The sequence below is a fragment of the Heptranchias perlo genome, chromosome 21 (assembly GCF_035084215.1).
Source record: "Heptranchias perlo isolate sHepPer1 chromosome 21, sHepPer1.hap1, whole genome shotgun sequence".
Classification (NCBI taxonomy): domain Eukaryota; kingdom Metazoa; phylum Chordata; class Chondrichthyes; order Hexanchiformes; family Hexanchidae; genus Heptranchias; species Heptranchias perlo.
The window spans coordinates 38,760,975-38,821,922 of NC_090345.1; the positions used below are offsets into that span (position 1 = coordinate 38,760,975).

At 46.0% G+C, this 60,948-nt stretch overlaps 1 protein-coding gene across 1 annotated transcript; it reads right to left on the reverse strand.

Moving 5' to 3' along the window:
- Window positions 1-25,609: 25,609 nt before the first annotated feature.
- Window positions 25,610-60,183, reverse strand: LOC137340169 (tumor necrosis factor receptor superfamily member 6-like). Its single transcript, XM_068002525.1, has 11 exons — window positions 59,989-60,183; window positions 56,480-56,669; window positions 51,279-51,410; window positions 44,744-44,858; window positions 40,791-40,861; window positions 39,580-39,684; window positions 36,328-36,359; window positions 35,667-35,685; window positions 34,248-34,270; window positions 31,481-31,499; window positions 25,610-28,350 (listed from the first exon to the last, which is right to left on the reverse strand). The coding sequence occupies exons 1-11, from the start codon at window positions 60,055-60,057 to the stop codon at window positions 27,989-27,991; spliced, it is 1,137 nt and encodes a 378-aa protein (XP_067858626.1). The 5' UTR covers window positions 60,058-60,183; the 3' UTR covers window positions 25,610-27,988.
- Between the last annotated feature and the right edge of the window lie 765 nt (window positions 60,184-60,948).

Consider the following 60,948-nt stretch of genomic DNA (forward strand, 5'->3'; position numbering starts at 1 on the left):
GAGAGAGAGCAGAGCGGGGGATCGGTGATAATGGAGGAGAGAGAGAGAGAGAGAGAGCGGGGGATCGGTGATAAAGGAGGAGAGAGAGAGAGAGAGCAGAGCGGGGGATCGGTGATAAAGGAGGAGAGAGAGAGAGAGAGAGCAGAGCGAGGCGTCGGTGATTAAGGAGGAGAGAGAGAGAGAGAGCAGAGCGGGGGATCAGTGATAAAGGAGGAGAGAGAGAGAGAGAGAGCAGAGCGGGGGATCGGTGATAAAGGAGGAGAGAGAGAGAGAGAGAGCAGAGCGCGGGATCGGTGATAAAGGAGGAGAGAGAGAGAGAGAGAAGAGCGGGGGATCGGTGATAAACGAGGAGAGAGAGAGAGAGCAGAGCGCGGGATCGGTGATAAAGGAGGAGAGAGAGAGAGAGCAGAGCGGGAGATCAGTGATAAAGGAGGAGAGAGAGAGAGAGAGAGAGCAGAGCGGGGGATCAGTGATAAAGGAGGAGAGAGAGAGAGAGAGAGAGCAGAGCGGGGGATCGGTGATAAAGGAGGAGAGAGAGAGAGAGAGCAGAGCGGGGGATCAGTGATAAAGGAGGAGAGAGAGAGAGAGAGCAGAGCGGGGGATCAGTGATAAAGGAGGAGAGATAGAGAGAGAGAGAGCAGAGCGGGGGATCGGTGATAAAGGAGGAGAGAGAGAGAGAGCAGAGCGGGGGATCGGTGATAAAGGAGGAGAGAGAGAGAGAGAGCAGAGCGGGGGATCGGTGATAAAGGAGGAGAGAGAGAGAGAGAGAGCAGAGCGGGGGATCAGTGATAAAGGAGGAGAGAGAGAGAGAGAGAGCAGAGCGGGGGATCGGTGATAAAGGAGGAGAGAGAGAGAGAGAGCAGAGCGGGGGATCGGTGATAAAGGAGGAGAGACAGAGAGAGAGAGAGAGCAGAGCGCGCCATCAGTGATAAAGGAGGAGAGAGAGAGAGAGAGAGAGAGAGAGCAGAGCGGGGGATCAGTGATAAAGGAGGAGAGAGAGAGAGAGAGAGAGAGCAGAGCGGGGGATCGGTGATAAAGGAGGAAAGAGAGAGAGAGCAGAGCGGGGGATCAGTGATAAAGGAGGAGAGAGAGAGAGAGAGAGAGGAGAGCGGGAGATCGGTGATAAAGGAGGAGAGAGAGAGAGAGAGAGGAGAGCGGGAGATCGGTGATAAAGGAGGAGAGAGAGAGAGAGAGAGAGCGGGGGATCGGTGATAAAGGAGGAGAGAGAGAGAGAGAGAGAGAGCGGGGGATCAGTGATAAAGGAGGAGAGAGAGAGAGAGAGCAGAGCGCAGGATCGGTGATTAAGGAGGAGAGAGAGAGAGAGAGAGAGCAGAGCGGGGGATCGGTGATAAAGGAGGAGAGAGAGAGAGAGAGCAGAGCGCGGGATCGGTGATAAAGGAGGAGAGAGAGAGAGAGAGCAGAGCGGGGGATCGGTGATAAAGGAGGAGAGAGAGAGAGAGAGAGCAGAGCGGGGGATCAGTGATAAAGGAGGAGAGAGAGAGAGAGAGAGCAGAGCACGGGATCGGTGATAAAGGAGGAGAGAGAGAGAGAGAGAGAACAGAGCAGGGAATCGGTGATAAAGGAGGAGAGACAGAGAGAGAGAGAGAGCAGAGCGCGCCATCAGTGATAAAGGAGGAGAGAGAGAGAGAGAGAGAGAGAGCAGAGCGGGGGATCAGTGATAAAGGAGGAGAGAGAGAGAGAGAGAGAGAGCAGAGCGGGGGATCGGTGATAAAGGAGGAAAGAGAGAGAGAGCAGAGCGGGGGATCAGTGATAAAGGAGGAGAGAGAGAGAGAGAGAGAGGAGAGCGGGAGATCGGTGATAAAGGAGGAGAGAGAGAGAGAGAGAGGAGAGCGGGAGATCGGTGATAAAGGAGGAGAGAGAGAGAGAGAGAGAGCGGGGGATCGGTGATAAAGGAGGAGAGAGAGAGAGAGAGAGAGAGCGGGGGATCAGTGATAAAGGAGGAGAGAGAGAGAGAGAGCAGAGCGCAGGATCGGTGATTAAGGAGGAGAGAGAGAGAGAGAGAGAGCAGAGCGGGGGATCGGTGATAAAGGAGGAGAGAGAGAGAGAGAGCAGAGCGCGGGATCGGTGATAAAGGAGGAGAGAGAGAGAGAGAGCAGAGCGGGGGATCGGTGATAAAGGAGGAGAGAGAGAGAGAGAGCAGAGCGCGGGATCGGTGATACAGGAGGAGAGAGAGAGAGAGAGCAGAGCGGGGGATCAGTGATAAAGGAAGAGAGAGAGAGAGAGAGAGAGCAGAGCGGGGGATCAGTGATAAAGGAGGAGAGAGAGAGAGAGAGAGAGCAGAGCGGGGGATCGGTGATAAATGAGGAGAGAGAGAGAGAGAGAGCAGAGCGGGGGATCAGTGATAAAGGAAGAGAGAGAGAGAGAGAGAGAGCAGAGCGGGGGATCAGTGATAAAGGAGGAGAGAGAGAGGGAGAGAGCAGAGCGGGGGATCGGTGATAAATGAGGAGAGAGAGAGAGAGAGCAGAGCGGGGGATCAGTGATAAAGGAGGAGAGAGAGAGAGAGAGAGCAGAGCGGGGGATCAGTGATAAAGGAGGAGAGAGAGAGAGAGAGAGAGAGAGCAGAGCGGGGGATCGGTGATAAAGGAGGAGAGAGAAAGAGAGCAGAGCGGGGGATCGGTGATAAAGGAGGAGAGAGAGAGAGAGAGCAGAGCGGGGGATCGGTGATAAAGGAGGAGAGAGAGAGAGAGAGAGAGAGCAGAGCGGGGGATCAGTGATAAAGGAGGAGAGAGAGAGAGAGAGCAGAGCGGGGGATCGGTGATAAAGGAGGAGAGAGAGAGAGAGAGCAGAGCGGGGGATCGGTGATAAAGGAGGAGAGAGAGAGAGAGCAGAGCACGGGATCGGTGATAAAGGAGGAGAGAGAGAGAGAGAGCAGAGCGGGGGATCGGTGATAAAGGAGGAGAGAGAGAGAGAGAGAGAGAGCAGAGCGCGGGATCGGTGATAAAGGAGGAGAGAGAGAGAGAGAGAGAGCAGAGCGGGGCATCAGTGATAAAGGAGGAGAGAGAGAGAGAGAGAGAGAGCAGAGCGGGGGATCGGTGATAAAGGAGGAGAGAGAGAGAGAGCAGAGCGGGGGATCAGTGATAAAGGAGGAGAGAGAGAGAGAGAGAGGAGAGCGGGAGATCGGTGATAAAGGAGGAGAGAGAGAGAGAGAGAGAGGAGAGCGGGAGATCGGTGATAAAGGAGGAGAGAGAGAGAGAGAGAGAGCGGGGGATCGGTGATAATGGAGGAGAGAGAGAGAGAGAGAGAGAGCGGGGGATCAGTGATAAAGGAGGAGAGAGAGAGAGAGAGAGCAGAGCGGGGGATCGGTGATAAAGGAGGAGAGAGAGAGAGAGAGCAGAGCGGGGGATCAGTGATAAAGGAGGAGAGAGAGAGAGAGAGAGAGCAGAGCGGGGGATCGGTGATAATGGAGGAGAGAGAGAGAGAGAGAGAGCAGAGCGCGGGATCAGTGATAAAGGAGGAGAGAGAGAGAGAGAGAGAGCAGAGCGGGGGATCAGTGATAAAGGAGGAGAGAGAGAGAGAGAGAGAGCAGAGCGGGGGATCGGTGATAAAGGAGGAGAGAGAGAGAGAGAGAGAGAGCAGAGCGGGGGATCAGTGATAAAGGAGGAGAGAGAGAGAGAGAGAGGAGAGCGGGAGATCGGTGATAAAGGAGGAGAGAGAGAGAGAGAGAGAGGAGAGCGGGAGATCGGTGATAAAGGAGGAGAGAGAGAGAGAGAGAGAGCGGGGGATCGGTGATAATGGAGGAGAGAGAGAGAGAGAGAGAGAGCGGGGGATCAGTGATAAAGGAGGAGAGAGAGAGAGAGAGAGCAGAGCGGGGGATCGGTGATAAAGGAGGAGAGAGAGAGAGAGAGCAGAGCGGGGGATCAGTGATAAAGGAGGAGAGAGAGAGAGAGAGAGAGCAGAGCGGGGGATCGGTGATAATGGAGGAGAGAGAGAGAGAGAGAGAGCAGAGCGCGGGATCAGTGATAAAGGAGGAGAGAGAGAGAGAGAGAGCAGAGCGGGGGATCAGTGATAAAGGAGGAGAGAGAGAGAGAGAGAGAGCAGAGCGGGGGATCGGTGATAAAGGAGGAGAGAGAGAGAGAGAGAGAGAGCAGAGCGCGGGATCAGTGATAAAGGAGGAGAGAGAGAGAGAGAGAGAGCAGAGCGCGGGATCGGTGATAAAGGAGGAGAGAGAGAGAGAGAGAGCAGAGCGCGGGATCGGTGATAAAGGAGGAGAGAGAGAGAGAGAGAGAGCAGAGCGGGGGATCGGTGATAAAGGAGGAGAGAGAGAGAGAGAGAGAGAGAGCGTGGGATCGGTGATAAAGGAGGAGAGAGAGAGAGAGAGAGCAGAGCGGGGGATCGGTGATAAAGGAGGAGAGAGAGAGAGAGAGAGAGAGCGGGGGATCAGTGATAAAGGAGGAGAGAGAGAGAGAGAGCAGAGCGGGGGATCGGTGATAAAGGAGGAGAGAGAGAGAGAGAGAGAGCACAGCGGGAGATCAGTGATAAAGGAGAAGAGAGAGAGAGAGAGCAGAGCGGGGGATCGGTGATAAAGGAGGAGAGAGAGAGAGAGAGAGAGCGGGGGATCAGTGATAAAGGAGGAGAGAGAGAGAGAGAGAGCAGAGCGGGGGATCGGTGATAAAGGAGGAGAGAGAGAGAGAGAGAGAGCGGGGGATCAGTGATAAAGGAGGAGAGAGAGAGAGAGAGCAGAGCGGGGGATCGGTGATAAAGGAGGAGAGACAGAGAGAGAGAGAGAGCGGGGGATCAGTGATAAAGGAGGAGAGAGAGAGAGAGAGAGAGCAGAGCGGGGGATCGGTGATAAAGGAGGAGAGAGAGAGAGAGCAGAGGGGGGGATCGATGATAAAGGGGGAGAGAGAGAGAGAGAGAGAGAGCAGAGCGGGGGATCGGTGATAAAGGAGGAGAGAGAGAGAGAGAGAGAGCAGAGCGGGGGATCGGTGATAAAGGAGGAGAGAGAGAGAGAGAGAGCGGGGGATCGGTGATAAAGGAGGAGAGAGAGAGAGAGAGAGCAGAGCGGGGGATCGGTGATAAAGGAGGAGAGAGAGAGAGAGAGCAGAGTGGGGGATCGGTGATAAAGGAGGAGAGAGAGAGAGAGAGAGAGAGAGAGCGCGGGATCGGTGATAAAGGAGGAGAGAGAGAGAGAGCAGAGCGGGAGATCGGTGATAAAGGAGGAGAGAGAGAGAGAGAGAGAGCAGAGCGGGGGATCAGTGATAAAGGAGGAGAGAGAGAGAGAGAGAGAGAGAGCAGAGCGGGGGATTGGTGATAAAGGAGGAGAGAGAGAGAGAGATAGAGCTGACCGGGGGATCGGTGATAAAGGAGGAGAGAGAGAGAGAGAGAGAGAGCAGAGCGGGGGATCGGTGATAAAGGAGGAGAGAGAGAGAGAGAGAGCAGAGCGGGGGATCGGTGATAAAGGAGGAGAGAGAGAGAGAGAGAGAGAGCAGAGCGGGGGATCGGTGATAAAGGAGGAGAGAGAGAGAGAGAGAGCAGAGCGGGGGATCAGTGATAAAGGAGGAGAGAGAGAGAGAGAGAGCAGAGCGGGGGATCGGTGATAAAGGAGGAGAGAGAGAGAGAGAGAGCAGAGCGGGGGATCGGTGATAATGGAGGAGAGAGAGAGAGAGAGAGAGCAGAGTGGGGGATCAGTGATAAAGGAGGAGAGAGAGAGAGAGAGAGCAGAGCGGGGGATCGGTGATAAAGGAGGAGAGAGAGAGAGAGAGAGAGCAGAGCGCGGGATCGGTGACAAAGGAGGAGAGAGAGAGAGAGAGAGAGCAGAGCGGGGGATCGGTGATAAAGGAGGAGAGAGAGAGAGAGAGAGCAGAGCGGGGAATCGCTGATAAAGGAGGAGGAGAGAGAGAGAGAGAGAGCAGAGCGGGGGATCGGTGATAAAGGAGGAGAGAGAGAGAGAGAGAGCAGAGCGGGGGATCGGTGATAAAGGAGGAGAGAGAGAGAGAGAGAGCAGAGCGGGGAATCGGTGATAAAGGAGGAGTGAGAGAGAGAGAGAGCAGAGCGGGGGATCGGTGATAAAGGAGGAGGAGAGAGAGAGAGAGAGAGCAGAGCGGGGAATCGGTGATAAAGGAGGAGTGAGAGAGAGAGAGAGAGAGCAGAGCGGGGGATCAGTGATAAAGGAGGAGTGAGAGAGAGAGAGAGAGAGCAGAGCGGGGGATCGGTGATAAAGGAGGAGTGAGAGAGAGAGAGCAGAGCGGGAGATCAGTGATAAAGGAGGAGAGAGAGAGAGCGAGAGCGGGGAATCAGTGATAAAGGAGGAGAGAGAGAGAGAGAGAGCAGAGCGGGGGATCGGTGATAAAGGACACAGAGAGAGAGAGAGAAAGGGGGATCGGTGATAAAGGAGGAGAGAGAGAGAGAGAGAGCAGAGCGGGGGATCGGTGATAAAGGAGGAGAGAGAGAGAGAGAGAGCAGAGCGGGGGATCAGTGATAAAGGAGGAGAGAGAGAGAGAGAGAGAGCAGAGCGGGGGATCAGTGATAAAGGAGGAGAGAGAGAGAGAGAGAGAGAGCGGGGGATCAGTGATAAAGGAGGAGAGAGAGAGAGAGAGAGCGGGGGATCGGTGATAAAGGAGGAGAGAGAGAGAGAGAGAGCAGAGCGGGGGATCGGTGATAAAGGAGGAGAGAGAGAGAGAGAGAGAGCAGAGCGGGGGATCGGTGATAAAGGAGGAGAGAGAGAGAGAGAGAGCAGAGCGGGGGATCGGTGATAAAGGAGGAGAGAGAGAGAGAGAGAGAGAACAGAGCGGGGGATCGGTGATAAAGGAGGAGAGAGAGAGAGAGAGAGAACAGAGCGGGGGATCGGTGATAAAGGAGGAGAGAGAGAGAGAGAGAGAGAACAGAGCGGGGGATCAGTGATAAAGGAGGAGAGAGAGAGAGAGAGAGCAGAGCGGGGGATCAGTGATAAAGGAGGAGAGAGAGAGAGAGAGAGAGCAGAGCGGGGGATCGGTGATAAAGGAGGAGAGAGAGAGAGAGAGAGAGCAGAGCGGGGAATCGGTGATAAAGGAGGAGAGAGAGAGAGAGAGAGCAGAGCGCGGGATCGGTGATAAAGGAGGAGAGAGAGAGAGAGAGAGCAGAGCGGGGGATCGGTGATAAAGGAGGAGAGAGAGAGAGAGAGAGCAGAGCGGGGGATCGGTGATAAAGGAGGAGAGAGAGAGAGAGAGAGCAGAGCGGGGGATCGGTAATAAAGGAGGAGAGAGAGAGAGAGAGAGCAGAGCGCGGGATCGGTGATAAAGGAGGAGAGAGAGAGAGAGAGCAGAGCGCGGGATCGGTGATAAAGGAGGAGAGAGAGAGAGAGAGAGAGCAGAGCGCGGGATCGGTGATAAAGGAGGAGAGAGAGAGAGAGAGAGCAGAGCGGGAGATCGGTGATAAAGGAGGAGAGAGCGAGAGAGAGAGAGAGCAGAGCGGGGGATCGGTGATAAAGGAGGAGAGAGAGAGAGAGAGCAGAGCGGGGGATCGGTGATAAAGGAGGAGAGAGAGAGAGAGAGAGCAGAGCGGGGGATCGGTGATAAAGGAGGAGAGAGAGAGAGAGAGAGAGAGCAGAGCGGGGGATCAGTGATAAAGGAGGAGAGAGAGAGAGAGAGCAGAGCGGGGGATCGGTGATAAAGGAGGAGGAGAGAGAGAGAGAGAGAGAGAGAGAGCAGAGCGCGGGATCGGTGATAAAGGAGGAGAGAGAGAGAGAGAGAGAGAGCAGAGCGGGGGATCGGTGATAAAGGAGGAGAGAGAGAGAGAGAGAGAGCAGAGCGGGGGATCGGTGATAAAGGAGGAGAGAGAGAGAGAGAGAGAGAGCGGGGGATCAGTGATAAAGGAGGAGAGAGAGAGAGAGAGAGAGAGCAGAGCGGGGGATCGGTGATAAAGGAGGAGAGAGAGAGAGAGAGAGAGAGCAGAGCGGGGGATCGGTGATAAAGGAGGAGAGAGAGAGAGAGAGAGAGCAGAGCGGGGGATCGGTGATAAAGGAGGAGAGAGAGAGAGAGAGAGAGCAGAGCGGGGGATCGGTGATAAAGGAGGAGAGAGATAGAGAGAGAGAGAGCAGGGAATCAGTGATAAAGGAGGAGAGAGAGAGAGAGAGAGAGCAGAGCGGGGGATCGGTGATAAAGGAGGAGAGAGAGAGAGAGAGAGAGAACAGAGCGGGGGATCAGTGATAAAGGAGGAGAGAGAGAGAGAGAGAGAACAGAGCGGGGGATCGGTGATAAAGGAGGAGAGAGAGAGAGAGAGAGAACAGAGCGGGGAATCGGTGATAAAGGAGGAGAGAGAGAGAGAGAGAGAGAGCAGAGCGGGGGATCGGTGATAAAGGAGGAGAGAGAGAGAGAGAGAGAGCAGAGCGGGGGATCGGTGATAAAGGAGGAGAGAGAGAGAGAGAGAGAGAGCGGGGGATCAGTGATAAAGGAGGAGAGAGAGAGAGAGAGAGAGAGCAGAGCGGGGGATCAGTGATAAAGGAGGAGAGAGAGAGAGAGAGAGAGCAGAGCGGGGGATCGGTGATAAAGGAGGAGAGAGAGAGAGAGAGAGAGCAGAGCGGGGGATCGGTGATAAAGGAGGAGAGAGAGAGAGAGAGCAGAGCGGGGGATCGGTGATAAAGGAGGAGAGAGAGAGAGAGAGAGCAGAGCGGGGGATCGGTGATAAAGGAGGAGAGAGAGAGAGAGAGAGCAGAGCGGGGGATCGGTGATAAAGGAGGAGAGAGAGAGAGAGAGAGCAGAGCGGGGGATCGGTGATAAAGGAGGAGAGAGAGAGAGAGAGAGAGAGCAGAGCGGGGGATCAGTGATAAAGGAGGAGAGAGAGAGAGAGAGAGAGAACAGAGCGGGGGATCAGTGATAAAGGAGGAGAGAGAGAGAGAGAGAGAGCAGAGCGGGGGATCGGTGATAAAGGAGGAGAGAGAGAGAGAGAGAGAGCGGGGGATCAGTGATAAAGGAGGAGAGAGAGAGAGAGAGAGAGAGCAGAGCGGGGGATCGGTGATAAAGGAGGAGAGAGAGAGAGAGAGAGAGAGCAGAGCGGGGGATCGGTGATAAAGGAGGAGAGAGAGAGAGAGAGAGAGCAGAGCGGGGGATCGGTGATAAAGGAGGAGAGAGAGAGAGAGAGAGAGCAGAGCGGGGGATCGGTGATAAAGGAGGAGAGAGAGAGAGAGAGAGCAGAGCGCGGGATCGGTGATAAAGGAGGAGAGAGAGAGAGAGAGAGAGCAGAGCGGGGGATCGGTGATAAAGGAGGAGAGAGAGAGAGAGAGAGAGAACAGAGCGGGGGATCAGTGATAAAGGAGGAGAGAGAGAGAGAGAGAGAGAGAACAGAGCGGGGGATCGGTGATAAAGGAGGAGAGAGAGAGAGAGAGAGAGAGCAGAGCGGGGGATCGGTGATAAAGGAGGAGAGAGAGAGAGAGAGAGAGCAGAGCGGGGGATCGGTGATAAAGGAGGAGAGAGAGAGAGAGAGAGAGCAGAGCGGGGGATCGGTGATAAAGGAGGAGAGAGAGAGAGAGAGAGCAGAGCGGGGGATCGGTGATAAAGGAGGAGTGAGAGAGAGAGAGAGAGAGCAGAGCGGGGGATCGGTGATAAAGGAGGAGAGAGAGAGAGAGAGAGAGAGCAGAGCGGGGGATCGGTGATAAAGGAGGAGAGAGAGAGAGAGAGAGAGAGCAGAGCGGGGCATCAGTGATAAAGGAGGAGAGAGAGAGAGAGAGAGAGAGCAGAGCGGGGGATCGGTGATAAAGGAGGAGAGAGAGAGAGAGAGAGAGAGAGCGGGGGATCAGTGATAAAGGAGGAGAGAGAGAGAGAGAGAGAGCAGAGCGGGGGATCGGTGATAAAGGAGGAGAGAGAGAGAGAGAGAGAGAGCAGAGCGGGGGATCGGTGATAAAGGAGGAGAGAGAGAGAGAGAGAGAGAGCAGAGCGGGGGATCGGTGATAAAGGAGGAGAGAGAGAGAGAGAGAGAGAGCGGGGGATCGGTGATAAAGGAGGAGAGAGAGAGAGAGAGAGCAGAGCGGGGGATCAGTGATAAAGGAGGAGAGAGAGAGAGAGAGAGAGCAGAGCGGGGGATCGGTGATAAAGGAGGAGAGAGAGAGAGAGAGAGAGAGCAGAGCGGGGGATCGGTGATAAAGGAGGAGAGAGAGAGAGAGAGAGAGAGCAGAGCGGGGGATCGGTGATAAAGGAGGAGAGAGAGAGAGAGAGAGAGAGAGAGCAGAGCGGGGGATCGGTGATAAAGAGTTTGGAGCTTCAAGGAGCAAGGTAAGAAAATCAAGAGTGACGTCAGCACAAGGGAAGGAGCTGATTGGCTGCTCGTTGATGAGGTTTTCTTTTACCGATGAGTGTTTTTTTTCGGGTTAATTTCCAGTTAAGTTTCGTTAATTTAATAAATCGAGGCATGGCAGGGCAGCTCACACCCATCGAATTTACATCCCATGCCATGTGGGAGCTCCAGGACGCTTCCCGTGTCCTGGACAACCACAGGTGCAGGAAGTGTCGTCAGCTGGAGGAGCTCGAGCTCCGGGTTTCGGAGCTTGAGCAACAGCTGGCGTCACTACAGTGCATCCTTGAGACTGAGAGCTACGTGGATAGCACATTTCAGGAGGAGGTCACCCCACAGCTTAAGAGAGTGCAGGCAGAGATGGACTGGGTGACCGCCAGATAGACAAGGAGGAGCAGGCAGGCAGCGCAGGCGTCCCCTGAGGGCATCTCACTCTCTAACCAGTACTGGTGAGGGAGAGGGTTCCTCTGCAAAGTGCAGCCAAAGCCAAGACCATAGCTCCATTGGTTGCCCAGCTGTACAGGGGAGGGAGGAGAAAGATCAGGAGAGCAATAATGATAGGGGATTCTATAGTTAGGGGAGCAGACAGGCGTTTCTGTGACTGCAGACGTGATTCCAGGATGGTATGTTGCCACCCTGGTGCCAGGGTCAAGGGTGTCACTGAGTGGCTGCAGAACATTCCGGGGGGGGAGGGTGAACAGCCAGAGGTCGTGTTCCATATCAGTACCAATGACATAGGTAAAAAGAGGGATGAGGTCCTGCAGGGAGAGTTTAAGGAGTTAGGAAAGAGATTAACTCGCGGGATCTCAAGGGTAGTAATCCCCGGATTACTCCCAGTGCCACACGCTAGTGAGTAAAGAAATAGGAGGATAGAGCAGATGAATGCATGGCTGGAGAGATGGTGCAAGAGGGAGGGCTTTAGATTCCTGGGGCATTGGGACCAGTTCTGGAGGAGGTGGAACCTGTACAAGCGGGACAGGTTGCACCTCAACAGGGCCGGGACCAATATCCTTGCAGGGAGGTTCGCTAGTGCTGTTGGGGAGGGTTTAAACTAACTTGGCCAGGGGATGGGAACCTGAGAGGAGATTCAAAAGGGAGAGTAACAAAGCTGGAAATGGAAGGCAGAAAAGTAGTAAGTGAAATTGGAAGGCAGCGGAAACAAAGGCCAGCAGCAAATAAGGTCAAAATAGGAAAAAATGTTAAGAAGGCAAAATTAAAGGCACTTTATCTGAATGCACGCAGCATTCACAAGAAGGTAGATGAATTGACGGCACAAATAGAAGTAAATAGGTCAGATCTAATTGCCATTACGGAGACGTAGCTGCAGGGTGACCAAGGCTGGGAACTGAATATTTAAGGATAGTTGACATTTAGGAAGGACAAGCAAAGAGGAAAAGGAGGTGGGCTAGCGCTGTTAATAAAGGATGAGATCAGGACAATAGTGAGAAAGGATCTTGGCTCAGAAGATCAAGATGTAGAATCAGTTCGGGTGGAGCTGAGAAAAAGCAAGGGGCAGAAAACATTGGTGGGAGTTGTTTATAGGCCACCAAACAGTAATGGTAATGTAGGGCACAGTATAAAGCAAGAAATTAGAAGTGCCTGTAACAAGGATAATACAGTAATCATGGGGGACGTTAATCTACATATAGATTGGGCAAACCAAATTAGCATTAATACTGTGGAGGACAAATTCCTGGAACGTATACGAGATGATTTTCTAGATCAGTATGTTGAGGAACCAAATAAGGAACAGGCTATTTTAGATCTAGTATTGTGCAATGAGAAAGGGTTAATTAATAATCTTGTTGTAAAGAAACCCTTAGGGAAAAGTGATCATAATATGATAGAATTCTTCATTAAGTTTGAAAGTGATGTAGTTCAATCTGAAACTAGGATCTTAAATCTAAACAAAGGAAACTATGAAGGTATGTGACGCAAGTTGGCTGTGGTTGATTGGGGAACTACATTAAAAGGTATGATGGTAAACAGGCAATGATAGCATTTAAAGAATTAATACATAATTCGCAACAAGTAGATATTCCTTTAAGGCACAAAAACCCAACAGGAAAAGTCCAACCGTGGCTAACAAGAGAAATTAAAGATAGTATTAAATTAAAGAAAGAGGAATATAAAGTTGCCAGAAGAACAGTAAGCCTGAGGATTGGGACCATTTTAGAATTCAGCAAAGGAAGACCAAGAAATAGATAAAGAAAGGGAAAATAGAATATGAGAGTAAACTAACGAGACACATAAAAATGGACTGTAAAAGCTTCTATAGGTATGTAAAAAGGAAAAGACTGGCGAAGGCAAATGTGGGTCCCTTACAGACAGAGATGAGAGAATTTATAATGGGGAATAAGGAAATGGCAGAGAAATTAAACAAATACTTTGTGTCTGTCTTCACGGTAGAAGACACAAAAAAACACCCAGAAATATTAGAGAACCAAAGGTCTGATGAGAATGAGGAACTGAAAGAAATTAGTATTCGTAAAAAAATAGTTCCAGAGAAATTAATGGGACTGAAAGTGGATAAATCCCAAGGACCTGATGATCCACATCCCAGGGTTTTGAAAGAGGTGGGTATAGAGATAGTGGATGCACTGGTTGTCATCTTCCAAAATTCTATAGATTATGGAATGGTTCCTGCAGATTGGAGGGCAGCAAATGTAACCCCACTATTTAAGAAAGGAGGGAGAGAGAAAACAGGGAACTATAGACCTGTTACCCTGACATCAGTAGTAGGGAAAATGCTAGAATCTATTATAAAGGATGTGATAACAGGACACTTAGAAAATAATAATAGGATTTGGCAGAGTCAACATGGATTTATGAAAGGGAAATCATGTTTGACAAACCTATTGGAGTTCTTTGAGGATGTAACTAGTAAATTAGATAAGGAGGAACCAGTGGTGTATTTGGATTTTCAGAAGGCTTTCGATAAGGTCCCACACAGAAGGTTGGTGAACAAAGTTAGAGCACATGGAATTGGGGGTAATATACTGGCATGGATTGAGAATTGGTTAACAGAAAACAGAGATTAGGAATAAACGAGTCTTTTTCAGGTTGGCAGACTGTGACTAGTGGGGTACTGCAGGGATCGGTGCCTGGGCCCCAGCTATTCACAATCTATATCAATGATTTGGATGAGGGAACCAAATGTAATATTTCCAAGTTTGCTGATGACACACAACTAGGTGGGAATTTGAGTTGTGAGGAGGATGCAAAGAGGCTTCAAGGGGATATAGACAGGCTAAGTGAGTAGGCAAGAACATGACCGATGGAATATAATGTGGAAAAATGTGAAGTTATCCACTTTGGTAGGTAAAACAGAAATGCAGAGTATTTTTTACATGGTGAGAGATTGGGAAATGTTGATGTTCAAAGGGACCTGGGTGTCCTTGTAACATGAGTCACTGAAAGCTAACAAGCAGGTGCAGCAAGCAATTAGAAAGGCAAATGGTATGTTGGCCTTTATTACAAGAGGATTTGAGTACAGGAGTAAAGATGTCTTACTGCAATTATATAGGGCCTTGGTGAGACTGCACCTGGAGTATTGTGTACAATTTTGGTCTCCTTACCTGAGAAAAGATATACTTGCCATAGAGGAAGTGCAACAAACGTTCACCATACTGATTCTTGGGCAGGATTGTTATGCAAGGAGAGATTGAGTAGACTAGGCCTGCATTCTCTAGAGTTTAGAAGAATGAGAGGTGATCTCATTGAAACATACAAAATTCTTATAGGGCTCAACAGGTAGATGCAAGGAGGATGTTTCCCCTGGCTGGGGAGTCTAGAACCAGGGGTCACAGTCTCAGAATAAGGACTGAGATGAAGAGAGATTTCTTCACTCAGAGGGTGGTGAATCTTTGGAATTCTCTCCCCCAGGGGGCTGTGGAGGCTCAGTCATTGAGTACATTCAAAACAGAGATCAATAGATTTCTAGATATTAAAGGCATCGAGGGAAATGGGGATGGTGCAGGAAAATGGCGTTGAGGTAGAAGATCAGCCATGATCTTGTTGAATGGCGGAGCAGGCTCGAGGGGTCGGATGGCCTACTCCTGCTCCTATTTCTTATGTTCTTATGTTAAAGGGGAGGACCGGGCTGATTGGATGGGGAGGCAGTGGAAGTTAAAAACAATGATGGAGAGAATTTGGGGGAGATGCTTGAGGAGCAATCACACTCCCCCCACTCCCAAAGAGTGTGCCACAAAATATTTTCTCGCCTTTTATTGAGAGGCCTCCAGCGATCCTGCATGTTTAAGTTCAAAAATGGCATTGTGGTCCTTGGACCCCGATTAGCATATGGCAATGAATCTCATGCCCGTCTCCGGCGGGAGCACTGGCCGCATATATCGAGCCCCCTCGAAAATAGCAGTGGGTGGTCGTCAAGTGGGAAGACAGCCATTGTTAGTGATTCTAGTCTCATTACCATCCCGTTCCCATCGAAAAACGGGGCAGTGGACACCCAAATCGCTCCCATTGTGTTTTTAATCTTCACACCTGCTGATGTTTGTTGTTTTAATCTGTTTTTATTTTCCTGTACAGAACCGACTCTGCCATCACAGTCTTAGTGGAAGAGATGAAAGACCACTGGGCTTAGTGCTGCAGCTTTCCTTCTACTTCTATCTCTCTCACTTAGCTTTTGTCCAATTTTCTATTGAGACCTAAGAAAAAATGACTCCACCAGCATCATCAAGGGAATTAGGGGTTACGGGGAGCGGGCAGGAAAGTGGACATGAATTTAGATTTGAGGTTCGGATCAGATCAGCCATGATCTTATTAAATGGCAGAGCAGGCTAGAAGGGCCGATTGGCCTACTCCTGCTCCTATTTCTTATGTTGTTATGTTCTTATCTGCACACTTTTGTACATGTATAAATAACCTAAAGTCTTCAGTGAAAGGTAGGAGCACCATGAGTCAGGCATGCTGATCTGCACACCCAGTTCTCCAATCTGCACTCGGGTCAAGACAATCACTGCCTAGAGATGAAAGGAGCCATCTTGTACTCAAGATTGAAGTAATGATGGAGCTGCTTAATAAGTATTTTGCCTCAGTTTTTTTTAAAAGCGGAGGTGAAAGTGGTACCTGGAGATAAATACTCTAAAGAAAATGGTACCAAAATGTCAAAGGGAATAAAAACAGAAAAATACTAGGCCCAGATGGTGTGCATCAGACAGGGGAGGAGGTAGCGGGGACACTAACTGTCACTTTCCAAAAATCTTACATCCCTGTGCAAGAGAGGGGAAAGGATAAACCAGGAAATTATAGACTAATTAGTCTTAGCTCAGTTGTGGGTAAAATTCTAGGGATAGATTTTAACTATCGGGCTGCCTGATAGTGCCAGCATTAGGCGCAGTCCACTGTGAGGGCCAGGCCTCATTAGCAGCAGTTTGGCAGAAATTGGGCATCCCCGGAGCAGCCCACTGGCTCCAGGCAGCCGCAACATCGGTGGCCCGGCCAGCCTTTGGGCGGGAAGAAGGTAGGACCGAGGTGGGGGGTGAGGAGAGGGAATCTGGAGCGACATTGGCCCAGGCTGGTATTTTAGAGCACTTCTGCTCCTCCCAGTTTACAAAAATAAACAGACTTACCCATGGGCTCCTCTTTGGCTGGACCGTCTGCTGATACTGGATGGAGAAGGACCCCGATTTGCATTTTAAATAGACTTACCGTCTGACTCAGTCAAGTGCTCCAGCCACCCAGCGGTAGGCCCGGGGGAAGATTGTGGCGGCCACAGCAATATCAGGAACAGGGTGGTAAGCCAGTCCCCACCATTTTTATGGCACTACCATCCCCATTTCCACCGAGCTGGGGGCCACAAAATCTACCCCTGGTTTCTATAATATGGGATGACACATTAGTGAAAAGGCACAGGTTAATTAGGAACCGTCAGCTTAGATATATAATGGGCAGGTTGTGCTTGACAAACTTAATTCAAGGGGAGGCCGTTGAATATTAAACATCTTACATCTGTGCACACTTCCTGTCTGCCCAACGTGACTTCCTGTTGTCATGATTTTGTCATACTTTTTGTGTCAACTTGCTTCCATTTTAAATTCCGATATCCATATTTGTAATAGGTTTTGCAACTGTAAACTCATCACTCTGATTGGGTAATCTGGCCACCTTACTCGCTGAGAAGAGAAATTCTGCCAGAGGGAGGTTGTTCACTTCTTTCACCCTATCTTTTGTCTACGATATATCATGTCACTGGCTTCTTTCATTCTGTCGTGGTACATACAGGGTTAAAAACCAAATTCACCCACAGGAAACGAACAGCTCATTTTGATACACAGTAGCCTCAGAATATACATTATGGTCTGTGATTGGTTTCCAAGGAACGAGCCTAGACATTCAATTCAAATACAAGCATCCTGTGAATTTTAGAGAACCATAGAAGTTTCAGCACAGAAGAAGGCCATTCAGCCCATTGTGTCTGGGCTAGATATGTATGAATATATCATTGATTGGCAGCTCTATTTGAGTTTATGTGGTACATAATTTAAATTTCCTTTGTCGCAGTCAAATTTTGAAAGTATATCCTCTGAAGCAATCAGAGAGATATAGATAAACGAGAGAGACTTTGTAGAAGGTCAGTAATGAAGGTTAAGTCAGGGACCTTGAGCCAGGTCCAGTTCACATTGATGTTTAGTGCAGCAGTCATAACTGTTACTTTCTATCTTCTGAGGAAGGATAGTTCAGCCTGTAAATCTACAGTGTGTCACTGCTACTGTTCACCTCTTCGTTCATTGTTTAATAAATCTCTTGGCAGTTTATAGCCTAAACCATGGTTTCATAGAGTGTTCATTCTACGACCCTCTGAAGTAGAGAACATGTAATATAACCAGTGATCCACAATACAATATTGAGGGTTTTCTGTTCAATCTCTGGGCTCGCTACAGATGACCCAGATATTGGGCAGGTAAAGGCACGCTGTGGGTCATAGGGAGAGAGGGTTTGCCTAGGGGAGTGGGGCTAAGATGCTGAAGGAGGATAGTTATGGTGGCGGAGTGGGAAAAGCCTAAAGAAAATCCACCCCATACTTAGATGCTCAAGTACAATCACATGATCCTGCTTTCTCCCGCTTTAGTTGTTCAGTAATTTTTTAAAAATCCTAAACATGCCTGGTATGTATTTAAGATTTTTTAAATTACAAATTTTTATAACCATAAAGGGGCTTTTTTATATGGGCATTAAACTGACAGAATTATTAATATCAGTGGCTAGCTGTCACCCTCTTATAAGAGTTCCTGCTCAGCACTTGTGGCTTAAGATTGTGTCTGTTGTTTGTGATAATGGGCGGGCTTCCAAACCTGATGAATGCTCACTGGGCCACTCCCTGCAATTAAGAAGAATTTGCTAACATTGGGCTTGTCAATGATCTCAAGGATCTCTCCTTGACCCCCTCCTTTTCCTTATCTACAAGCTGCCCCTTGGTGACATCATCTGTAGACATGGGGTCAGCTTCCATAAATGCACTGACAACACCCTGCTCTACCTCGCCATCACCTTTCTCTATCCCTTCGCTGCCTTTCTGTTGTCACATTGCTTGTCTGACATCCAATCTTGGATGAGCCACAAGTTCTTCCAGCACAACATTGGGAAGACACAGATTGCAGCGGTTCAAGATGGCAGCTTACCACCACCTTCTCAAGGGCAATTAGGGATGGGCAATAAATGCTGGCCTTGCCAGCGACGTCCACATCCCATGAACGAATTACAAAAAGACTGAAGCCATTCTCTTCAAACCCCACCACAAACTCCATCCCCTTGTCACCGATTCCATCCCCCTCCCTGGCCACTGTCTCAAGTTGAACCAAACTGTTTGCAACCTTAGCATCCTATTTGAGCCTGAGCTGAGCTTCCAACACCATTTCCTCTCTATCGCAAAGACCGCTGACTTCCACATCCGTAACTTTGCCCGCCTGTGCCCCTACCTCACCCATCTGTAGTTGAGGACTACTTCAGACTAGTACAGTAACCTGAGGGGAAGTAAATTTAAAGGGACTGCGACCAAGCAAACAGGGGATAAGAACAATCAAAAGTTATCCAAGCAAGGTAAGCCAAAGATTCCAGACAGAGCAAAATATTAATAACAAGGGTGTGTTGTATTTTCCAGGTTTCAGTCGGAAGGGAGGTGGGGAGAAGGGGGAGATTTATCTGAGCACCAGTTCTGTAGATCGCAAGATACATTAGGTCATAGTAAATGGGGCTGGTTCTTTTGGAAAATTAGGCCCATGAAGTGTAAGTGCTGTGGGATGCTAATGCATTCAGCCAGAAATGCCGAGTGGATGATCCATCTCGGCCTACTCCCAATATCCCCACCATCACAGAAGCCAGTCTTCAGCCAATTCGATTCACTCCACGTGATACCAAGAAATAGCTGAGTGCACTGGATACAACAAAGGCTATGGGACCCGACAACATCCCGGCTGTAGTGCTGAAGACTTGTGCTCCAGAACTAGCCACACCTCTAGCCAAACTGTTCCAGTACAGCTACAACACTGGCATCTACCCGACAATGTGGAAAATTGCCCAGGTATGTCCTGTCCACAAAAAGCAGGACAAATCCAATCCGGCCAATTACCGCCCCATCAGTCTACTCTCAATCATCAGCAAAGTGAAGGAAGGTGTCGTCGACAGTGCTATCAAGCAGCACTTACTCACCAATAACCTGCTCACCGATGCTCAGTTTGGGTTCTGCCAGGACCACTCGGCTCCAGACCTCATTACAGCCTTGGTCCAAACATGGACAAAAGACCTGAATTCCAGAGGTGAGGTGAGAGTGACTGCCCTTGACATCAAGGCAGCATTTGACCAAGTGTGGCACCAAGGAGCCCTAGTAAAATTGAAATCAATGGGAATCAGGGGGAAAACTCTCCAGTGGCTGGAGTCATACCTAGCGCAAAGGAACATGGTAGTGGTTGTTGGAGGCCAATCATCTCAGCCCCAGGGCATTGCTGCAGGAGTTCCTCAGGGCAGTGTCCTAGGCCTAGCCATCTTCAGCTGCTTCATCAATGACCTTCCCTCCATCATTAGGTCAGAAATGGGGAGGTTCGCTGATGATTGCACAGTGTTCAGTTCCATTCGCAACCCCTCAGATAATGAGGCAGTCCGTGCCCGCATGCAGCAAGACCTGGACAACATCCAGGCTTGGGCTGATAAGTGGCAAGTAACATTCGCGCCAGTCAAGTGCCAGGCAATGACCATCTCCAACAAGAGAGAGTCTAACCACCTCCCTTTGACATTCAATGGCATTACCATCGCCAAATCCCCCACAATCAACATCCTGTGGGTCACCATTGACCAGAAACTTAACTGGACCAGCCACATAAATACTGTGGCTACAAGAGCAGGTCAGAGGCTGGGTATTCTGTGGTGAATGACTCACCTCCTGATTCCCCAAAGCCTTTCCACCATCTACAAGGCACAAGTCAGGAATGTGATGGAATACTCTCCACTTGCCTGGATGAGTGCAGCTCCAACAACACTCGAGAAGCTTGACACCATCCAGGACAAAGCAGCCCCCTTGATGGGCACCCAATCCACCACCCTAAACATTCACTCCCTTCACCACCGGCGCACAGTGGCTGCAGCGTGTACCATCCACAGGATGTGCTGCAGCAACTCGCCAAGGCTTCGTTGACAGCACCTCCCACAACCGCGACCTCTACCACCTAGAAGGACAAGGGCAGCAAGCACATGGGAACAACACCACCTGCACGTTCCCCTCCAAGTCACACACCATCCCAACTTGGAAATATATCGCCGTTCCTTCATCGTCGCTGGGTCAAAATCCTGGAACTCCCTACTTAACAGCACTGTGGGAGAAGCTTCACCACACGGACTGCAGCGGTTCAAGAAGGCGGCTCACCACCACCTTCTCAAGGGCAATTAGGGATGGGCAATAAATTCTGGCCTCGCCAGCGATGCCCACATCGCATGAACGAATAAAAAAAAATGATAGAGACAGGTATAGTAGATTGGAGAATAGGTGCTTTTAGTGTATACTGATTAAGAAGTTGAAAGAGTTGATTTGGTGTGGGGCTGGCTCCAGATTTACACTGCTAATGTTGTGTCTGTGCAAAGTAGAAATCGCTTCACATCAATGCTAACCTTACTGTGTGAATGCCCTTAATTAATCACTCAGATTCAACATAATACTATTTTTGCACTTCTGTTTATAAACAGCGCTTTCTAACATTGCCTTCTCTGTGAAAGGTTTAATATGCACAAGGGCTCGGCCATTTAGGGGTGATGTCAGGAAGCACTTCTTCACACAAAGGGTAGTAGAAATCTGGATCTCTCTCCCCCAAAATACTGTCGAGGTTGGGGGTCAATTGAAATTATCGAAACTAAGATCAATAGATTTTTGTGAGGCAAGGGTATTAAGGGTTATGGAACCAAGGCAAGTAGATAGAATTAAGATACAGATCAGCCATGATCTAATTGAATGGCGGAACAGGCTCGAGGGGATGAATGGCCTCCTCCAGTTCCTAATTAGTTATTAAGCATTTATAATACTGGAGTGGAAAAACAGGTGCAAATAGTCATTTAACTATTTGTTTTGCTTATTATTAACAACATTTATTGAACACAGTAGTGCAGAGATGTTAACATCAGTATTGTTAGGAAAGTTGTCATTTTCATTATTTTTCATAAAAATGTAAAGAACATTAATAATGATGCACCTTTAACAAACTGTGATGACTCATAAACCTGGACAGGTGGGAGCAAATAGGTGTTTAAAAAAATCACAGCAGACTGTAAGACAATGAGACAACAACGCCTGACTTGACAGCACCATTTTTTTAGGTTACTTTACACAATATGTACTGATCAACTATTACTCTGCTCAGAAGTGTTTAAATCTTCCAGTTACATACTGTGTAATGTGGGGGGGGTGGGTGGTGATGGTGTGCGTGGCAAACCCGAATAAGAAAAACTTACCATTTCCGTCGCGATTGCAATGTAATCGGTGGTGATTAAAGTTCTTTCTGGGTTTCCCGCTCGGCAGCCAGCCTGAATGATAGGTTGGCTACCGACAGGAGCTGCAACGCCAGGGGGCGGGGGGGGAGAGAGAGAGCGAGACGGCACCCGGAATGGAACAGAAGACCGGGGTGGGGGGGTGGGAGAGAGTGGAAGATCGGGGGGAGAGTGGAAGATCAGGGGAGTGAAGAGGGGGAGATCGGGGGGACATGGGAGGGAAGAGGGGGAGACCGGGGGGACATCGGGGGGTGAAGAGGGGGAGATCGAGGGGACATTGGGGGAAGAGGGGGAGATCGGGGGACATCGGGGGGTGAAGAGGGGATGATCGAGGGACATTGGGAGGGAAGGGGGGAGATCGGGGGGATATCGGGGAGGGAAGAATGGGAGGTCGGAGAGGAAGACATCGGACGTCGGAGCAGGGTGGAAAGGTAGGTTGATTTTGTGTTTTAACTTTGTGCAGTGGTTTGTTATTTCATTTATTTTGTTTCTTTTTGCTTGATAAGGTCCTTCAAGTCTGGTTTCACCAGGCGTGAATCAGAAGCCTTGGGAAAGCCGCCCAGGGGGCAAGTTAAAAATTGTTCTAACTACCTAATATGAGACAAGTGCCTTAAGGACCTCAATGAGGTACATTTGCTTCTTTAACTATCATCCCGCCGGCTTTAATTGCCAGCAGGATTTCCGGATTCGGGATGCCCGCGCGCACTCAGGTGCATCTGTGCGAAACTCGGAAGTCGGCGGGTTGGAGCCGATTTCCGAACCCGCTCTGCATTTCTGCAATTTTCTCAGCACCCACCCCCCCCCCCACCTTGCCCGCAATGCGCCCGCAATTTAATTTTAAAATTGAGCCCACAGAAAGGTTACATCACAGAAGGAGGCCATTCAGCCAATCGAGTCCACGCTGGCTCTATGCACGAACAAACCAGCTAATCCCACTCCCCCGCCCTATCCCTGTAGCCCTGCAATTGTTTTTGTTTCAAGTACTTATCCAGTTCCCTTTTGAAGGCCATGATTGAATCTGCCTCCACCACCCCCTCGAGCAGTGCTTTCCAGATCCTAACCACTCGCTGTGTAAAAAAGATTTACCTCTTGTCACTTTTCGTTCTTTTGCCAATCATCTTAAATCTATGCCCTCTGGTTCTTGACCCTTCTGCCAATGGGAACAGTTTTTCTCTATCTACTCTGTCTTGAACTTCATGATTTTGAATACCTCTATCAAATCTCCTCGCAACCTTCTCTGTTCCAAGGAGAACCATCCCAGCTTCTCCAGTCTATCCATGTAACTAAAGTCCCTCATCCCTGGAATAATTCTAGTAAATCTCTTCTGCACCCTCTCTAAGGCCTTCACATCCTTCCTAAAGTGCGGTGCCCAGACTGGACATAATACTCCAGTTGTGGCCGATCCAGTGTTTTATAAAGGTTCATCACAACTTCCTTGCTTTTGTACTCTATGCCTCTATTTATAAAGCTCAGGACCCTGGATACTTTTTTAACCACTTTCTGAACCTGCCCTGTCACCTTCAACGATTTGTGCACATATACCCCCAGATCCGTCGGTTCCTCTACCCCCTTTAGAGTTGTGCCCTCTAGTTTATATGGCCTCTCCTCATTTTTCCTACCAAAATGCATCACCTAGCATTTCTCCGCGTTAAATTTCATCTGCCATGTCACCCATGCCACCATCATATCTATATTCTCTTGAAGTCTATCACTATCCTCTTCACTGTTCACTACACTTCTAAGTTTTGTATCATCTGCAAATTTTGAAATTGTGCCCTGTATTCCCAAGTCCAAGTCATTAATATATATCAAGAAAAGCAGTGGTCCCAGCACTGACCCCTGGGGAACACCACTGTACACCTCCCTTCAGTCCGAAAAACAACTGTTCACCATTACTCTCTGTTTCCTGTCATTTAGCCAATTCTGTATCCATGTTGCTACTGCCCCCTTTATTCTATGGGCCGCAATCTTAATAGCAAGCCTACCATTTGGCACTTTATCAAACGCTTTTTGAAAATCCATTTACACCACATCAACTGCATTGCCCTCATCGACCCTCTCTGTTACCTCATCAAAAAACTCTATCAAGTTGGTTAAACACGATTTGCCTTTAAAAAATCAGTGCTGGCTTTGGCTAATCAATCCACATTCATCCAAGTGACTGTTAATTCTGTCCCAGATTCTCGTTTCCAGAAGTTTCCCCACCACCGAGGTTAAACTGACTGGCCTATCGTTGCTGGATTTATCTTTACACCCTTTTTTGAACAGGCGTGTAATATTTGCAATTCTCCAGTCCTCTGGCACCACTGCCGTATCTAAAGATGTCTGGAAGATTATGGCCAGTTCATTCGCAATTTCCCTCAGCATCCTAGGCTACATCCCATCCCTTCTCAAGGGCAATTAAGAATGGGCAATAAATGCTGGCCTCACCAGCGACGCCCACATCCCATGAACGAATAATAAAAAAAGACCAGGTGACTTATCTATGTTAAGTACAGCTAGCCTTTCTAATACCTCTTTTTTTCTCAATTTTTAGCCCATCCAGTATCTTAACTATATCTTCCTTTACCAAGACTCTGGCAGCATCTTCTTCCTTGGTAAAGACCGATGCAAAGTATTCATTTAGTACCTCAGCCATCCCCTCTGTCTCCATGAGAAGATCTCCTTTATGGTCCCTAATTGGCCCCACCCCTCCTTTTACTACTCGTTTACTGTTAACATGTCTGTAGAAGACTTTTGCATTCCCTTTTATGTTGTCCACTAGTCTATTTTCATACTCTCTCTTTGCCCCTCTTATTTCCTTTTTGACTTCCCCTCTAAAGTTTTTATATTCTTCCTGGTTCTCACGTGTTATCAAGCTGACATCTGTCATACGGCACTTTATTCTGCTTCATTTTGCTCTCTATCTCCTTTGACATCCAGAGAGCTCTGGCTTTAGTTACCCTACCTTTCTCCCTCGTTGGAATGTACCTTGTCCGTACCCGAATCACCTCCTCTTTAAAGGCCACCCACTGTTCAATTATAGTTTTGCCTGCCATTCTTTGATTCCAATTTACCCCGGCCAGATCTGTTCTCATCCCATTGAAATTGGCCTTCATCCAATTGAGTATTTTTACTTTAGAGTGGTCAGAGTCCTTTTCCATTGCTATTCTAAACCTTATGATACTACGATCGCTGCACCCTAAATGCTCCCCCACTGACACTTCCTCCACTTGGCCTCTCTCATTCCCCAGAACCAAGTCCAGCAATGCCTCCTTCCTCGTTGGGCCGGAAATGTACTGCTCGAGAAAGTTATCCTGAACACAGTTCAAAAATTCCTCCCCTTCTTTGCCCCTGATATTATTATTATCCCCGTCTATATTAGGATAGTTGAAATCCCCCGTTATCCCTACTTTTGCACCTCTCTGTAATTTCCCTGCAAATTTGTTCCTCTATATCCTTCCCACTAGTTGGTGGCCTATAGAACACACCCAGAGGTGGAATGGCACCTCTATTGTTCCTTAACTCTAACCAAATAGATTCTGTCCTTGACCCCTCCAGGACACCCTCTCTCTCCAGCACTGCAATATTCTCCTTAATCAATACTGCAACCCCCACCACCCGCCCCCCCTCACCTCCTTTCTTTCCTTCCCTATCTTTCCTGAACACCTTATTTCCAGAAATATTTAGTACCCAATCCTGCCCTTTTTTGAGTCAGGTCTCCGGTATCGCCATGACATCATATTCCCATGTGGCTATTTGCGCCTGCAGCTCACCAACCTTGTTTACCACGCTTTGTGCTTTTACACACATGCACTGCAAACCCATCTTAGAATTTCTTGTACTCTCTCTTGGTCTGATCCCACCGAATACCTTACTATTTCTTACTTTAGGCCTATCCTTCTCTCCTGATCCTTTGTGTCTCTTGTTTCCCCTTTCCAATGATACATCCTGGTGCCCATCCCCCTGCCAAATTAGTTTAAACACCCCTCCCCGCTCCACCTCACAGCACTAGCGAACCTCCCCACGAGGACATTGGTCCCAGCTCCGTTAGGTTTAACCCGTCCAGCCTGTACAGGTCCCACGTCTCCCAGAACTGGTCCCAATGCCCCAAGAATCTGAAGCCATCCCCCCTGCACCAACTCTCCAGCCACACATTCATCTGCTCTATCCTCCTATTTCTATCCTCGCTGGCACGTGGCACTGGGAATAATCCGGAGATGACTACCTTTGAGGTCCTGCTTGTTAATCTTTTTCCTAGCTCCGTAGAATCTGCCTGCAGGACCTCATCCCTCTTCCTACCTATGTTGTTGGTACCGATATGGACCACGACCTCTGGCTGTTCACCTTCCCCCTCCAGAGTGTTCTGCAGCTGCTCAGTGACATCCTTGACCCATTGCATTTAAAAATCATCACTTCTGAATAATTAGGGGTGCAAGTAAGATTTTATTTACATCCTTTTGTTCTATACGCTCTATTGTGCAAATAATCCAACTGCCAGACTTTGTGCAGTTCAATACCTAATGGTTCCCGCAAAATGATTGCACTAGTAATTTAGGGCAAAGCGATCTGGTTTTCCTGCAAAAGAATACCCCAGTACATCTATCCCTCTAAAGTGGGATGAATACAGAGTTTTACGGGGAAGCCCTTTAATTATCATTATTTACAACAGAAAGAAAATCAAATTGTTGCCCCTTTTGTAATGGCAAATAGAATTCCTGGTATTTTTTTTTCCAAATCTACAAATACCCCTTTAAAAAGATGGCAGGGTAGATTTTCATCTGGGCATAAATTATCACCTGACAGGAGTGCAGAGAGGAAAAATTGGAGGGGAGCGTTGCAAGCTCATAACAAAGCTCGCTCGATTTTCTTTCCATCCATTTAAACAGGATGAAAACAGGCAGGGCTCCATTAAGAGCCGACAATCCTCCCTGCCACAACGTTCCTCCTTGGGCTTTGCCCAGGCACTAAAGATAAAAATCCACCCCTACATAGCACAATATTTCACACACATTCATTTCAGCTGAGTTCTGTATTGCTACAGTCATTGTGTAGGGCTCATGAGCCTGATTTGACTCAGCAGAAAGCCTGATGCACTTTGTTCTTTGCTGCTATAGAATCGGAAGAAGATTTACATCAGTCATTTATACCAATCGGTCACGAATCTCCCGCTTTACATATTCAGAGAATATATACGCATGTACTATGCTTTACTATTTACCGTATGTGCTTTGGTTGTCATTGCATACACTGTAATACTTCTCACCTGCACAAAGGCACTAGCGTATTTTTTTCATTTAATATAGCTCAATTGTCAAGATTAGCGATAGACATTCACGTTTTGAATGGTGATAAAATCCCGTATCAATTACCAAAGTTGGTTAAAAAAATTTGGTAATCAAAAACTAACCCCCAAGTAGATTAAGTTATCCAAACTGTAAAAAAAAACCTGGTAAAAAAAGATGCAAGAAAGCAGAGGAGGCGGGATCAGCTTGTCAAATGACACTGCTGTTATGGTTTGGCACATATGCACAGAGTTAGATTACCTAAATTCAGTCACTCTCTTTTGTTTAAGCTTACCTTCTTTAGGATGGACTAATCAATAAACAGGGAGGGGATAAAAGTGCTTTATGAGCTTTGCAACACCTGTATTGCAAAGTACATTCTTCCCCAAAAGGCATGGGGCCAATATTCCTCCTACCCTCGATCGCCCCAGAGCAAGTCAGGCAGCACAAGTTTAACTTCTGCCCAGCGGTATTTCTGGGTTCAGTTAATATAAATCTTATGGGTAAGCACCAGGCAAGACGAGGCCTCGGGTTTGGCACTCGCTTAAAGTAGCGACGGAAATTGTGCGCGAATCTGCAGCAGTGTCAACGGGACATTGCATTTTTCCTCATGGGAGCTGCTATTCCTATCATCAAATCTGATAGACCTACATAGCACGATGTAATGGCCCTAGCGAATCTAACATACTTCACCCAAAATCACCTCAGCATAAAAGATGAAGTTGCTGGTTCCCCATTTAAACAGTTCTGGTTTAAACATGCAGCCCAGCAACCCTCAATGTCCAGCCAATGTTAGGTTCAGAAAATGGCATCCATTACAAAGCCATACCCATAATTTGAATGCTCCGTTCTTAAACAGGCATGAGCGTCCTTATCCACCCATTTAGTCCCAGAAATGCACGCCATACACAAAAGAGGTGGAGAACCAACGTTACAGGTCCTTTAAGAGAAACTGTTTTGTTGGAACCTATAAACTAGATATGTACAAGAAAATGAACACATTGGTACCCATTTAACATACCATTGTAAAATAGACGTGGGTGTTTATGATTCAATGCCTTTTTTTTTGCATAATAAACTTAAAGCATGAGGATTTCTCACACCATGCTTCCTAGGTGGAATCTACGACATTCTTCTGATGTTAACCTACAAAATGATCATCACCCAGGTGGAACACCTTTTCAGTGTTTTCAGTGCACAAAATGGTAACATGGCAATGTCTGTTCCACCAGCTGCTTAGAGAGGACTTTAAGTAGAGGTTTCATTACCAGATGATAAGGACAATTCCTTAGATCTATGACTGTAATATCTCCTCCTTAAATTGTTAGTCAATATTTTCTTGCACCCTGATTCTTAATTTATTTTATCTCAATGTACCTGGGGTAGAAACAGGGAGCAAATCAGCCTGACGTTAAACACAGAACTACGCAAGACAGATCTTAAGCCTGGTCATGATAACTTATAAGTAATAACCACTCTGAAATCACTGAACAAGGTAGGTGGAACCAGAAGGAAAGGATCTATGCCACAGGCGTTTCTGCTGTTTTGCCATTTTCAATCATGTCCAGTTGGGTAGCACCAGTTATAGGTTCTTCTGCATACATCATGGGCTCAATTCTTCCCAAAATGTTTTCAGCTGTAGTGACGTATCCTGCCTTTCTGATTGTGTCAATCAGTAGAGGAAATGCTCCTTTCGTTCCGTGAGCCTCGCGCCAGTCATACAGAATAGCGTAACCCTGTCGTTTTATATCGTTATGGTAATTAGCTTCAATCTGTTGCAGTTTAGGTTCAGTCAATCCTAATTTTATCCCAAGCTCGTGGTATCTTTTCGGTTCAATTTCCTCCACAATCATATCCAGATGCGCATCACCAAGTTTAATGTCTGTTCGAGAAAGAAAAAAGGCGTCACTTATGCAATGGTAAGTCGGAGGGGGAAGCAGGTTGCTAGTAAAAGTCCACTGAGTATATACTCTTTATATTCAGAATACCATCCATACCATAACACTGTTCAAGTCAGAAACCACTCCCTCACCCCCACCACCTACTATGAAAGGCCAAGGCCCACAGTATAGATCCCACCAAAGATGAAAACAGTGGCAGTGAAGATAAGATAAATCCAAAAGTAAGGATTAGATGACACCAAGCTTAGGTTTTATAGCTGTATGCCGATTGTAAGGAAAATTGCTAAAGGTAAGAAGTTCTAGTTTAGAGGGCTGGGAAAAGAATGAGCTAGAGTTACGAGATGGTGCAATGAGTCTTATTTCAGTATAGTGAGGATACAGGGAAGGGAAGAGCATATCGGATGATGCATTTGAAGCTTAAGGGAAACAAGAGTGAAAAGTTCAAAAGGGTAATTTGATTGGGTAGTTGATTGTGTTCACAATATAATAGAGCATGCAATAGCAATGCAGCAGACATATGGATAATTGTGCGTATTTATTCACAATGTACCATCTGCTCCTTTTACAGAGAACAGTTACCCTCCAACCTAAACCAAAAAGCCAGCAGAGTACCAATCATCATCACCTCCACATGAAGCAGTCCACCAACACAAATGTCTACACTTTAAATTTATTGTGATATTCAGAAAGAATCAAAGGGTGAGTCACTAAGCACTGGTCAGGGATAGCAGTAATAAGGGGCTAGCTGGTGCTGGGCAACAGTCCAGAATGCTAAGTACTCCTTCTGAGCTGCATTAAACCCAAGGCTGTAACAGCAGTACACAACAGTAAAGGATGTTTGCTTATTGTGCGGAAATCTATCACCCAGATACAGACTGCCATCTCCCAAGAGTGAAGTAATAGTTCTATGCAATGCAGTTGACCATTTAGCATGTGGCAACACCAGTGTTGTCTACAGTGAAAACCTCAGTTATGCAGGCCGATAAGCACAGTGGGAGCATCTCTCAGGTGTCAGCCGTGACTAAGTGGTAGCACTCTCCCCTCTGATTCAAAAGGTTGTGGATTCGAGCCCCACTTCAGACACTTGAGCACAAAATCTGGGCTGACACTCCAGTACAGTACTGAGGGAGTGCTGCACTCTCGGAGGTACTGTCTTTCAGATGAGATGTTAAGCCAAGGCCCTGTCTGCCCTCTCAGGTGGACGTAAAAGATCCCATGGCACTCTTTCAAAGAAGAGCAGGGAAGTTCTCCCTGGTGTCCTGGCCAATATTTATCCCTCAACCAACATCACTAAAACAGATGATCTGGTCATTATCACATTGTTGTTTATGGAACCTTGCTCTGTGCAAATTGGCTGCAGTGTTTCCTACATTACAACAGTGACTACACTTCAGAAGTACTTCATTGGCTGTAAAGCGCTTTGGGACATCTTGAGGTTGTGAAAAGTGCTAAATAAATGCAAGTTCTTCCTTCTTTGTTTATAGAGGCAAGATGCAGTTGTGGCCGGCTTCAACTCAGTTAGAGAATGGTTACAGAAAACCATGAGGGGGAGAATCTGTCACCTGAGATTCACACTGTTTATGCTCAGACAGGAGACAGGCTTGATATTAGGGGCACGATTTTAACCTTACCCACCTGGCAGAGTTAAAATGCCCCGAGTTACTTAACCGCCCTGAAGCCACTAGGAGCCCCCGTCTGCAATTTTAATCTGGCCTCCTGAGCAGGCAGCAAGGACACCCGCCCAAAGCCAATAGGGTCCTTCAATGCATATGCATTTCGGTCCCGATGACATCATTATGACCCGAATGCAATTTTAATTCAGGACAGAGTTGGGGCAGAAGAGGACCAACACAGAAGAGGCCGAAAAAGTGAAGTGTGTCTCTTTTCTTGAAGGAGCAGGATTGTTCACACGGAAAGCTTAGACCTGCCCGGACTCCTCCCCCTTCCAAAAGGCAAGATGCCCACGGAACCCTATCCTGCCAACTACCTTGTGTTGGTGGGCGGCCCCCGAGCTTCCTGCCTGGACTGGGCAGGAAGTCGGCTGGCGGGATTTAAATGAGGACCAGCTGGCACTATTAGGACTATTTCCACTGGACCAGAGAAGGCTAAGAGAAAATTTAATAGGTGTTTTTAAAATTATGAAGGATTTTGACAGGGTGAAAAGGGAAAGACTATTTCCTCTGGTTGGGGAGTCAGTGACAAGAGGTCAGCAATTTAAAATGATCGCACTGTGAGGAGAGAGGTTAGGAGAAACATCTTTATGCAGGGAGCTGTTGTGGACCATAAAATGCTTAGGCACGGGGTGGGGGGTAATTGAAGCGGACTCCTTGCATTTTTTAAGGGAGGAGCAGAGAAATATTTGAAGAGGAGGACACAGGGCTATGGAGAAAGAGCAGGGCAATGGGATTAGTTTTGGAATCCTCCGGCAGAGAGATGGCATAGATGTGATGGGCTGAATGGCCTCCCTCTGTGCTGTAAACTATGGTTCTATAGGTTAGTTGGCATGGTGAGATTCCCTACAGTAATGGCATATGTGGAGCAGCACAGGAGTAACTGGTTGGAACTTATGCCAGCAGCGATTCTGTGCCGTTATGCAGCCCTGCGTTAGTGACCATAATCGCCTCTGAAAACAACTGGCCCAGAGCCACTCCTGCATTGTTGTAGCATCAGCATTAGTAGCAGACACATGTAGCGGGTTGTCTATTAACCCTGCAGCTCCCTAACTGGCTGTACAGCCACCCGCCAAGACTATTCCTTCAACGATAGCAGTACCTAGTAATATTAAACCTCCGTTAAATCTTCCCAGTTCCAGTGGAAATAGTCTTAGCATCAAGTCCACTGTCTATGCATAAAACACACAGAAGTCCACAATACTCGAGGCAAATGGACCAACAAAACTCACTAAACGTGTACACCACTACCACTGCACAACTGAACCAAATTAATTAACTTTTATTATATCTTGCATTGGTTCCTTCCAGTCCTGTATGTCTCTTTGTGACGATTTAAAAGGATAAAAAAAAATATAACCTAAGTTGTATCCTGAACAGAAATATGAAAAAAAATGTGGACGAGCTGTATTTATTGTTAGGAAGTAGCTGCATACAGTACCTGGAACATCATCTGGTACCTGCAAGAATTAAAAGGAAGGTGATTAGAATTTGAGCTATCCTCGGGTACAGAACAATCAATAACTGGGAGTGAAGTGTAGTGCTAAAACTTTAAATCGAGGGAGTCAGGCTGAGTCCCTTGAAAGGACCTGTAAAACCCCGTTCTAACCCTCACACTGGTCCCATATTTCACAGAATATAATCAAGCATTACAAAATTTTACTGTCAGATTATTGAAGTCTGGGGTGATTTTCCAGTAGTTCTTGTGGTTTTCAGGAGCACTGCAGGATCTCAGCACATTACAGAAAGATGGTACATCCCCTGCACAGGTTCGTACGACAGGTTTAGGGGACAATAACTTGCAGTAAATCATGGGAAAACCCTACACAGTGTATATTAAAGATATAGGGCGCTAAATTGGGCCGTGTAGCGCCCGTTGTTTCGGCGCTACACGGCCTCTCCGACATCTAAGATGGCATCTTGGATGTACACGCACATTTCCTGAGTGACGTGTGCCAGATGCCATCTTGATATAGGAGTTTGCGCAGGCGCAGATAATGAACACTGGAATCATGTAAAATAGGGAGAAAATGGCTTCAGTCAGTGTGCAACACTGACTTAAAGTGATAGACACATTTTGGGACTTAACGCTCAACTCAACGCATAGTCTTAACCCTGACCATCTGAACATGTCTTAGAGTGCCTGGAGGACCCCCCACCGGCGCTATTTAAAGGGACCATGCAGGATTTACAGGTTAGTGGCTGGATTATTGCCTTTGGCTGCCGAGACATTTGTAACTGTTTTTGGAGGTCTCCTAGACTTGAATACTAGGACGCGGGGACATAGCCTAACATTTAGAGCCAGGACGGGCAGGTGTGAAGTTAGGAAATGCTTCCACACTCAAAGGGTGGGAGACGTTTGGAACGCTCTTCTACAGACGGCAGTTGATGCTAGCTCACTTGTGAATGTTAAATCTGAGATTGATAGATTTCTGTGAACCAAGGCTATTAAGGGATATGGGGCTAAGGCGGGTATATGCAGTTAGGTCACAGGTCCACCATGATCTCATTGAATGGTGGAACAGGCTCAAGGGGCTAAATGCCACTGCCACTTGCTGCCTCTTGATATGCACCACCTTCTCCTGCAAGAAAGCAGGACATGTGTCTGGGCGATGTACCTGTCATGGTTGAATAGCTGCCAGTGTGTGTGGCCTGTGAGTTGTGGGTTGGCAGCTTGAAACAGTGGTAATGTGTAAGGGTGAGAGGAAGCATCTGATTGGAAGAGTTGAGTACTGATGGAAAGAGTTTGTTGGTATGTGGGGGATGGGGGTGTAGTGTGTGGTGCAGTTGGTAGGAGATGCCACTTGACAATTGACCACTCATGTCAAAACATTGAACTTCTTCCTGCACTGCATCCATGTTCATGATACTGTGCGCCTGGCATTGATTTTGTCCCCCGCTGCCTCCCACTGTCTTTTGAATATATGTCTGGAGGGCCTCTTGCGCCCCCCCCCCCCCCCACCCCCCCAACCCCCCGGCAGTTATAGGATGTCCCTTCTACTGTCCACCTCTTGCACCAAGTTCTCTAGTGCATCAGCAGAGAACCTCGGTGCATGCACTCTCACAGGCCTCATACTAACTCAGATCAGCAGATTGGTGAGGTCTGGTGTGCAGATTGGAGGATGTGGGATTTAGTAGTGCGCAACCTTTATTCAATGTTTTACCATAACTCATCAGTGTGTAAACATAGGGATGGGCTATGCATCTGTGTTTTACGTGTGCGATGTCTGACCTCTGTTCAGACTCCATGCAGACAATAGACTGTTATTTTCAGCAAATAACAGGTACCAACTACCTTTAAGAGATTTCTAAGAAATATCCTCCCTTTAAGAGATTGAGCTCCCTCTGGTGGTGGAAAGTGCAAATTGCACCGATTCCATGTGCAAGGCCTGGAAAGGAACGCTGATTGCAGGTTAGTGCTCCCTTGGGTCCAAATTTGCGTCCTGCCTGCGCAGGGTCCGTTGGGCACAGGGTGGTAGCGCATCACGCTAACACCGCCCAAAACGGACCCTTATCGAATTTTTCCCCCATAATATCATGTACAGTTTGCTGGTGAAGCGTCTTGCATTTTTATCATTTAACAATTGTGAAATTTAGTATATCATAACTACTCTGTGACAATATTGATCACACGATATAGTTACTGGTTAAATACGTATGAGGACTGATTTTCCCGATCAAGCACTCCCAGCGAGGAGCAGTGCTCACAGGGAGCACTAGTTAGGAAATCGCAGGCCTGCAGCTCCTGATTTTTCATCCATTCATTTACGTGGACAGAAAATCAAGGCCTCAGGCCTGCAAATTTCCTGATCAGCACTCCCTGTGAGCTGTAATCCTTGCCGGGAATGCTCGATCAGGGAATCTGCCCTGCACAGTATTACAAAGCATTTATGAAGCAAGTGCATCTAGTATTTTCTTTATTCATTCTTGGGATGTGGGTTTCGCTGGCAAGGCTGCATTTATTGCCCATCCCTAGTTGTTCTGAGAAGATGGTGGGTGGGCCTCCTAGCAGTTTGATATCAATTCAAATCAATATTTTTGTACTGCTTTTCTCTTTCAACCTCTCCATGCTCATCCTTGCAGTCAGGCAAAGGACCTTTGGTCACTGTTGCTTTGACTAACTGCTAAAAGCTACCTAAATGCCATCTTTTTAACATAGCTGCTACTTTATATATCCTGCACTTGTACAATAGCAAATGATTGCTTACCTGTGGCTGAGGCTGGCCATTCTCTGTAATACAAATAAAAGCAGTTAAATGATAAAATGGTAACGCCTTGCTGCTAAAAAACTCAAAATATGCCTCCATTTGCAAGGTCACTTGCATTGCTTCCCATTTATAATTACATCTCAATTAGTCTCCGTAACTGTACGAAATCCTTCTCCTCTAGCTAATGTTCAGGTTTGAAACTTAGTGGAGCAGTTTATCAAACAAGACAACTAGTTAACCACTACAACCTTCCTTAATGGACAAGATCCTAAAGACAATCTCAGCAGATAGCTGCAAGAGAACAATCACAGGTTTCATTACTTTTCTATGTCAACTAATTGAAAGACAGAGGGGGCCAATTTAACCTAACAACCCCACCCCACCCCCCCCACCACAACCCCGGCAGGAAATTGACGGGATGGAAGAGGCCACCTGTTTTGCACCTGACGATTTTACTTTCCATTGACTTCCCCCCCCAAGAGAGAAATGGACTGGCAAGCTACCTTTCTGTCACAAAGGTACTTATAAAAAGCAAGTGGGTGGAAAGTACACAAGTGCTCAACTGTGATCCAAGTACGATAGAATATTAATAAACAATATTGGTTATTAGTGGCCTTTTACTCTACTCTGACCTGCTGAGTGGGATTACCAACTCCAAACACATTTTTTTCCCCAAAAGCATTAAAAAACAAGCAGAAAATTGATTTTTTTTTCTCTCTAATTAGACGCAGCTTCTATTAGGATGGAATGATCTCCCTGCTTTAAGAATAATATCACAAAGTCTTAGATCCAACCTTCTTTTCAGGTATACAGCAGTTAGTCAAACAGGAGTGTCACAACTCACACCAGGAATGTAATATTGTCACCCTTGTATGACTGTAGTGCAATCCACACCTCATTATAGGATGAGAATAGAAGTCAACATCAGCTTCTTAAATGGAGATAAGATGTAAAGTAGAGACAAGTAGCTACTTTTATGTTTTTTAGTTGCTTACAAATTAATCGCAAATATATTCACATGTGCGCAGACAGAAGGATAGGAATGAATGGTGTGTAATGGACCAGCTACATGAGGATATCACATACATGACATACTGGGATAAGTAGGAAATACATAGTGCAGCAGCACTGGATTAAGTAATGACATCTACATTTACCCATTTGTGTGGGTCAAAGCAGGGAAGACTAGAGAAAGGGCAAAAGAGGCCATGGCTTCAGAAGACCCTGCGGTAGAATGGGAGACCCAGGGTGTGCTAACAAGATTAGAGCTGAATGTAAGATAGCAGTGGAGATCTATAAAAGGTCTTCATATACCAGAAATAGATTTATTTCATATACATGCAATTATGGAAAATTTCAGTTGATGGCAAATATATTTATTCCTTTCTGGTTGGTAAATCTCAGTCAGTAAATAATTACCTGTTATTAGAGCCAATATCTGTTGAGAAAAAAAACACAAATCAATTAAGAAATACATCAAAGATATCAGAATAGATGTACTATAATGAAGTCTCAACCTAGATTTTATATTCAAGTCTCTAGACTGAACCCATGACCTTCATGATTTAGAGGTGAGAGTGCTAGCCACTGAGCCACAGGAAATGGTTATCAAATTACTCATATGTCAGACGTGTTTGGAAAATTTTAGTGTTTACTGTAGCAAAACAACTTGTGAGTGACATAACTGTCCTGTGAAAAACCACAGGGAGTAATTGCAAATTCTGGGCCATGCATCTAATATATTTAAAAATGAAACATACCCTTTAACAGGTGGAAAATCACACTTTCATGAAGCAGGAAACCCCAACCACATTATCGATAAAAAAAGATACAAAGTCAAGACTGCCCATGTGTTTAAAGTGCTGAAGGTTCCAGATTCCACCATTTTTTAATTTGTGCAGAAGGCTATATGGCATTTTATTTTCAGAAATAGCTCTCATCTCATTGAAATGCTGCATTAGTCAAATTAGGACTTCAAAACCCAGCTCCAGTTACACTGATAGCTGCAGTTTTTCAAATTAAAACAATCTTATACTATTTTAAATTATCTGTATTTACATCAAATGAAATGAATATTTACCTTACTATCCTCAGGTTTTGACTTTCTATTGCCTGAAATAAAAAAAACAAAAGTATTTCTTTTACCAATTGCAGATGAGTAGACTATTGAGCGAGCTGAAACAGGCTACAGGATCATTGATGATTAAAAGATAACAATATAAAAGCCATTTACCCTTGGCTTAAATTACTTTTCAAGAAGTATCTGGGAAAATTCGCTGTTTACTGGTCAACAATCAGTCTCTGTGGAATGTAAGTAACAATGGAAGATATACTGCAGCATGTGCCAACAATGAATGCAGTCACTTTCGCTATTGTACAGTGTGCAGAAACTGACCTGCCAAGTTTCACTTACTTCTCAGTGACTGGTCACAAAGGTGGACAGCATTGTAAGCCGTGTAGATGGAAGCATAAAATTACAGAGAGATATTAATAGATTTAAGTGAATGGGAAAAACCGTGATAAATGGATTTCAATGTAGGTAAATGTGAGGTCATCCACTTTGGACCTAAAAAGGATAGATCAGAGAACTTTCTAAATGGTGAAAAGCTCGAAACAGTGGAGGTCTAAAGAGACTTAGGGATTCATGTACATAGATCATTAAAATGTCATGGACAGGTACAGAAAATAATCAAAAAGGCTAATGGAATGCTGGCTTTTATATCTAGAGGACTAGAATACAAGGGGGTAGAGGTTATGCTACAGCTATACAAAGCCCTGGTTAGACCACACCTGGAGTACTGTGTTCAGTTCTGAACACCGCACCTCAGGAAGGATATATTGGCCTTGAAGGGAGTGCAGCGTAGATTTACTAGAATGGTACCTGGACTCCAAGGGTTAAATTACAAGGAGAGATTACACAAACTAGGGTTGTATTCCCTGGAATTTAGAAGATTAAGGGTTGATTTGATCGAAGTTTTCAAGATATTATGGGGAACTGATAGGGTAGACAGAGAGAAACTATTTCCGCTGGTTGGGGACTCTAGGACAAGGGGACAGAGCCTAAAAATTAGAGCCAGGACTTTCAGGAGTGAAGTTAGGAAACACTTCTACACGCAAAGGGTGGTAGAAGTTTGGAACTCTCTTCCGCAAACGGCAGTTGATGCTAGCTCAATTGTTAATTTTAAATCTGAGATTGATTGATTTTTGTTAACCAAAGGTATTAAGGGATATGGGGCTACGGCGGGTATATGGAGTTGGGTCACAGATCAGCCATGATCTCATTGAATAGCGGAACAGGCTCGAGGGGCTAAAGGGTCTGCTCCTGTTCCTATGTTCCTACGGTCACTGTTTCTGTGGAAAATGTAACCTCGTATCTCACAGAAAGTGTTAACACATACATTTCAGTGGGCTAGAAATTATTGTCAATTTTCTCTCCCCAACACATTTACTATTTCTTGTGTTCAACCACGCCATTAATTTAACATATAAAATCTTTGACAATCTCTTCACAGAACATTTATATGAAGGTTCAATTAATAATAAAATAATACACATTGTATTAGTTTCACAGTAACATTGTGGTTGGCTTGTTCTTGAATGTGAAAAGAAAGAAAGAGTTACATTTATATAGGGCCTTTCACAACCTCAGGACGTCCCAAAAAGCATTACAGCCAATGAAGTACTTTTGAAGTGTAGTCACTTTTGTAATATAGGAAACACAGCAGCCAATTTGGGCACAGCAAGGTCCCACAAACAGCAATGTGATAATGACCAGACAATCTGTTTTAGTGATGTTGGCGGAGGGATAAATATTGGCCAGGACACCACGGGAGAACTCCCCAGCTCTTCTTCGAATAATGCCATGGGATCTTTTACGTCCACCTGAGAAGGTAGACGGGGCCTCAGTTTAATGTCTCATCTGAAGGACGGAACCGTCGACAGTGCAGCACTCCCCCAGTAAGGCCTTGATTTTGTGCTCATCCCTCTGGAGTGAGGCATGAACCCACAACCTTCTGACTCAGGCAAGAGTGCTACCACTGATCACGGTGACTCTATATTCACTGAATGGGGTAGATTTCTGTACTTACGGCCTGATATCGCCTGGATAGAAAGGAAACTCTTGCACGGAGGATCACACGTGTGTTAATGGCAGGAAAATCGGGCGGGTTCTGTAAGAGGCGTGCAATCCTCCCCGTCAGAATTTACTTTCCTCGCTCCGCCTAGGCGGTAAGGACAAAAATCTACACCAGTGTGTGACTATATGGAATCGCATTCAAGAGCAAGTCAACCACAATGTTACTGTAAAAACCAGCAAGCTGGACCAGTTCTTCACTGGGGCAGAGATTGCATCATATGGAAGGTAAGTGGATTTACCAGTTAACATATGCATGGTCAATGTGATCTCCTGAACTGGTTTCGATCGCCTGAGGGAGGGTCAGAGACAAATTTTACAGATGGTTTTTTCCCTTTATTGACCCTGGGTTGTTGCCTCTCCCAGGATAGGGTTGCACGGGGGTGGGGGGAATGTCTAGTCACGATGCTCATCATTTTTGTATGTTTGTGTGTGGTATCATTTTATTATCAATTGAACCTTTATATAAATGTATATCCCCCTTTGATCAATTGACTTTCTGAAAGCATTTTGTTGAATGACTGTCAAATTTATGCTGAGAAACGAAAATAAATCATTCAGTTAAAATATATGAAGTAATCAATTCAGAAACGAGACTTTCTTACAGGTTTAAGAACGTCATTGTTCCGGATCTGTTTTGGATCACAAATAGTGAATTGGGAATATTGAACACCAGTACTGTATAACAACAATGTTGAATTTTGGATGAGTTGTCAGGTGCAGGGAGAATCTAAAGAGGAAATTATGCTCAAATTCTGCATAACAAACTATATTTTGTTTAGCTCACAAAACAAGAAAAACGCTTAACATAAGTCTACTTTCCAGAACTCGCACTTTTAAAATGGGTTACTACATCACCTAGTGCCAGTTTAAAGGAACAGTTCTTCCTTTACTAGAGGAGCCTAACTCACTGGGCGGGAAGCCCACGGGATCGAGTGGAATGCAGGTTTTACACACCGCCCAATATTATTCTCCACTGATTCAATGAAGAGTAAAATCGGGCAGGGTGTAAAACCAGTGTTGCACCCAATCCCGTCAGTTTCTTGACAAACAGGTTTGGTTAAAATTGTCCCCATGCATTTAAAAAACATAGAAATTATTTTGTTTGAAATCATTGTATTGGGCTAATATTAAGAAGGATGGGATTAGGTTTTTATCCCGTACACAGTAGAATAGTCGCTGGGTATTTTTTTGACTTACATGGGAGGAGGCTTCTTTTCAGGTACATAATTACACCCAGGATTATTGCTGCCACTACAACTAACAGCACACCAACAATCACACCAGTAGTCCCTGATTTCTCCCCTGCAAAACAGACAAAAGAAAATGAAGATGGTGGTTTGAGAGTAGCAGCCAATACATCCACTACATTGGTGATTGTACAACAACACCGTGACTTTGTGCCAAGAGAACAGAATAAAGGAGAATCTGACTCCCTGTGAACGATACAAGTCACTACAGACAAACTGTTTTCACCTTCTGTATAAATCTTGTGACGGATATGAATTCGACATTCGACACAATGCAGCATATTGACAGCCACGTGAAGCAGTTTCGTTCGCAAGCTGTCCAATGTAGCTGAGCCTTACAGACCAGGAACATACAAAAATGACGGACAGGAAAAAACCAACTGGTCCATCTAGCCTGTCCCATATAGTTGTGATGTCTTGGGATACAGACACTCCCTATCCATCCAGAGCCATGTAATCTCCTGGGAGAGGCAAAAAACCAGATAAAACCCCAGGCCAATTAGGGGAGAATAAAATCTGGAAAATTCCTCTCCGGCCCCTTTAGGCGATGGAAACTTGTCCAGGAGACCATATTGTCTCTGATTTATATCAGAGGGATCCCAGATTTGAACACTGATCTATGTTGACTTAGCTGATCTCAACCCTAGCACCACCAGGCACTATAATTGACCTCGATGTCCAAATTAGAGAGAGGAGGAAAAGAAACTGGGCAGGGTTTCCATCCCTGGTCGCTGTCCAGTACCCACTACTGGACGTGCACATGCACGGATTTTGGGTGAAACAGAATTGGGTTCAGTTATGTGAAGGCCCCACAGTCGAATAGCTTCATTGCCTAGGCTCACACGTGAGGAAAAGCCATTTGAGTGAAGTACCGGAGAGGAGCCCAAGACCTCTGGTTCTGTATCCCAGGAATCGGCTTGTTTGGGAGAGGAAAAGAGAAAATGTTTTTAAAAGGCAACAAAAAAGTGTCAGTAATATTTCAATCTAAATTCCTCATCGTGATTTATGTTTACTAAGAAAATTGGCATTAGGATGGTGCCAGTTAGCAATATTATTTTAGATAGAACGTCTGCCTATCTGGTGGCTGCCGCCACTCCTTATTTTAATTGGTTTAATTATTCCTACGTACAACAGACAGAAATAAAAATAACAAGGCCACACCTTTTGCAACGCAGACTGTGTCCTCCGTCTCTGTGCACGGTTGTGAAGTCTCTTCAGTTTTTTCATTACATCTTGGGGAGGGAAATAAAATAGATAAGGAAGTAATTGATTGTAGTAAACAAGAACAGTAAATGCTGGAAAGGCTCAGACAGTCAGTTCTGACGAAGGGGTTACACCTGAAACCTCAACATTTTTTTCTTTCTCCACAGATGCTGCCTGACTTGCTGAGCCTTTCCAGCACTTTCTGCATTTGTTTCAGATTTCCAGCACCATGCAGTATTTTGTTTGACTGATTCTAGTAACTTGGCTATAAGGATTTCCTAAATCTGGATAACAAGACAAAAACAACGTAAGTTGGCGTTGCCAGGTGGAAAACCACTAACAATGCGCCCGCCATTTCCCGATACCTGCAGCCGGCGGACGAGGCTCCCAGCTGATAGCAGAAATTCAGCGTCGCTATTAAGCGCTCCTTGGTCAGGGGTAGCACTATCAGAGGCAAAGCAAAGCTCCACGTATTCTGCTCCAAAGCACCCTAACTCCATAGGAACATGCTCTGCCACACCTCTGCGACACCGTAAACATCCTTGTCGCAAGACTGTCAATTTAGTACCAGCCTATGCCAAATTGCGGGCAGTTTTAAGCTGTACCTCGCACCCACTGGGAACTGGGTTGAGACTGTCGAATCCCATTGGGCAGCAGGAACGTGACTACCTGACGGTTTGCACTCCGTCAGGGCAAGGCTCCCCATTGGGAGAACAATTTCAAAAAATCTTGATAGCATTGTAATGTTTTGGGCAAGACCACTGCCCTATCTATAAAGTGCTCCGGGTAAATGGTGGAAAGTTAGATATCTTGTCAACACTTAACAAACTTGCCTACTACTTAGTTAAATGTATTGAGAGTGCAGATGTTCCTGCCCTTGCTCTCAATACATTTAAAATTCAAAACTTGGATGTGACATTACAAATCACAGCAAAGCAACACTGAGTCAGGAGGTTGTGGGTTCCAGAGACTTGAGCACAAAATCTAGGCTGACACTCTACTGCAGTACTGAGGGAGTGCTGCACTGTCGGAGGTGCCGACTTTCAGATGAGACATTAAAGCACCTGCCGTCTCAGGTGGATGTAGAAGATCCCATGACATTATTTCAAATAAGAGCAAGGGCGTTCTCCATAGTGTTCTAGCCAATATTTATCCCTCAACCAACATCACTAAAACAGATTATCTGGTCATTATCACATTGTTGTTTGTGGGATCTTGCTGTGCGCAATTTGCTGCCACGTTTCCTACAATTCAACAGTGACTACACTTCAAAAGTACTTAATTGGCTGTAAAGCACTTTGGATGTCCTGAGATTGTGAAAGGCACTATATAACAAAAACAACTTGCATTTATATAGTGCCTTTGATGTAGTACTATGTCCCAAGGCATTTCACAGGAGTGATTATCAAAGAAAATTTGATACCGAGCCACATAGGGGATATTAGGACAGGTGACCAAAAGCTTGATCAAATAGGTAAGTTTTAAGAGCGTCTTAAAGGAGGAGAGAGAGGTAGAGAGGCGGAGAAGTTTAGAGAGGGAATTCCAGAGCTTAGGGCCTAGGCAGCTGAAGGCACAGCCGCCAATGGTGGAGCGATTAAAATTGGGGATGCGCAAGTGGCTTTGGTTTAATGTCTCATTTGAAAGACACTGGGCTCGAATTTAGCAGGCCTGCGGGTTCCCAGCGGGTGGTCCTCCGGGAGCGTCGAAAACGCGAACGGCGAAATTAGTGGGTTGCCCACGCGATCGTAGCAGGCAATCCACTAATAGGAATCAATTACCTGCTCCTCCGGGGTCCACGGCGCTGGCCTGCGCGTCGGTCGGGCTGCGCATGCGCAGTACGATCTGTCAGCTGGAGGCTCTCTAGTTAAAGGGGCAGTCCTCCACTGACAGATGCTGCAACCAATAGAACAAATTGCAGCATGGAGCAGCCCAGGGGGAAGGCTGTTCCCAGTTTAATGATGCCTCACCCCAGGTATCATCAGATGGGGTGAGGAGGAGGGGGAGGACACAGATCTTCCCCCCGGCGGGCGGGAGGAAGCGGCCTGCCTCTGCCTCCAAGAAGGCCTGGCTCGAGGTGGCAGAAGGGGTCACCTGCGCCACCAACATATGGCCCACCTGCATACAGTGCAGGAGGCGCTGCAATGACCGCAGTAGGTCAGCCACAGTGAGAACACGTAGTCTTTCCCCTACACTCCGTCTGCCACAACACTGCCCCCACCCCAAATCTCCTTCGGCACCGCCAACACTATTCTGTCACGTCACCCTTCATACCCACTCACACCCCATCCTCATCTTACCTCCACCTACTCACCTCGCCAGTACTCATCCTGCCACTAACACGCGACCCAATCCTCATACAATCTCATGGCTCCATCCCATACTCACCCTCTCGTGCATCTCCCTCACGGCCAGCCTCACTCAACCTGCCACCACCTGTGCTGCAGCCACAGGACAAGCATCACATATGTGCAGTAGGCAGGGTAAGGCAAACGTCTCATCAGCATGAAGGGGGTGCACAAGGGTGTCTGAGGGTTTGTCATGGGTGTTACCCATATTGAATTTCAGAGCAACAAACAGCACACATTATATTGACACCACCACTGCCATGTCTCCGCGAATCCTGTCCGTTGTGTCCAATAATGCCCGCTCCTGGGTATCACTATGAGGACCCACCACTGATGCCACCCATCGTGTTACTGCAGAGTAGGTGCAGGTGTATTTGCAGGGCTCGTCCGCGCAGACGACTGAGAGACATCGGCGGTGTAGCCGGCTGTACCCTGGAAGGATGCGGAGGAGAAGGTGTGGAGGGCAGTGGTGACTTTGCCAGCGACAGGTAAGCAGTTGGTGCTGGGGCCAGCCAGGAGCAGCTCGGCATGAAAGAGGCTGCAGATCTCCACGACTACATGTCGAGCGAATCTGCGCCTCCCTGTGCACTGCTGCTCGGAGAGGTCCGGGGAGCTGCGCCTCGGTCTGTGGACCCTGTGGCGAGGGTAGTGCCCTCTGCGACGCGTCTCTCTCTGCGGTAGCCCTCCCTCCTGCTGTGCAGGTGGGCGTGCAACAACACCGTGTTGGGGGGATCCACGTCTCTGCGGCGGACGGCGTGGACTGCGAGGCTGCTGGTGCTGGTCATGCTCTTCGTCCTCCGAGGGTGTCCACACACCACCCAACTGGCAGGTGTTGGTCTGAGGGGTTGTGCAGGGTAGGTGTGTGGGTCCTCGGACTGGGGCTGCGGTTTCGTGTCGGTCTGTCCTCTGGCTTGGCGGGGGGTGGTGGAGGGCAGGGGTTGCCCTATGTGACGCGGTGGCCTCCTGCGTGGGTGAGGGCTCTCCCCCGTGGAGCGCACCTTGGCACCTGCCACAGGCTGCTGGCTGCAATACGCCTGGTTTGAAAGGTACTGTTTCCCCCAGTGTGGGAAACTCACTGCCTTGAACCTAAAATCCCACACTTCCTCTTTTGACAGCTGCTTCAGCTGATTAACTGACCACAACGAGCAAGTTAAGTACTCTCAAGTGGAACCCCGCTGGCTTTAATTGCCTGCGGGATTCCCACCAGCGGGGCTTGCGCGCGCAGCCCCGCACGTCAGCGCGGTACCCGGAAGTGGCCGGGATTTCGTCGCGATCCGGTTACGTGACCGGAGATCGGGATTTTCGGGGCCACCCCGCTGGTAACCCGCCAGAAACCCGACCCTAAAATCGAGCCCACTATCTCCAACAGTGCAGCATTCCCTCACTACTGTACTGACGCATCGGCCTAGATTGTGTGCTCAAGCCCTAAAGTGGACTTGACTCTGCAATCTCCTGACTCAAGAGGCAAGAATGCTACCAACGGAGCCAAGCTGACACATGAGAACATGTTTGCTGGTCAACACTTCACCTACAAATAAATCACGATTCCTAATTTATCTTACTTACTTTTTACAACGAATGCACTGCTCACAGCTTTCGGAAGGAGTCTGGCAGAAGAAGTTTTCCATGCAAGTACATTGTGTGTCGTGAGTTGAATTGCAGTTGTTTTTACTTTCTTGGCCTGTAGGGGATATGCAGATTACAGTTTTCGGCCAGTTAAAGAGCATAGATTGAGACTAAAATACCATGTCTAATTTTTTTCTTGAGCATCTAGCCTAAGTATGTTGGATTAAATATTTTTGGACTGCAGAGTGTATATTGTTACTTTAGAGGAAGTAACTGCAGGGATCACCTGCTCAGAAGATTTTCTTGCAGGCATAAGGGTGTTCTTATAGAATCATAGAATCGTTACAGCACAGAAGGAGGCCATTCAGCCCATCAAGCCTGTGACGGCTCTTTGCAAGAGCAATCCAGTTAGTCCCACTCCCCCGCTCTTTCCCTGTAGCCCTGCAACAAACAAAACTTTCATTCGTATAGTATTTTTAACATAAAGATATTCCAAGGCACTGCACAGAAGATATAAGGAAAGCAGACATTGGCCCAGAAATTGGTGAAAAAATAATGGCATATTAATGGCACCCGCCATTAATGTTCGCAAAAATTCCAGCAATTTACCGCAAAGAGATACGCCAACTTCGCCATTAGCCTCTCACAAAACGGAAAAAATTACAACTTCGCCATAAGGCTCCTCATTGAAATTAACTACATGTCAGGAAATTGCTGGATTTGCGCCGTAAATGCAAATTAATCTTGCTGTTGCCATTTAGGGCTGGTAATTCATGTCGTATGGACCCTGTTAATGACGTGATTTGTGATCCTGACATGAAACTCAACCTTGCAGGCACAGAAAAGAAACAAATGTAGCTGAGGAGTCTCACTCCCGTAGATAATGAATTGTTCTTAGAGGTTTCTTAAACTTTTTTTTATATCTGTCTTGGCAATATTTTTGTGCCGGTCTTGCCGTCCACACTCCTGTTAGTGTCGGAAGGCAGTCATTATCAGGATGCAAAGCTGTTTTGACACTCAGTAATTGCAAATTCTGAATTCTTTCAGAAAATAATTTTGGGATACAGTATATGAGTAAGAATGTTTGTACACTTTGCACACCTACCCTGCCATTCACTCATTATTAACGTCTCAAGGACCAATACAACAATTCCTAAACACCACTGGTTTACAATGTCCTCTTCTTCAGGTTCTTCTTTTGAATTTTTTTCTTATTTTACCTTTGTCTCTTTGTTCTCTCTTTCTTAATCCATTCTCTTTCTTTCCCTCTATTTCTTTTTCTGTCTCTAATTCACCCTGTTTCTTTCTCTGTCATTCACTCTGTTACTTTCTCTATCCTTTTGTTTCATTGGTTAAGGAGATAGACCATTGGGCTCAGGGTTCATGAGAGCCCAGAATGCGAAGTTAACATAGCTGCCCAGTTATAGGAACATAGGAACAGGAGTAGGCCATTCAGCCCCTCAAGCCTGTTCCGCCATTCAATGAGATCAAGGCTGATCTGCATCCTGACTCCATCCACCCATCTTGGCTCCATATCCCTTGGCTAGCAAAAATCTATCAATCTCAGATTTAAAATTCCATTAGCCTTTTTATCATTTCCAGCAATTTGCAATGCAAATATAGTGCAATCGGAAGGGTAAGGAAAAAAAGTCCAATTCATGTTGCTCGCCGCGAGATGCGCCATTCCAGCAATTTCTGGACCAGTAACAACTTGCATTTATACATACAGCGCCTTTGATGTAAAAAAAATCTGTAGGTGTAATCAGACAAAAATGAAGATATTCGGAAGGGTGAACAAAAGCTTGGTTGTAGAAATGGGTTTTGAGGATGTTGACTATACACAAGCTACCTGATAATCCAATATTGATTTCAAAGTGCACCAGTTTTAATCATTTCAGTAATTTTACAATTCTTTATTTTTTCTTCAGTCTCTTTCTGTTGATTTTTTGAAGCCTTGCATAGCCCAACTAAAAGAGGACGCTGAATTGCTCTGTATTCCCAGCCAGAACACATTCTAGTGAGATCGGGTGACTCTGTTTAGGCTTCTTGCGTAATATCATGGCCCCCATTTGCTATCAGTGGAAATGTCCTGGAAGCAGGCGGTTCTTTCCCATTCATTGCACGAAAGCAGGAAGGTCCAACAAAGCAGAACTTTGTTGAGTAAAAAGCAACCCTGAGTTTGTTTTAAATGTCAAAATGAATTTTAAAAGGATAGTTGTTCGAGGATTTCTCCCGTTACTGTCGCAACTATGGGTTGTTAATCCTTCAACAATAACTTCCGCTTGATTCTAGCCTGAGTGGTTATAAAATAGCAAGTTTAATAGATTGACTTACAACAGAGTTGCACTACAGCTGTCTTCGACATTATATTCAACAGTACTGTAGTTTTAATACAACTGTCTACAGGTCACATTAATGACAAGCAATCAATACAACCTGTTCTGTCCGTGAATCCAGATAGATCAGACCCAACCTTCGCAGACTGCCTGTAGCAATGGACTTCCAACCATCCCCTCTTGAGAGCTCTAACTTTTGGGAGGGAGCATGCCCTATCTTTATAATAGTCAGCTACATTGTTCTGTATTTAAGCACCGCTGGTCTTATCTCATGGTCGTAAACTATCCCACTTTGCTGACTCTCAGAAGCCATCAAGGATTGTTTATACTATGTTAGCGTGGCTACCTTATCCCTTATCTCTGCTGCATAAATAGTTTGTTCTATGCAGCCTTCCACTATTATCAGGTCTTGAGATGTGGTTTCTTAGCAACTGCATCTCTTGTTTTGGTGTAAACTACCTTCTGACGTTATAGCATCTATGGGCCATCTCTTGAACATTGGGTGTTTAGTTCTGAAGTGTCAGCATTCTCGGTCTCTTACAAACTGTCTTTCTCACACACACACCGAGACACGACTTTGGCCCCCTCACGTTAACACTGCCCTCTTGCTAAATGTCTGGGAGCTTAATGCGAGCTACGCGAGATGGGATATTGAGCACGCTTGGCTTTAAACCATATTCTTACAATAGTTACTTGAGCAAAAAAAGCACTCCACCTAGAATTTCCTTCCTCTTTGAGTAACTGTGACAAAAGGTCATCGACCTGAAATGTTAACTCTATTTCTGTCTTCACGGATGCTGCCAGATGCTGAATAATTCCAGCATTTTCTGTTTTTGTTTCAGATTTCCAGTATCCGTAATATTTTGCTTTTGTGTCATTTCAATGGTATATATTAATTCAACTCTCTGTTGGCCTGAATAGCTCCTCCCAGCCGCTTCCCCCCAAAAAAGTCATCATCACTTACTAATTAAGATAAACAGTAATGACCAGACTCTTCCTTGAACTGGGAAATACAAGGCAATTTGGCCCCTTTGTTAGAGACCTATAACAAGACTTCCCTCTTGAGCACACTGTGTCAAAATCTGCTCAAAAACTCTCAGTAGCCAGCAGTGCATAAGGGCAGCAGGCAAAAATAACCCTGACTCCTCAAAAAGGGAACTGAAAACTGCCCAAAGTCTTCGACCCAATTGCTTTCTAAGGGCCCTGGCCAACAAAAAGCCCCAACCCTTAAAGATGCAACACCGCCTAAGCATGTACACCAATGCATAACGTCAGAATTTGACATTCTAAATGCTGTATGAACACAGCATGCAAAGATAAAATGTGTGGGAATTACTACTGAAAGTAACATTTTGGGATACAGTATATGAGTGAGTTGAGACATGATGTGATAAGTGTAGCATGCTTGGGAGGAACAGTTAACTTTAGACCTATGATTCCCAAAGCTTTCCACCACTGGGGTTTCCCTCATGTCATGTCTTGGTCTGTTGTAGACTAATTGATAGAGATTGATCACTATGATTAGTAACAACTCCATCATCATTGTATAATGCAACTACCAGGATGGTCGATGGCAAACTGGATGGTAGTAGGTGAACTAGACGGACTTTGGATTTTTTTGCCTCTAACAATTCCTATGTTCCTACTTTACAAAGAATTACTGCTTTGTTGCTTTTACTAATTTAAAAAAAAGTAAAAGGTAATTAAAAATAAAGTGCATCCAAAGAAACAAAAAAGAATGTTAAAGTTCAGTGAAAAGATGCGATGGTGAAACTTACTATTCAAAATACTGGCCTGTTGGTCTGATTATGACTAAAGCTGGATTACTGAGACAAGACATATTGGTCTATGTGCAAAGGTAGTTTCAATGTGAAACAAAGCAGACGATACAAAGCTAGGTGGGAAAGTAAGCTGTGAGGAGCACACAAAGAGGCTGCAAAGGGATATAGACAGGTTAAGTGAGTGGGCAAGAAGGTGGCAGATGGAGTATAATGTGGGGAAATGTGAAATTATCCACTTTGACAGGAAGAATAGAAAAGCAGAATATTTTTTAAAAGGTGAGAGACTAAGAAATGTTGGTGTTCAGAGGGATTTGGGTGTCCTCGTACACGAAACACAGAAAGTTAACATGCAAGCAATTAGGAAGGCAAATGGTATGTTAGCCTTTATTGCAAGGGGGTTGGAGTATAAGAGTAAAGAGTTCTTCCTGCAATTATATAGGGCTGTGGTGAGACCACACCTGGAGGACTGTATACAGTTTTGGTCTCCTTACCTAAGGAAGGATATACTTGCCTTAGAGGGAGTGCAAACGAAAGTTCATTAGAATGACTCCTGGGATGAAAGGATTGCCCTATGAGGAGAGATAGAGTAGAATGGGCCTACAGTCTCAGGAGTTTAGAAGAATGAGAGTGATCTCATTGAAACGTATAAAATTCTTCGAGGGCTCGACAGGGTAGATGCTGAGAGGCTGTTTCCCCTGACTGGAGAGTCTAGAACTAGTCTCAAGATAAGGGGTCGACCATTTAGGACCGAGATGAGGAAAAATTTCTTCACTCAGAGGGTTTGAATCTTTGGAATTCTCTACCCCAGAGGGCTGTGGATACTCAGCCGTTGAGTATATTCAAGACTGAGATCGATAGAATTTTGGACTCTAAGAGAATCAAGGGATATGGGGATAGGACAGGAAAGTGGAGTTGAGGTAGATGATCAGCCATGATCTTATTGAATGGCGGAGCAGGCTTGAGGGGCCATATAGCCTACTCCTGCTCCTATTTCTTATGTTCTTATGTTCTTAAATTGAGCCCCAATAGAATTATTAAAGTCCAGTAGTCCCCTGGAAAAAATTAATGGATGCACAAACAGTTTCTAAGTTTTTTCAAATATATCAATCATGATCTTTAGACATGCATCTTAGCCTCATTTTTAAACGGCACAGTCCCTGAAATTATGCCATGGAACACCAGTGTACAAATGTTTAACACCACTTTGATGGAGGAGCTGACCCATTCAAAATAAACCTGTGAAGCACACACAGATTAGTAATCCACAGTAATTCCTTTGGTGGCTCCTTCATACTAACTGGCACAGGACTTTCTAAATGTTTAGCATTTTTCACAATGGTGTTTACAAACTGCTTTCCATCCTCTTCCTTTATTGATTCCTCACTCCTTTGGCCTTTGACTTCCAGTATGAAGAACAGGCCTGTGAGTCACTAGGACTGAGAAATTCCTCGTAGCCGCTCCCACTCCGCTGGCGTTACTTCGCCGAAAGCATGGAGGGGGGGGGCCACTTACATGCGTAAACGGGGTTTCCGGCGCACTTCCAGCAAAGTGGCGCCAGCGGACAAGAAGCAGCTCCGCTGAATTTCCCGGCCGTAGAAAGTTCAATACAAATGATGATTTCAGCCAATTTAGAAACCCCAGTATTGAAATGTAATGGAAAGATTTGGGTTCCTGGCCCCAATGGGACTTAACGTTATCGCTGTAAGGCTCTAAGCTGAATAAATTGCCTTGTGCCCATCAAACAATTCCCTATTCCCAGGGATGAGGGATTTCAGTTATGTGGAGAGACTGGAGAAGCTGGGATTGTTCTCCTCAGAGCAGGGAAGGTTAAGGGGAGATTTAATAGAGGTGTTCAAAATGATGGATGGTTCTGATAGAATAAATAAGGAAAAACTGTTTCCACTGGCAGAAGGGTCAGTGACCAGAGGACATGGATTTAAGATAATTAGCAAAAGAACCAGAGGGGAGATGAGGAGAGATTTTTTTTAATGCAGTGAGTTGATATGATCTAGATGCACTGCCTGAAAAGGTGGTGGAAGCAGATTCAATAGTAACTTTCAAAAGGGAACTGAATTTATACGTGAAATGGAAAAATTTGCAGAGCTACGGGAAAAGAGCAGGGGAGTGGGACTAATTGCTCTCCAAGATGGTCTAGCAAACCACTCAGTTGTATCAAACATTGGTCAATTAAGGATGGGCAATAAATGCAGGCCTTGCCAGCGACCCCCAAATCCCGAGAATGAACTTTTAAAAATTGGATAGCTCTTTCAAAGAGTCGGCACAGACGCGATGGGTCGAATAGCCTCCTTCTATGCTGTATGATTCTATTTTACTGCAGAACAATATTTGTTATTTTATATATACCTTGTGCAATTAGTGAACAGTTTCCAGAAGTAATTATTTTTAACATATATTTACCATCATGTTCCTGGCATTGTCTGCATCGCACACAGTTAGTTAGATGATTTTCAGAAGCTGTAAATTCACCAGGTGGACACGGCACACAAACTGATTCCCAATCACCAGTGCATTGTGTTTTCAGATAAGTACCTAAAATGTAAAAATAGTTAATGTTGAGAAAAACGTGAAATGCAGAAGCACTAGTACGAAATGTAGGGCTAGGAACTTGGCCACTTAGTGCCCATTGTTTCAGCACTACGCGGCCTCCCAAATTGCGAAGGTGGCCTCTGGGCTGCACATGCAAGTTTCCAGCGTGACATGCGCCGGACGCCATCTTGGTATAGGTATTAGCACATGCGCAAATACTGAACGCTGGCAGCATATAAAGTAAGGAGAGAATGGATACAATCAGTGTGCAACACTGATTTAAAGTGACAGACACCATTTTGGGACTTAACGCTCAACTCAATGCACAGTCTTAACCACGACCATCCGAACGTGTCGTAGAGTGTCTGGAGGAACCCCACCAGCGCTATTTAAAGGGACCATGCAGGATTTACAGGTTAATTGCTGGATTATTGCTTCTGGCTGCCGATACATTTGTAACTATTTTTGGAGGTCCCCTATACTTGAATACTAGGACGCAGGGACATAGCCTAACAGTTAGAGCCAGGACGTGCAGGAGTGAAGTTAGGAAACACTGCTACACACAAAGGGTGGTAGAAGTTTGGAACGATCTTCTGCAAACGGCAGCTGATGCTAGCTCAATTGTGAATTCTAAATCTGAGATTGATAGATTTCTGTGAACCAAGGGTATTAAGCAACATGGGGCTAAGGTGGGTATATGGAGTTAGGTCACAGGTCCACCATGATCTCAGTGAATGGCGGAACAGGCTCGAGGGGCTAAATGCCACTGCCACTTGCTGCCTCCTGATATGCGCCATCTTCTCCTTCAAGAAAGCAGGACGTGTGTCTGGGTGATGTGCCTGTCATGGTTGAATAGCTGTCAGTGTGTGTGGCCTGTGAGTTGTGGGTGAGCGGCTTGAAGCAGTGGTAATGTGTAAGGATGAGAGGAAGCATCTGATTGGAAGAGTTGAGTACTGATGGAGACAGTTTGTTGGTATGTGGGTGATGGGGGTGTAGTGCGTGGAGCAGTGGGTGTGGCTAGTGGTGCAGTTGGTAGGAAACGCCACTTGACAGTTGACCTCACCCACCGTGACCACTCATGTCAAAGCATTGAACCTCTTCCTGCACTGCATCCATGTTCATGATGCTGTGCGCCTGGCATTGACTTCGTCCCCCGCTGCCTCCCACTGCCTTTTGGGCAAATGTCTGTTGGGCCTCTTGCCGCCCCCAACCCCCACCCCGTCACTGCAGATATAGGATGTCCCTCCTTCTGTCCACTTCTTGAACCAAGGTCTCTAGTGCATCAGCAGAGAACCTTGGTGCATGCACTCTCGCAGGCCTGGTACAAACTTAGATCGGCAGATAGGCGAGGTCTGGCATGCAGATTGGAGGATGTGGGATTTAGTAGTGTGCAACCTTTATTCAATGTTTTAACATAACTCATCAGTGTGTAAACATAGGGACCAGAGCTGCATCTTTGTTTTACGTGTGCAATGTCTGATCTATATTCAGACTCCATGCAGAAAGCAGACTGTTATTTTCAGCAAATAACAGGTACCAGCTACCTTTAAGAGATTTTAAGAGGCAGCCTGCCTTTAAGAGATTGGGGCTCCCCCTGCTGGTGGAAAGTGTGAAATGCATTGAATCCTCGCGTCAACGCTGATTTCCAAAGCTGAAGGAAAGTCCATAGGCCAGTCGCAGAAAGCAACGGGTGCAGGGTAATAGCAGATTGCACGACCCGCTCCCAGGTTTTGGGGTTATCCAATTTAACCACCGTAGCGTCTAACCAATGCCAATAGTAGAGAATGGCTTTTGAAAAACATGTAGTGAACTACAGTATTTCCAAACATTTCGAAGACATCCAAATAGCTGATGCTTCAGGAAAATGGAACCACCCATTGGACCCAGAGCTGAGCTACTGACCCCATGTAGTCTCCATCACAAAGATCGCCTACCTCCACCTCTGCCTCAATCCATCTGCTGCTGAAATCGTCATCTGTACCTTTTTGCACCAAGAGAATCGACTGTTTCAATACTGTCCTGGCCGGCCTCCCATGCTCCACCTTTCATAAACCTCAGCTCGTCCAAAACTCTGCTGCCCATATTTCATCCCGACCAGGTTTCGCTCACCCATCACACCTGACCTCATTGGCTCCCGGTCCTCCAATGCCTCAAATTTAAAATTTTCGACCTCGTGCTTAAATCCCTTCAGGCCTTGCTTGTCCTCCAGCCCTACAACACCACCACCTCCCCCCCCCCCCCCAACCTGCCCCCGCCCCGCACCTCACCCCCATCAAATCTTCCCTTCCTTTGACTTTAGTATTTTGTGCAACCCCCCACCCCCACCTTGCCTTTGTCTCTCCCGCTGGCAGCTGTGCCTTCAATCCTCCAAACCCCACACTCTGGAATTCCCTCCCTGAATCTCTGCCCCTCCCTCTCCTCCTTTAAGGCCCTCCCTAAAACTCTTTGACCAAGCTTTTGATCACCCCCTCCTAATATCCCCTCATTTTTGTCCGATTACGCCTCTGTGAAGTGCTATATAAATGCAAGTTCTTGTTGCCGTTGCTGTTATTATTAACAGCAAGTTTCCCTTAAGCTGTTTCTTTTCCTCAGTGAAATTATTTATTTACAGTAACAGCATAACATTTGTTTGCATGGTTCTTTCTATAGGTGATTTTAAAAATATTTCCCAAAATGAATTGAAAACCTTTCTTTATTCTTAAAGTGGAATAGTACAGAAGAACGTCCCAAAGCATTTCACAACCGATGAAGTACTTTTGAAGTGCAGTCACTGTTGTAACATAGGAAACATGGCAGCCAATTTGTGCACAGCAAGCTCCCACAAAACAGCAATTAAATAAATGACCAGATCATCTGTTTTTAGGTGTTGCTTGAAGGATAAATGTTGGCCAGGACACCAGAAGAACCCCCCTCCTCTTCTTCAAATAATGCCTCAGGATCTTTTACATCCACCTGAGAGGTCAGACAGGGCCTCGGTTTAACATCTCATCTGAGAGACAGCACCTCCAATGCTGTAGCATTCCCTCAATACTGCACTGAAGTGTCAGCCTAGATTATGTGCTCAAGTCCCTCGAGAATCCAAAGAGCTTCTACAAATACATAAAGGGCAAAAGAGTAACTAGGGAGAGAGTAGGGCCTCTTAAGGATCAACAAGGTCATCTATGTGCGGAACCACAAGAGATGGGTGAGATCCTGAATGAATATTTCACATCGGTATTTACGGTTGAGAAAGGCATGGATGTTAGGGAACTTGGGGAAATAAATAGTGATGTCTTGAGGAGTGTACATATTACAGAGAGGGAGGTGCTGGAAGTCTTAAAGCGCATCAAGGTAGATAAATCTCCGGGACCTGATGAAATGTATCCCAGGACGTTATGGGAGGTTAGGGAGGAAATTGCGGGTCCCCTAGCAGAGATATTTGAATCATCGACAGCTACAGGTGAGGTGCCTGAAGATTGGAGGGTAGCAAATGTTGTGCCTTTGTTTAAGAAGGGCGGCAGGGAAAAGCCTGGGAACTACAGAGCCTGACATCTGTAGTGGGTAAGTTGTTAGAGGGTATTCTGAGAGACAGGATCTACAGACATTTGGAGAGGCAGGGACTGATTAGGAACAGTCAGCATGGTTTTGTGAGAGGAAAATCATGTCTCACGAATTTGATTGAGTTTTTTGAAGGGGTAACCAAGAGGGCTGTGCAGTAGACGTGGTCTACATGGACTTTAGCAAAGCCTTTAACAAGGTACCGCATGGTAGGTTGTTACATAAGGTTAAATCTCACGGGATCCAAGGTGAAGTAGCCAATTGGATACAAAATTGGATTGACAACAGAAGACAGAGGGTGGTTGTAGAGGGTTGTTTTTCAAACTGGAGGCCTGTGACCAGCGGTGTGCCTCAGGGATCGGTGCTGGGTCCGCTGTTATTTGTTATTTATATTAATGATTTGGATGAGAATTTAGGAGGCATGGTTAGTAAGTTTGCAGATGACACCAAGATTGGTGGCATTGTGGACAGTGAAGAAGGTTATCTAGGATTGCAACGGGATCTTGATAAATTGGGCCAGTGGGCCGATGAATGGCAGATGGAGTTTAATTTAGATAAATGTGAGGTGATGCATTTTGGTAGATCGAATCGGGCCAGGACCTACTCCGTTAATGGTAGGGCGTTGGGGAGAGTTATAGAACAAAGAGATCTAGGAGTACAGGTTCATAGCTCCTTGAAAGTGGAGTCACAGGTGGCTAGGGTGGTGAAGAAGGCATTCAGCATGCTTGGTTTCATTGGTCAGAACATTGAATATAGGAGTTGGGATGTCTTGTTGAAGTTGTACAAGACAATCGTAAGGCCACACTTGGAATACTGTGTACAGTTCTGGTCACCCTATTATAGAAAGGATATTATTAAACTAGAAAGAGTGCAGAAAAGATTTACTAGGATGCTACTGGGACTTGATGGTTTGACTTATAGGGAGAGGTTGGATAGACTGAGACTTTTTTCCCTGGAGAGTAGGAGGTTTAGGGGTGATCTTATAGAAGTCTATAAAATAATGAGGGGCATAGATAAGGTAGATAGTCAAAATCTTTTCCCAAAGGTAGGGGAGTCTCTAACGAGGGGGCATAGATTTAAGGTGAGAGGGGAGAGATACAAAAGGGTCCAGAGGGGCAATTTTTTCACTCAAAGGGTGGTGAGTGTCTGGAACGAGCTGCCAGAGGCAGTAGTAGAGGCGGGTACAATTTTGTCTTTTATAAAGCATTTGGACAGTTACATGGGTAAGATGGGTATAGAGGGATATGGGCCAAGTGCAGGCAATTGGGACTAGCTTAGTGGTCTAAACTGGGCGACGTGGACATGTTGGGCCGAAGGGCCTGTTTCCATGTTGTAAACTTCTATGATTCTATGATTCGGGCTTGAACCTATGACCTTTGGACTTAGAGTTGAGTGAGCTGCCACTGAGCCATGTGTTGACACAGTAACAACAATAAAAAACAGCCCCAAGATTCTACATATGCTGTTTTAAAACAGTTTAAGCATACCACAGCAATCTACTACACCCCACTTGGTTATAATCAGCAGTCCCTCACCTGCAGCACATCTTTTGCAACACCGAGCTGGAGGCTCTGACAAGTACTGACCAGGCCTACACAGAATATCCCTTCTGAAACGCCATTTCCTGGTGTCTGAATGTGCTGAATCCATTATGTTGGTAATTGGTAAATCATTTTGAACAGCATTATTCTCCACTGAGGTGGAATGATTGGCACCTTTTACATTCTGCAAGAGGAAATACAAATAACTAAACATAAATAGGCAAAACATTATTTTAAACAACAGTGATAATGGTAGTTCGAGGGTAGAATTTCTACAAAAGACGTTTTAATAAAACTGATTAAATAAAAATGAGGTCATCAGAATCCAGTCACATTTAAACCATTCAAAATAAATAAGGTAGCAACTTCAATCAAATGCATGAACAAAATCTAGCATACAAAAATCTATGCCCATTAGTGTGCAATAGTTATGACTGGACCTGCTTCTTACCCAACCAGTTGCTGCAGTATCAGGCATTTATGAGCCTTAAAACTTCAATGGGACTAATCTGTCAAGAACTGCACTCTTTCCTTTAAATCCTCTGACGAGTCATTTTAAAACATATGGTGTACTAATTTTTATCTTTCCATCAGCTAAATAGTCATACCAGCCCGACAAACTCACTTGTGAGAGAGCAGCATTCAGAACAAAAATCGCCCTGTTATCTGTTCCCCTTAATATCTTATAAACTTCGATCAGATCACCCCTTAACCTTCTAAACTCTAGAGAATACAACCCCAATTTGTATAATCTCTACTCGTAACTTAACCCTCAAAGTCCGGGTATCATTCTAGTAAACCTACGCTGCACTCCCTCCAAGGCCAATATGTCCTTCCGAAGGTGCGGTGCCCAGAACTGCTCACAGTACTCCAGGTGCGGTCTAACCAGGGTTTTGTATAGCTGCAGCATAACTTCTGCCCCCTTGTACTTTGGGGTTGTATTCTCTGGAGTTTTGAAGGTTATGGGTGATCTGATCGAAGTTTATAAGATATTAAGGGGAACGGATAGGGTGGATAGAGAGAAACTATTTCCGCTGGTTGGGGATTCTAGGAGTAGGGGGCACAGTCTAAAAATTAGAGCCAGACCTTTCAGGAGCGAGATTAGAAAACATTTCTACACACAAAGGGTGGTAGAAGTTTGGAACTCTCTTCCGCAAACGGCAATTGATACTAGCTCAATTGCTAAATTTAAATGTGAGATAGATAGCTTTTTGGCAATCAAAGGTATTAAGGGATATGGGCCAAAGGCAGGTATATGGAGTCAGATCACAGATCAACCATGATCTTATCAAATGGCGGAGCAGGCACGAGGGGCTGAATGGCCTACTCCTGTTCCTATGTTCCTATGTACTCCAGTCCTCTAGATATAAAGGCCAGCATTCCATTAGCCTTATTGATTATTTTCTGCACCTGTTCATGACACTTCAATGATCTATGTACCTGAACCCCTAAGTCCCTTTGGACATCCACTGTTTTTAACTTTTTACCATTTAGAAAGTACCCTGTTCTATCCTTTTTTGATCCAAAGTGGATGACCTCACATTTGTCTGCTCCAACATGAGTCACCACCTTCAAGAAAACACGCTACGGGAAACAACAGAAAGGGAATATTGGAAAGCAAAGTTTTTGTTTTTTAAAAAGGTGTCAAATGACAAATGAATCTATTATTAATATTTAGTATTACATATTGAATATTCAGAACAAACATTAAATTCAAAAATTAGCCACGTATTGACTAAAACCTAACCAATTTTGATTGAATGTTTTTATTTCTTATAAGACTTTTATGGGTTCTAACTTATATCGGGCCAGGATTTACTGTAGCGGGCGAACAAACGGCGCCCATTGTTAGTTTGACTTGCTGTCACCCATTTAATTTCCATGAGCTTTTGCACGGCAAGTTGCTGTAAGTGGGAGAGGGAAACAGCATCTTTTTTTAAATTCGTTCATGGGATATGGGCGTCACTGGCAAGGCCAGCATTAATTGCTCATCCCTATCTGGGACCTGTGTGAACAGGGCAAACAACTGTGTATCTCCTTAACCAAACAGATTGAAGAATTGTTAATAAACAGCACAGTCTGAACTAGAAAGTGCAAGTTAGAATAGGTCAAATCAGGTACAGAAAATGAAATAAAGAGAGGGAAAGAAAGATTGGATCAAGAGAGAAAAAAAAGGAGATAGAAAGAAAAAGTTTTAAAGAAAATTCATTTACATTTTTCTTAATCTCCAACAAAAATTAAAAGCTGAAGGAATGAGACTGCACACTTGTAAAAGTTAATTTTCAATGGCAGAGAGGTGGTTTGACATTAATTAAGACTTAACAAGCCATTAAAAAGGGTACTTAGACTGAAATGGACACGCCCTAACTTTCTGTGGTGTATTTATTTCGTACTCCACGCCATTCAATGGTGAGGCAGACAGCGAGATACCGTTTTCGCGAAGCTAACGGCGCATCTCAGACAGCAGCTTCCAGATTTTCCCATTTAACCGTACACCTGCGCTCACCTGAAGTTGCTGTGCGATTTGCACGTAAATAACGCTGAGTGCTGTTAGCCTCATCATTATTTTGACAGTAAATTCTGGCCCAATATTTTCAAAGTCTCCCCAGCCCCTCCCAAAAGAGTCGAAACTTCCTTTTAACATTTGGTACAGGAAGTAATAGATATTTAAATACTCTTTAAACATTATCGCATAAGCATATTCTTTACTGACCTAAAAACAAACTACCAAAATTGGCTATTGACCACAAAAAAAGGGAACCCTTCAGGAATGCTTAACACTATTTATCCTAGCATCATCCGATCTCCCCTGGCATTTGCTTGTGACCAGAGATATGCTGTAATGTGCCTTGTTAAGTATAATGGCTCAAGTATTAAAGGAAGTTGGGAGCTGAATGTCTAATGCCAGTTAAAGTCCTGGGTGCAGTATCTAAAAATAGGTTTCTTGCTTTATGGTGATTGCTTCCTATAGTAACTGCACAATAACACAAATGCCAGCACATCTTGAGTGGGGGAATGTAAAGCCAGCTGAGGGTAACCACTGTGGATTTAGTACAGTAGTGAATCTGGACTTTTAATAGCAATGGAAATAAAGTCAATAGACTGAAATCAAACAATCCTTGTTTAAATTGGGCCAAAACATATACAAGATTCTTACTAACACAGTCACAAGAGAGTCATTAGAAGAAAAACAGTAGCGAGAAACCAAAGGGCGAGACCAACAAGGGCGGCTTCTTGCCTAGTGTCGGATCATCTTTAATTCCACGGGTGACTACAGCCCGCGTTACAGTAACATCGAGCCGAGCTCCTGAAGGTCACACAACCCGAAGGGAGATATCATCACCATCGGATGACTGTCCACAGAAACACCATTAAAAACCCCAACTGGTCGCACTTCGGGGCCGGGGAATAACTCAGCTCTTTCTCCGGCCTGGCGACTGGTTTCTTTTTTGTTAATTGAAAATTCATTCAGCCTCTGACCGTCACGGTCCCAATTCACTCACCAGTAAAGCCAGCAGCAGCAGCAGCAGCCCCCTCCTGACCCCCACCGCCAGGACCATTGCCTTTATCATTACTGAAGATAAAGAGCAGCTCTGTATAAAGTCAGGTATCACCTCGCACTGCGAATAAATGTAAAGCCAGTCCACAATACGAAAGTGAAACAAGGCATTTCACAGTCGGAAAACCCCTAGAAAATGCGCGTTCGGGATTTTCAAACTTGGCTTGTTAATTACTGAAGCTTTCTCCCACTTTCTGATGTTTTACTTAGTGCTGTACATGGTCACAGACCGTGGTCCCTTCACTGAACCAAGGCTGACAGTGTTAGCACTCTCGCCTCTGGGTCAGAAGGTTGTGGATCGAGCCCCACTCCAAAGATTTGAGCACAAAATCCGCGCTGACACTCCAGTGCAGTACTGAGGGAGTGCTGCACTGTCACTTCGACTGAGACGTGAAACCCGAGGCCCCATCTGCCCTCTCAGATGGACTAAAAGATCCAAGGGCAGTGTTTTAAAGAGGAGCAGGGGAGTTCTCCCCGATGTCCTGGCCAACATTTATACCTCAACCAACATCACTAAAACAGATTATCTGGTTATTATCATGTTGCTGTTTGTGGGATCTGTGCTCAAATTGGCTGCTGCATTTCCTACATTACACTTCAAAAGTACTTTGTTGGTTGTAAAGTGCTTTGGGATGTCCTGAGGTCGTGAAAGGTGCTATATAATGCAAATCTTTCCGACACGGCGTGCTGGCCAGCTCCCCGGGCAGCAGCAGGCATACAGAGGTCTGCATCTCCCTGGAGCAAATGGTTGTGTGCTACTTCCACAGGGACAACAGATAGATTTAGCCTTATTTGGTGTACCACATATTCCCATACTAATAATTGGAGATAACAGCTGCCTATAAGAGGAGTAAGCTGCAAATTGCCAATATAAGCCTAGAGATTAATGATAGTGATATTAGTT

What these genes read in the sequence shown, in the direction of transcription:
- LOC137340169 (XM_068002525.1), bottom strand. Translation starts at nt 60,057, where the DNA reads ATGATAAAGGCAATGGTCCTGGCGGTGGGGGTCAGGAGGGGGCTGCTG. An exon ending in TGCTGCTGCTGGCTTTACTG is followed by an intron (nt 56,670 to 59,988) that starts GTGAGTGAATTG and finishes TTCCTCTTGCAG; the next exon opens with AATGTAAAAGGTGCCAATCA. An exon ending in CACAGTCTGCGTTGCAAAAG is followed by an intron (nt 39,685 to 40,790) that starts GTGTGGCCTTGT and finishes TCTGTTTTGCAG; the next exon opens with GGGAGAAATCAGGGACTACT.